Source organism: Adiantum capillus-veneris, chromosome 1 (assembly GCF_014529385.1).
Source record: "Adiantum capillus-veneris isolate H3 chromosome 1, ASM1452938v2, whole genome shotgun sequence".
Lineage (NCBI taxonomy): Eukaryota > Viridiplantae > Streptophyta > Polypodiopsida > Polypodiales > Pteridaceae > Adiantum > Adiantum capillus-veneris.
The window spans coordinates 61,586,473-61,658,561 of NC_140931.1; the positions used below are offsets into that span (position 1 = coordinate 61,586,473).

At 42.4% G+C, this 72,089-nt stretch overlaps 1 protein-coding gene across 1 annotated transcript; it reads left to right on the plus strand.

Annotated features, from left to right (window-relative positions):
* Positions 1 to 15,846: 15,846 nt before the first annotated feature.
* LOC147464880 (L-type lectin-domain containing receptor kinase SIT2-like) lies at positions 15,847 to 27,079 on the plus strand. The gene is made up of 2 exons (XM_086516957.1): positions 15,847 to 16,426; positions 24,474 to 27,079. Exons 1-2 carry the CDS (start codon positions 15,902 to 15,904, stop codon positions 26,064 to 26,066), a joined length of 2,118 nt encoding a protein of 705 aa, XP_086373083.1. The 5' UTR covers positions 15,847 to 15,901; the 3' UTR covers positions 26,067 to 27,079.
* The last annotated feature ends 45,010 nt before the right edge of the window (positions 27,080 to 72,089 follow it).

Sequence of the window (72,089 nt, forward strand, 5' to 3'; positions counted from 1 at the left end):
GGCATAATGATGATGATGATGATGATGCTTCTCCTCCATCTCCACCTTCAGGACTTGGTACTGGTGGTACAGGGCCAACTGGAGGAAATCAGTCCAGGAAAACCAGCCAAACCAGCATGAAGGGCAGCGGTTGAGTAATCAGCAGCTAGAAGAGCAACAACCCAGCAACATTGGGAATCCACCGGCACACCAGTCACAACACAGTAGGGATGTTAAAGGGAAAGACAAAGCTGTTGACTGAGGGACCAGCAGGTGATGAGCAACATTCATTACAGCTCATCATGCTAAACAAGAGATTGAGACATCAGCAGGCTCCTATAACCAGGCGGTATCTAGAGGATGATGATCTTTTTTTTTATCTGGAACGCTTTCAACAACTGTATGTCGGAGCCAGGGAAATGGTTGAGCATTGGAAATCAGCTGCTTTCCATGATCAAGAGGCCTGCCGATTACCTGCGCATCCTAGTACAATACAACTGTTAGAAAGGGTGCCTGAATGGATACTAACTACTGAAGAGAGAGTAACGAATCCACATTGGCAACGATAGTCTACTGCAGATTGTCGCTATCTGGCTATGGAATTAGAGCTTCTGCTGGGAAACAAGCCAACATATAGATGCATGAAGGATGTCAGGAATCAATTGAAAGAGGTCTTAGCGCAAAAGCAAATGCTAGGGGAGTTCTGGATCAAAGGGTGCGGACCATTCTTGAAGACTAGACTGCCACTAGCAAGGGACCTCAAACTCGAATGTCAGTGGGAGAACTGGCAACTTCTCTCCGACGACTGTTTCAACTGGTCAAAGTAACAAGAAAAATGATGCAACTAGAGAACTAGGTTTTCCTTAACTTCTTAGAATTTGTGCTTGATTCCCCAGTTCTCTTGTATGCTTTACCAGCAAGAGAGGCAGAGTTGCCAAGATCTTTTCCAGCACTTTACCCTCAACATCTAGAACCAGTCGATCGGCTCACATATTTCAAGATTACCGATGATCTTCCGGATTGGTATGAGCGATCGACTGTGGAATGTAAAACTTGGCAAACACTGTTCATCGACGCTCTCCAACTGAATGATCTCCAGGAGCTGAAAGAGGAGGTGCAGAGGATCAAACTGTGTATGTGCCAGTGGAAAATTCATATCAGAGGCCTCACTAAGATCACCAGCCAACTGCTGCAACTCACTGTTGAGTCCTCTAAACTGCCTAAAAAGGACATTACGGCTAAACCAGGCCTAGGACAACAATATAGAGAGATGATTGAGATTCTTTTTGAAGCTCGGATCAAAACCAATCAGCCTCTTCCAGAAGGATGGATCCATACAGCCTCGCATTGTCACAAACTGGCCAGAACTCAGATCACCAAAGGCAGACGCACGCTCTATGATCCCGACACCAAAACCTATCACCCTCTCATGCCTTATGAAATGGAGATGACCATAGAAAGGCGGGATCAGCTTGAGCAGGAGGCCATTTACAGACTCATTCAGAAGGAGAATGCTGGCACTGGGACTTCTCAGATGCCATCCAGGCCAAAGGGTAAACGGAAGCGGGTTCAGTGGAAGGATAATGGGTAGTTCCATCTCAGAATCCGGTCAAGGATTTTTCCTTCTTCTTAGTTGGCACAGACTTTGAGTCTGCGAATCAGACGGTGGATTTTTCCACCAGTTTTCGCAGTAGCAGACGCTTGATTTTTTCACTAAGGGATTGGTGTCATTTGGCTGACAGCCCTTGGAATTACAATTATGAGGGCGTTCAGCACTCAATGAGAAAAATTCCAGAAGAATCAGACGGTGGATTTTTTTCTCAAAAATTTTGGAATCTTGCCAAAATTCAAGAAAGAAGGGAAGGATGTAGATGGCTGAGACAGTCTCACTGGGTGGGAACCGGCTCCTGTGAGACGAACAGTGGATCAGTCAGTAATTACCACGACAGTTATCACAGTAATTCCCAAAGCATATAAATAGGACCCATTACATTGTAATCGGGTTGGCATGAGTCGTGGGCATGAATCGAGTCATTTTTCGGCTGTACTTCTGCTTAAGCTTTTGATTCATAGTCTTTAGCCCTGAGTTGTTCTTGAGCTACATCATCTTTATTGTAATCTTTCATCTGTAATCCTAAATACAGCAGTACAGTATACTCCAGTCATACATACTTTGTTCTCATTCTCTTTGAGTCTGAATCTGAATCTGAATCTGAACATTATTCTCAGTACTTCAGTCTGGTTCTCATTTTAGTAAATGTATTCAAGTTCAGTTTCTATTTCCTTGTCCAGTCTACTGTTTGAACTAACACATCACCAGTAGCTGTAAAACTTCTAACACTGGAATCACCTATCTAAAGAGATCAGCTCCAATTCCAGACTTTCTTCAAGCACATCCATCCCATAGGCAATATTAGGGTCTATATCTTCCTCACAGCCTTCCAAACAAGCAATAGATGACTCACAACCCACTTGATTCACAGAAGTGATTCTCGGATGTAGTGGTTGCGGTCCTAGCACTGGAGGTGGTAAGAGTGTTGTTTGAACAACATTTTGGGCCCTAGGGACCATGTGTTGTGCTGTTTATTCAAGAGGTGGGGCCGGCATCAATGCACACATTCGAGGTGTGTCTGTCCATGCTAGGGTTGTTCTATTGGCCATCACGCGCTTAAATACTATGCAATCATTAGCTTGATGACCATACCTTCCAAAGGCATTGCAATTCCCATTGACTTTTACTCTAAAAGTAGCGCATTCACTGCTACTATGCGGTCCATAGCATACTGAGCACCATTGTTGCTCCCTTCTTGGATACATATGATTGTTTTGTGGAGCATGATTATCTCTAAGACTCTCTTGGATAGCCTTGGTGAGATCTGCTAAAGTGATCTCAGATATCTTTGGCTCCTTAGCAATAGGCTTTAGGGTCATTGGTTGATGCCCTGATGCTTGCAAGCTAGACTCAACAGACACTCTTTCTCCTTGAATCATTAAATTATCCTCCAATTGGATCGCATTGGTGGTGACTGCTTTCCAAGTGGTGATACCTCTAATGACTAGGCCATTGTAGATATCCTCATGTCGTAACCCCCTAATGAATCTATCAAGCAATTGATTATTATTGAAGCGCTCATTTGGATTACAACGAGAATTCAAATGCTTCAAGCAGGTGCAACATTTACCATGGATGACAACAACAACACAGATGTGTTCAAGATGTTTGCTGCTGAGGACAGGTTGGATGGGGACAACTACCCTATGTGGGCTTATATGATGCAACATGTTCTTGTGTCAAAAGGTGTCTGGAACATTGTGCAGGGCATTGATGTACGTCCTGGTTCTGAAGATGTAGGCGATATTGAGGATGTTGCAGGTCTTGCTGCAAGGATTGCAACTGTTAGAGTTGTTTTGCCTACGGCAGAACAAGCTCGTTGGGATGTTAAGGATGCGCAGGCTCATGCATTGATTGCGTTGTCTGTGAAGCGCACCATTATTCCTCACATCCGTTCAGCAAAATCTGCAAAACAAGCTTGGGATATTTATGCATGAGGAAGATGATATGGACACTTTCCTTGCTAGTGTCAAGGATATCAATGAGCAACTCATTTCTGCAGGTGAAGTCATTTCGGACAGTTCCCTTGTGCAGACTGTTCTTGATGCCTTACCAGATTCCTACCAGACTTTTGCTAGTACTTGGAGACTGATGACCCAAGGAAATCCTGAAGTTGTCAAGTTTGATGCATTATGCACATTGCTGTTGCAAGAGTCACTTTCTAGAAAAAACAAGACTAGGCAGCGTGCAGTTGAACAGGCTTTTATTGCTTCTCAAAGAAAGGGTGGTAACAGTAATGCAGCCACTTCTTATGGTTCTGCTGCGAGTGGAAAAAATTCTGTTCCTAATGCTTCTGCTGGCAGCACTTCGTCTGGCAATTCTGGTGATAAGGGCAAAAAGAAGATGCGTTGCCATTATTGTAAAGCCAATGATCACTTGATCAAGTCGTGTCCTAAGTTGAAGGCCAAAGAGGCTAAGAAGAAAGAGGGTGGTTCCACTGCAAATGCTGGTTCCACTACAAATGCAGCCATTGTTGAGTCTTCTGTGAAAGGAGATTGTGATGCTGATGTTGATGCAGAATGGGCTTTTAGCGCAGAGTGCACTTACAATCCTGCTGTCCATGATGCATGCTTGTCAGTTGCTGCAGATTCACATGTGTGGTATTTCGACAGTGGTGCTACAAAGCACATTACCTCACATCGTGAATTGTTTACCTCTCTCGAGTCTGTCCCTCATGGGAATTCAGTCACTTGTGCCAACAACGCCTCTTATCCAGTTCAGGGAGTTGGAAAGATTGTGCTCACTCCTACTAATGGCAGTTCCTTCACACTTGTTGATGCACTTTATGTACCTGGGATCAAGAAGAATCTCTTGTCTGTATCCGCACTTGCTAGACTTGGACTTGTAGTCAAATTTGTGGATGACAGATGTACAGTTCATGATCTCAGTTTTGGTGATGAAATTGTTGCATCTGGGCTTTTGTGCCGTGGGCTGTATAAGCTCACTTTGTATGACAAGTGTGGACAAAATTTTGCAAATGCTGTTGCAGATTCAAGGGCTATTTCAGATGCAAAACTTTGGCATGCACGTTTTGGTCATCTGAATTTTGCCAGTTTGCTGCGTTTGCAGAAATCTGATATGGTTGCTTCTTTGCCGCCTCTTGAAGCACCTGTCAAACATGTTTGTGCAGGCTGTATTCTGGGTAAAATGCAGCGTTCTAAGTTTCCAAAGGATGGTTCAGTTAGGGCCACATGCAGGTTGCAGCTTGTGCATAGTGATGTTTGTGGGCCCATGCAAACTCCGTCCTTGGGCAATTACCTGTACTTCGTGACTTTCATTGATGATTACTCCAGGCATGCATGGGTATTTTCGCTTAAAGCGAAGTCCGAAGTTTTTATGTGCTTCAAACAATTTTTGGCTATGGCTGAAAATGTCTCAAAATGTACTATGGGCACCCTCCGTTCCGATCGAGGGGGGGAGTATATGTCTCATGAATTTAATGCATTTCTGGCTAGTCGTGGGATAAAACACCAATGTACAGTGCCTTATACACCTCAGCAAAATGGTGTTGCTGAGAGGAAAAACAAGTCACTAACGGAAATGGCACGATGTATGGTCAAAAGTCAAGCTTTGCCGCATTCTTTTTGGCTTGAGGCCATCATGTGTGCCACTTATGTACTTAACAGGTGTCCTACGAAAGCTTTGCAGTCTATTACTCCATATGAAGCATGGCATGATAGAAAACCTTCTATTGAGCACATGCGTGTTTTTGGATGTTTGGCATATGCTTTGGTGCCACAAGTGCAGCGCAGAAAATTGGATGATAAGGCTGTCAAATGTATTTTTGTTGGTCATAGTGCTGAAAGCAAAGGTTACAGGTTGTATCATCCGCAAACAAAACGTATTCTGGTTTCACGGGATGTAGTGTTTGTGGAAGACTCTGTTCAGCCCTTGCTGTCATGTACTAGAGACAGTAATGTAAGCTCACAGGACATTTATGACACTTTGTTGCCTCTTTTCAGTGGTGGAAATACGAATGTAAGTTCCAATGAGGCAAATGTACAGCCTATGGGGGTTTCTGAAAATGTTTTAGAACCGCCTATTACTGACGCAGATGTACATGATGTACTTGATGAGGAAAGGGCTGAAAATGAGCAGGCTAGAGGTATGCCAAAATGTCTAGTGCACACTTTGCGTGACAGTAAATTGGATGCACCTTTATCTAGTCGTACTCGTTCAGGCTCTCGCCATGCATCTTATGCATCAGATTGTTATGCTTTGGCTGTGTCTAGTTTACATGATGTTGAGGAGCCTCTGTCTTTTGATGAAGCACAGAATTCAGAAAATTGGATTGCTGCCATGAAATCAGAATATGATGCACTTATAGAGAATGACACATGGACTTTATGTGATTTGCCTCCTGGCAAAAAGGCCATTGGTACGAAGTGGGTTTACAAGTTGAAATGCAAGCCGGATGGTGAGATCGATCGCCATAAGGCTCGACTTGTTGCAAAGGGTTATGCACAACAAAAAGGCATAGATTATAAAGAGACTTTTGCTCCCACTTGTCGTATGACTACTGTGCGTCTTCTATGTGCATTGGCAGCTCATTTTGGTTGGGATGTACATCAATCAGACATTGTTACTGCTTTCTTGAATGGTGACATATTTGAGGAAGTTTATGTAACGCAGCCTCGCGGTTTTGTCATAAAAGGACAAGAGGACAAAGTGTGCAAATGTAAGAAGGCTTTGTATGGGTTGAAGCAATCTCCTCGTGCTTGGTATGAGAAAGCTGACACTCATTTGGTTAAACGAGGCTTTCGTAACAGTCCAACAGAAAGCACATTGTATGTAAAGCGTGAGGATGATGTACTTCTCATTGTGGTTCTTTATGTTGATGATTTGCTGATCACTGGACCAAATGAGAGACATATTGCTGAATTTAAGGCTGATTTGAATGCTACTTTCAAGATGAAAGATTTGGGGCTGTTGCATCATTACTTGGGTATACAGTTTAAGCAGTGTGATGGTGGTATTGCCTTGTGTCAGAAAAGTTACATAGAGACATTGCTATGTAAGTTTGGACTTGAGGATTGCAAACCTATTGCCACTCCCATGGAAACAGGTTTGAAGTTGAGTCTACATGATGCTGGCGATCTTGCTGATGTCACTCTTTACCAAACTGCTGTTGGCTGCCTCATTTATGTATGCAACACGAGGCCAGATATTCAGTTTGCAGTCTCGCAGGTCAGCAGATTTATGCATAGCCCAGGGTCTAAGCATTGGCAGGCTGTCAAGAGGATTTTCCGCTACCTTAGTGGCACTTTACATCTTGGCTTGTTTTATCCCAAGGGAGGATCATTGCCGCCAGACTTACATGCTTTTTCGGACTCAGATTGGGCTGGTTGTTTTGACACGCGAGTGTCCACAAGTGGTTTTTGTTTCATGCTTGGCAGTTCATGTATATCATGGTTGAGCAAGAAGCAACCTACTGTGGCCACTTCGAGTTGTGAGGCTGAGTACATGGTAGTCTTCACAGCTACGGTTGAGTGTGTATGGCTCAGACGCCTTATGGCTGACTTGGGTGTTGGACAGGAAACTACTAACACTATCTACACTGACAGTCAGAGCGCATTGGCAGTTGCGAGGAACCCAGTTTTTCATGCTCGCACAAAGCACATTGAGGTGCATTACCACTATGTCAGGGAGAGGCTCTCAGCAGGAGAGATCAGCTTGGCTTATGTGCCAACACAGGACAACCTTGCAGATCTTTTCACAAAGGCATTGTCTCGTGAGAAGCTTGAAGCTTTCCGCAAAGCTTTGGGCTTACTCCCCTTTGTGGACTGATCCTGTCCTCAGGGCATGGCACTTCCCTTTACTCATGTGCCAGCTCTCGTTCACCGCATCACTCCAGCAGGGATTTGTTACCATATACATGTGGTAGTGATGTGTGTGAACACACTAGGACCGCCGGGGCATTTTTTCCCTCTTTAGGAGGTTTTTTCCCCCGTGCATTGTATATACGCCCATCACTCTAGGGCTAACTATCTTTCCATTGCACACTAAGTAACATACTCTCTATTGTGTGCCTTGAGCTTCCTTCGTCTTCTCCAAGCTGTGTGTGTTTCTCTGCAACCCTAATTCCAACATGATATATCGCTCAACCTCTTGCACTTCGGCAAGGCTTCTACCATCGGGTAATATGACCTCAGAGGGGAATAGCTCTAAAGAGTCAGGAGGTGCAGTGAATGAAGTATTCACGCGCACATTCTCTAAGGGCATAGGGTCTACGTTGGTCATGAATGGAGAATTTACTTCCCCACCCCCCTCATTTACATCATTAACTCCATGTTCGGAGCGAGTGGCGCTACTTAAGGTTTTCTTCAAGCGGCTAAGCACGGTCGGCCCGGATCGTGGGTCCATGTCATGCATGTCTTGGCTTGAGCTATCGGGATTAGGCATTAGGAAACCCTCCATGACGTCGTAGTCAGAGAAAGAGTCACTAGCCGCTATGTTTGGGTCTTGGTTTGTACTACCTTGGGTCCCCGTCGAGGGCTCAGAACCTAAGGTAGGTGAATATTGAGAACTCGCGTAAGTCAAAATTCTCTCTAGTTGCTCCATCTCTAGCACATAACCAGAGCGCAGATGCATGTGCCTTTGGCACCCTACAAGTGTCAGCGAATAACCTCAAAGGTTAACCGCTTACTTTTTTAGGCGTCCTTTTTCACTCGTTTTTTTATGTTTTTTTAATGATCGGTTTTTTATTAAAGTGTAAGATAGCTCAAAAAAAGCGTATCACTCCAAGGGTCGCGGTGTGCTTTACAGCACAACGTTCGGTCACCTGAAGCTCCGTTGGTCCTCAAAAAAGTCGATTTTTAGCTACGTGTGAAGCTAAAATATGTAATTTTAAAGGGCGACTGAGGCCTGAGCCTGAGCGTGAGCTTGGGCTTGGGTCTGGGCTTGGTTCTGGGAGATATTCCCGATCCCGGTCCTACCTTTAAATTTTTTTTTTGTTTTTTTTTTGGGATAAGGTCGCCGCGGCCTGCGCGCAAGTGCACACACACTCTACCTACCTACTTACAATTAATACACATAATGTTACATGCTAACACACTTCATTATCTCTAACAGATCTACTTCCTACTCACTGTACTTTACATTACACAGAACTAACAACCTTAATACTAACACCTTATCAAAGAGAAAACACAGTACCTTTCAAAACTTCATTAACAAAGAAATACATAGTAGCAAAACAAAATCCTTCTTCTCAACCCACACATCTTCCCTCCCTACCTTTTCTACAATTGAAATTGCACCACAAAGAAGCACAGAGTGCCACTCAGCTTAGTGTATGGCATTCCCCGACAGCGGCGCCAAAAATGTGCGCATCTATTGCACGTGTCAATGCAAGGAACTTGCCGATACATTGTGTGCAAGCCACAAATGGCTCCAAGCATGCAACTAGCCTAAACTAGTGAGCTCAAAGATGGCGATGGTGTGTCATTCACCTCTCTACGCTTGCTGTCATGGAGGATTCCTCACCGTGAAGAAGAAGGAGCCGCTGCTGCGCCATGCTCAACCGCTTCGCCGCCGTCGTGCCGTTGTCGCAATGCTTGATCGCACACACACTCTCTCTCTCTCTCTCTCACGCATACACACACACACACACACACACACACAAGGAGATGAAGAAGAAGAAGAAGAAGATGGAGATGGAGCAAGAGCACTCTTCAATTGCACAAATGAGAGAATGAGTGAATTTTAGGTTTAGTTGACTTTTATATGAGCTCACCCCATTCACACTTGGGCGCCCATACTTAGCCAACTAATCCCTTGAATGTTCCAGTTAGAGTGCGCCTCTCATCGGCGATCACTCTTACCCTTTTTCTATTGGACCGACAAGCCTGATACATGACTCTACCAAATAAATAATACGACGTCCGTCTTAGGTGATAGGAATGTGCATGAGGGTTAACAGCATGATAAGAGACAATGTCTAATGCCATTTTGAGTCACACTAGTCAATTAAAAGACTCCCAACATATTGATGATTTAATGTGTAATTGCATGTGTGTATGAAAGAGATCTAAAGAGAGATATGTGTGTGTGTGTGTGTGTGTGTGTAGGATAAAGGGTTGCTTGTTAGCACAATTACACCTATACTGGAGATGACGATCACTTTGAAATATGCTCCCATTTTTCCCTTGTACAAAATCTTGCAAAAAAATTACAAATTAGTTTTTGGTTCTTCACTCTCCAAATGTTCTTGTAGCAGTTTTGAGAGAGAGAGAGAGAGAGAGAGAAAATCTATCATCATCTCATTACACACAGACAATATTTAGATAACAAATGTACAAAACAGTGATTTTATGCTACCTTGAACACAATTGGACATGTCTTGCCTTCTGCTTGAATTTTCCACTATCTCTCACTCCTTAGTGGACATCAGCAACTAAGCCTCGAGCATGATAGAGTGGGAGACATGGAGCATGCTACTGCCATAGCTCATCAATACATTTCCTTCACTTCTTTTAATAGCATGCCTTGGCCACGTTTTGACAATTTGAACTATATGTTGCCTCTCAATCCTATCATCACATAGCCTTCGAGTGTCTACAAGAATTTCATCTTCCTCTCTAAATGTCAAGTTCTCAAGTAGTGCCTCGTTCAAGCCTTGGTGACATTGGTGCTTCTTTATGGGGTTGAAGTATGGCGTGGTAGCAACTCTAAGTCTGTTTGGAAAGACTTTGAGAATGTATAAAAATGCTTCCTTACAAAAAATTTCCAAGTCAAGATACAAACACCATAAATATCTTTCTTCTTCAGTTTCGACCACTGCTCATCGAGGCATTGGGCATGGAGAGTCTCATGGCGTACATGGGAAGATGTGGCAAAATCCTTCACAACAACTTCCAAGGATTGCATGGGAAGCAAATATAAAAGTCCAAAAGATGGGCAAAAGCAAAATATTAAGTTTAAGATGCAAGACATCAAGAAGTGGTACGGATGATGGAATCCATTTTATTTGCTTCGTGATGCTTTGATAGACTTCAACGTAAAAGAGATTTTCTTACAACACCATTGTATTACAGCTTGGGAGAAATTTAGGGGTTCATGCTTCATACACTTCACCACATACATTGCCCCAACTACAAAACAAAGTGAAAGAGGCTTTCTTACAACACCAATGTATTACAACTTGGGAGAAATTCAAGGCCTCACGCTTCATACATTCCACCACATATGTTGCCCCCATCTTCTTCTCATAATGAGGGAATCACATGAACCCATACCCTTAAGTGCCTTTCACGCTATTGCCTCCATCTGGCTCGGCTCTCATTCTTTATGACTTGTGGATATAAGATTCTTGAAACAACTCAAGAAATCCCTTTTTTTTGTCTCTCTTGATACACATGCCAAGAAAATTATTTGCTTTGCCCAAATCCTTCATAACAAAGTTTTTGCTCACATTTGCTTTAAATTCTTAGTGGAGTTTCTTGCAATGAGCATGTCATCTACATATAAAATGAGAATGAACAAAGAACCATCACTAAGTTTCTTTGTGTACAAGCAATGAATTTGTTGACTCCTTCTAAATCCCTAGGACCGCATAAAAGCATCAAAATTTTGATACCAGTGCCTTGACTTCTACTTAAAGACATATAGCGCTTTCTTGAATTTGCATACAAACTCCTCCATGATGGACTGTTCAAAACCTTTAGGTTGCTTCATGTAAAATCCCTCTTTTAGATCTTCGTGAAGAAAAGATATCTTCATATCCATTTGGACAAGCTTCTTGTCTTCAATGGCTACTAGGCCAAGCACTATACGTAGTGTAGTCATCTTGACCACGGGCAATAATATTTTGTCCAAAATCAACTCCCTTTTGTTGCAGTCTCATTGTTGACAATCGAGTTATGCTCAGATTGCATGACTTGCTCCCACATGACCTTGTCATCCATTTGAATGGCTTCTTTGTAACATTAAGGCTCATTGCAGTCTATCAGCATAACATAGTTCAATTCTGGGTGAAATCACTCAGGTGGATGTGAGGATCTAGTAGATCTATTGCTCTCTATCCTATCAATTGGAGTGTTGTTAATGGAAGGCATATCACTAATCTTCTAAGTTTTCATAGATTTTGAGGCAATGCCCTCGAATGTGACTTTTCTATACTCAACTACTTTAATAGGCTTTTTTTGCATCTTTGACTTGTTGAAGATAACGTGTAAATTGCGAATAACTTTACAACATTTTGGGTGTCAAAAATGATATCCCATCTCTCCATCTAAACCATAACCAAGGAAAATATACTTGTGTATATATAATCAATTTTTCTATTGATAAATAAATCCATATGTAGTAAAATGATTGCAATACTTTCAAGGCTTTTGATCTAAGCACTTTGAAGTTTGGGATAAATTTCAAGTTAAAGGTTCTTCAAAAGAGTTTTTGAAGATGAAGAAATCACAGAGAACTTTATTCATAACTTAGCATTAAGGTGTTTCATTTTGGCACTAAACTGTTAGGTCTCCCCAATCTCGAAAAAATAAAAAAATTTCGAAAAACCTTAAGTGCATAAGTGAAAGGTAATTTTAAAAAATGAAAAGACCCATGAAAGTGGAAAGTCAAAAAAAATTTTGTGTCAAAGAAGAGATGGTCGAGTATACATTCATACATTTGTGTTTTTCTTTTGTTTATTTTTCCTTTAGCGTTTTCTTCTCTTTAGAGTGTCCTTGCATTATATAGTTGGTGATTTTTTTAATAAAAGGTATTAAGTATAACTTGGCATTAAGGTGTCCCGTTAACTAGTATTCTAAAGCATTTATTAACTCCAAAGCAATACACTATAAACTCAAGTCCATCCATAAACTTACAAAATGATATAATATAAATTCATTTTTATAATGAGATCATATTGAGGTCCTTCAAAAGAGTTTCAAAAGATGAACAAATCACATATAACTTAATTCATAACGTGGCATTAAGGTGTCCCGTTAACTAGTATTCAAAAGCATTACTTAACTCTAAAGCAATATAATATAAATTCAAAGCCATCCCTAAACTTACAAAATAATAAAATATAAATTATTTTTGTAATGAGATCATATTGAGGTTATTCTCCTAACAAATGAACTTCACGATGTGTGTGTGCTTTTTCTTCCTTTTCTCTATAGCGGGTCATTAATTATTAGTCATCACCTTATGTAAGTCACTGTGTGATTGGATAGTTGACTCTATTCTTTTTCTTTTCATTCTTGTCAAGTTTGTCATGGCCATGGCGAGTCTCGATAATTGTTTTGACTTCATAATAACATTTATAATCTTTACTATAATTCTTACATCAGGCTCGCATTCAATGCTTCACATGCAAAAATCAAACGTATGGCTAACTCTCTTTTTCACTAAGCCTTGTTTTAAAAGCCGTAAAGTATATGTTTAAGGGCGATCTGAGACATTTAAAGGGCTGACGAGTGTTCCAAAGGATATCTTCATTCATATGTCTTTGATTTGACTTTGGGGGTATTTGTGTTCACTAACTAGTGTGTAAGGGGACCTCCACATGCAAGGGAGGTAATTGTTTTGAGCTACCCCCTCCACTAACTGCACCTCAAAGAGGTGAAGATGCAAAAAAAATGCTTTACCCCACCTGATGCACACATGTGCACGATATTCAAAAATTCACATCATGAGTTCAATGTCCCTTTTACGATTTTCCCCCTTTGTGTGGGGGGTACCTAAGATGTATCTTTGATTGACATAGGCTTCTCTATGGTGTATACGTTTCTCTAGGTGTTAGTGGCATTTTCCAAATTTGTATTCACGACAAGGTGAAGAATCGTGGTGGCGTACTAAGAAAATGTTATACAAAAGTAGATAGGGGTTGTGTTTGTAGAATTTATTTTTTCACAACAAATATTTTGAAAGCTTGTAGAGAGGATATATTATAAAGTGAGTAATAGATATATAGCAAAGGTGACTAACAGGTCAAGTTGCTTCAGTGGTAAACATGGAGAAGTTACTTGCCGACCAAATTTGGCCGAGCTTGGAAGTTTAATTTGTTGCTTTTTGAGATAAATGTTGCAGTGAACTATGTAAAGGAACCAATGTGATTACTTCAATATAGGTTCGGATTTTAGAGTTCATATCACATTTAAATGACATCGGAGTACGATCAAATGACATTGATCATTGGATCATAGAACATTTTCTAAAGGAATGATGGACCTAAGTAATTTTGTGTGAAAATTTAAGTTAATACTAATAATATTTCATGAAGATGACACTAATTAATGACATTTTTCTTCTTGCAACATTCTCTTGATTAAGTGACATGTATATATGAGTTTTTTTTTAACAATATTGGGAATGTCTAAACCTAATCCTTAATGATGATACATGTTACACTAAAGTAACAAGGTGACATTTTCATATCAAACCAAAATTTGGAAAAGAAATCCCTAGTTGTGAAGAAATTTTTTCATTTAAGGACATTTTACATACAATTTTTTTGTGAAAAATTTACAACTTTTTCACAATTTACAATTCTTTCATTTAAACAAAATTTTAATTGTATATTGTCTTCAAATGAAAAGAAAATTTACAAAAAAAAATGTTTTAAATAAAAAAGTTGAAAAAGGAAGTCATTAGGTCCTTAAATGAAGGGACCCATTTACAAACTAAACAAATAAAAAAACAAGGTGAAGACTTCACGATGGCCTAAAAAAGGCAATATGTTTTTGTTATGATAAATTGAGCGATTATTAGAATACATTTAACGTGTTAATGGAGAGAGAGAGAGAGAGAGAGAGAGAGAGAGAGAGAGAGAGATGCACGTGCACACACACACACACACACACACACTCACTTTCATAATGAAAATGTTCAAATGAGTATAGTAAGACTTCATTACAAAGAAAACTTAGAGGGTCATGATTGCAGCACATTTGTAAGGTTCTTTCTCATATATATATATATATATATATATATATATAGCATTTAACATTGCATGCCAACAATGCAAATAAATATTCTTCATAATTTATTAAGCAAGCCATGAGATAAACAATCAACTATTAAAATTATATGGTGTGAGTTTGTTTGAAATGACTTGAAATGTCAACAAGCAAAGTTAATGTGATGGTGACCATTGGATGGTGAGATGTGCAAAGAGGAATTGCACGTTTTCTCTACCACTCCCCTATGGCCTTCTTGGCCAAAAAAGGAAGTCAAATGAACATTAAACTAAAGGACTAAGTTATAATGATGTAAAACCCCATTTACATTATAAAGAGAAGATATAATCTTTATAAAACCTTTCTTTTCAATCAAAGAAGAAAATTGTCCACCATCGAAACCTCTATATCAATGGCTCAAAAGGTGCACATTTTCTCAGTCTTCCCCTATGGCCTTCTGCATGCCAATAATTGACTTATTTAGTTGTTCAACATAAAGAAATAAGCACTGTGGGTTGAATTCAAACAATGCCATACATAAAGAGTGACTTTAGTCTTGAGCAAACGTGTTCAATGGATTGTCACCATCGTTATACTTGATTTCTTATTCTAGGGTCCCATCTGAATTCATTTTTCTTTCAAAATGTCTTTTTAATCACGTCTTTCTTTCCACGGATCCACATGAGCTCAAATGATCTTTATAGGAACCAAATAGTGCGAACACATGTAGACAATCCATGAGCTTACTCCTCAACCTCCATCAACAAACTCATCATCCACGTTTGGTAGTCTAGTGAAAGCTGGATTGAAGCTTTGAAAAGTAGAAATTTTAAGGTGTTGGATGAGAGGCAAGGCAAAGGGAAATGTAAAAGTTTTAGAGTGTATTAAAAATTGGTTGAGAATTGTGTTAATTAGCATATTTAAAGAGTCAGGTGAGAGGTAAGGCAAAGGGAAAAACTCCATTGGTCTGCTTAGTAAATCCTCTTGCCATGAAACGCAAACAAGGACAAATGGATAGTGGTGTGCAATATTTATGAAAACCCGACCTTTAGTGTATTTTTTGTTGAATGCAATTACAAAATCCTCGCTAGATTTCAACCTTGTGTTGAAATAGTCGGCAATTTTTCATACACTCAAATGTAAACATAGGCAAATTGCACGTATTTTCATTTCATGGTGTCTTTTTTATTGTTGGGTGCAAAAAATACGTTGTGGTGAACAACTGGCGATGTTTGTGTCATGGGGTGTGACCAAAGAAAAATGCATGAGATTGTTTGTTTGTGTGTGTGTGTGTGTGTGTGGTGTTGGGGTTTTTTGGGAAATTGGGGCGGGGGGGGGGATGGGGGTGTGTTTCAAACTCCATTGGGTTTTTAGATAATCACTCTTGCAAACATTGCCAAGGAAAGAGAAAATGAGAAAAATGGGAGTGAGCTGGATAGTATTGTTGGCCTACTCCTGCTTGCTACTACAGCCATGCTGCAAGGCATTCGAGCTTGTATACGAAAGCTTCGAGGAGACGCGCGACCTGCTGCTTCAAGGGGTCTACATCGCTAATGAGAGTGGCCTTTGGCTCACGCAGCCGGGCCACAACCTGACCACGGGCAGGACTCTCTACCAGTGGCCCCTTCCTTTCAAGCCCTCCAACGCCTCCTCCCTCCTCGCCTCCTTCAACACTTCTTTCTCTTTTCAGATTGTTGTGCCCCCGGACGTCCAGCTTGGTGGTACCGATGATCGAACTGGTGATGGCCTTGCTTTCTTTATCGCTCCCTCCCCTGAACTCCTCCCCGAGAGCACTGGCATGTTCTTAGGCGTTGCTCAAGGCCTCTGGGCTCCGCAGTCCGATCGCCACCTCTTTGCCGTTGAGTTTGACACCTACAAGAATGCCCAGATCAATGACACCAGCGACAACCACATTGGCATTGACATCAATGGCATGGTATTGTCTGTACCTTTCCGAGAGAGAGAGAGAGAGAGAGAGAGAGAGAGAGAGAGAGAGAGAGAGATTGTATTAACATTTGAGAAAGGCTGTGTGGCCTATGAGACTAACAATTTAGAATGATGTCCATGTTCCTGTCGTATCATGCATGAACTAAAAATCAAAACTGGTAGATGACAACACTTAACAAAACTGGGTGATGGGGCATATAAAACTCTGACGCACTCAGTTGAGCTGTGGATATATAGAGGCTCTTAAAATTCATCCTAACCCTAGCATGGTAGATCTACAATATGCTCTCTATCAAAGAAACTACTTCCCTCCTAAGGATATGCTAGTGACGGCAGATGCCTCTCCTCTCGTTATGCTGTCACCTGTGTATCTAGTGTAAGTCTCTGTTGCCCATCGGAGTGTCCAATGTCAACATTGTGGGCCAGGCAAGGGTAATCTATGTCGGGCCAAAGTCTCTGGTGCTTCTCTCAAGGTGAAACCCCAAGTAGGCCTTCTCTCAATGGTTGTGGCTCCTGCAGATCAATTGTCCTCATTGTCTGCTATCCATGTCTAGCTCAGCGTTGCAGGGGGTCCTCCTCTATGGAAGCTATAAGATTGTCCCAATGTCCGTGCATCTCTAGCAAGTTGTCCTATGACAATCTTGCAGCTCGTGTTTGGGCGCTATGCAATGTGAACTGAGTGCTTCAAGCACCAATGTTGGTTGGTCCACCTCAGCCAAGGATACGCAGTCTGAACCCAGCCTTAGCCTATATCCTCTTGTAGTTGTCACGGAAATAGAAGCGTGCGCTTAGACGCTTCTGTGATTATTCGATTAAATTCACATGGGGTCCTCCTCTATGGTAGCTATAAGACTGTCCCAATGTCCGTGCATCTCTAGCAAGTTCTCCGATGACAATCTTGCAGCTTGTGTTTGGGCGCTATGCAATGTGGAATGAGTGCTTCAAGCACCAACGTTGGTTGGTCCACCTCAGCCAAGGATACGCAATATGAACCCAGCCTTAGCCTATATCCTCTTGTAGTTGTCACGGAAACAGAAGCGTGCGCTTAGATGCTTCTGTGATTATTTGATTAAATTCATGTATCCACACGAAATAGAACTTAGAAAACAACGCATAAAGTGTACATAGCACTAGGGACTAGAAGATGGGCTGGTTCTCCCCCTTGAGAAGATTTTCTGTTAGTTCTGAACTGTTACAAGCACATAAACTGGAAAAATTAATATTGTTCCCTATCGCGAGGGACTATTCTAATGCATAGAGATGCATGTATTCATGAGCCGAAATGATAACAGCGCAACGGAAGCGTGCTTAAATACTTTTGTGATTATTAAATTAAATTTACATATCCACACGGAATAGAACTTAGAAAACAATGCAAAAAGTGAACACAACATAGGGATCAGAAGATGGGCTGGTCCCCCCCGCCCAAAGATTTTCTATTAGTTTTGAACTGTCACAAGCACATAAACCGGAAAAGTTTATATTGTTCCCTATCTCGAGGGACTATTCTAATGCATAGAGATGGATGTATTCATGAGCCAATTTGGCCGAATTTTATCATACCTGCAAGCGAAAACGGCTATGTTTGCTTTGCTATGAAATTTTCTTGGTGGGAGCAATCTCTATCGCTCTCTGCTTGCTTATGGGGTACTTAAATTGACGTCTCGAATTTGATAGTGCTGAAAAATTGAGCAAACAACCAATTCTATGTTTGTCTGAGTGCGGCTATTCCCCACAGGGACGCACACAAGCTAATGGCTGCTCGATGTTGGGTGTGTAAATGCACTCTCCTCTCTTTTATGTACACTAACTCACACCACTAACTTACAAGGTCTCTCTCTCTCTCTCTCTCTCTCTCTCTCTCTCTCTCTCTCTCTCTCTCTCTCGTACGGCAGTGCAAAACCCATCGCTACCTACCCATCGCTACCTGTTGCTGCTTCTTGCGCTAGTCAACAAACTAGTATTTGAGCCAGCTACTCGCGCTTCCACACACACGGGAGCCAAGTTGCCAACGAAAAAGCAGAACGCTGTCCAAATAGGCGTTTTTGGGTCACAATAGCTTAACATCTTTTACGCAGGCCAAGACAGGACTCAATTCACACGGGAAATTTTTTGCCTCAGCGTTGTTCTTCCACAACAACAGATTTTGCGTCAGAAATTGTAGCTTTTGTGCATAAAAGTTGGGGCTTTTCATGTACAAATGAAATTGCACTCGGCTAAGTCAATTTCATGACATTCGTGCAAAATTGAACCGGGAAAATTTGGGGATTTTGCAAAATTTGTTGAGATTTTGCAGAAATTGCTCATGATCTGCTTATGAGCAATTTCTTGGAAGTCGGCCCAATTGAAAAAAAGGGGCACGCCTTCCTCGGCTTCCTCTAGGTGCGCGGCCAACTGTGCCTCTTGCCACGCTTGATACCAATTAATGGCATCACCGGCAAGATACATAGCTACCGTCAAAACTTTGCTATTCCCTGTTTCCTTAGTTTTCGCAAAATAAGCATTAAATTGATGCAACCAAGAATGAATAACATTAGCATCCATCTTACCGTCATACTTACTGAATGTCAACTTCTTAGTGACGGGGTTATTGGAATCCGCTTCTCGACTTGTGCTACCTGATGATTCTTTGAGTGGCTCGGACTTCGAGGTGAGTACTTGTAGAACCAACTCTTGCATGCGTTGGTCTCTCTGCGCCTCACGTTCTAATTCCAAGGCCGCTCATCTTTCTTCGACTGCCATCCGCGCGTGCTCACGCTCACGCTCCAAGGCTACTCTTCTTTCTTCGGCCGCCAAGCGCGCTTGCTCGCGGTCGCGATCAAAGGTGGCGCGTTGCGCTAGTTGTTGTAGCACCATGTCCATCATCGACTTTCCAAAGCCTCCATAGGATTTGGTACAACCCGTGGCATAGATGGGGAAGGGGGAGGGTTGGAAAAACCTCCTGGTGGGGAAAATTCTTCGTCACCACCTCCATGCTCATCACCTTCACGCAAAGTATCCATTCCACTCTGGTGATGACCATACACTGAGATCTTGGGTACTTAAGGTCGCGAGGAACTTGGGTTCTTGAGGTTCTTGAGGTTCTTGAGGATCTTGAGGTTCTTAAGTTCTTTAGCTTGCAATCGTTGTTCGAGAAGGCTTTTCTCTTACTCGAGCTTGACTCTTCCCTGCGGGGGCACACCCCTTAGCAGCCTTTCGCTCACACCAAAGTTGCGTTTTTTCACCTCACATCGATTGGCCGGCCGCTAAGTGCACGGTCCGTTCTCAATGAGTGAAAAGATAAACAAGGGGAGGTTGGACAAGCCCTTCTTTCTTGGGTTACCTGTCACTCTTCAAAAACACGATTAGGAATCGACACGCCCAAGTGGACTTGGGTTACGTGCGACCGCAACAGAACATTGCCAAAGCTCTCATACCAATGTAAGTGTCACTTGACACATCCCAACCTTATGTGTCCGTGGACAAGCTACACCACAGCAGGGTTCAGTCAGTTCAGTCAAGTCTAGATTAGCAGTGATCTGGCACTTTTGTGAGTCTATTCGTAGACCGTGCATGCCCAGTCACTTAGCATAGATGCATATCCTCCGGTTGCACACAGCATGATCATCGGAATTCCCATCAGAATCCATTCGCATCAGTTAGGGGAATTTTCCAGTGCATTTAGCCTATTTTCCTATTTATTGGGATTTTCACTTATTATTTTTAAGTGACTTTCCAACAAAAGTAGGTAGGGCAATTTTGCTAAGTTAATATATAAGCAAACCAAAGTTCACACTTTCTGGCAGAAGAGGCAGCAGGAGCACCTTGCTCAACAAGCAACTTCTCAGCAAGACCAACCCCCGCGACTACTCTGGCGTTTTCTCCACAGAAGACCTAGCGTTTTTGCATCAGATCAGCCTTGGCGATTTGTGCACAGCAAATCATCCCCGGCGTCATCACGACACAGCAGATCAGCCTAGCGTTTTTGCTTTTGCAGAACCCCGGCGACAGAAGGACCAATTTCACCCGCTGGCGTTTTTGGATTTCAGCAGCAAATTAAGACCGGTATTATTCACCTAAAGTGTAGCAGATGCAGCCCGTAAAGACCATCAGTTTTCAGCCCTAAGAAACCTCATTTTTCAGCCAAGAAAACGCAGCCAAAACAGTACCGAAACAGTCCCGAAATTCAGCGATTAGAAGATCTCAGATTTCAGCCATCGTCGCCATCGTCGTCATCATCACCGTCGTCGTCATCGGCATAGACCAAGTTGCATAGTCCATTGCATACGCATTGTACACCTTTGTGCAATCAAAGAATAGACCACTCTCGCCGACGAGAGTGGGGCCTTCAGAGGAGGGTTTTACAACCTCTCGGGTGTCGTATCTCTTCTCTCTCCTTCTCTCAGTCTCATTCACTTGCACGCACAATATCCACTCACTTTGTTCGTGACCACAGCGCTCCATAAGACGGAAAGCTCTCTCTTTCCCTAAGAACTAAAAGGAACCTTGAGCAATAAAGATCACTAATCTTGAGAAGATACAACATTCATTCCGCTGCACCTAATACGACAACCTCTCGGGTGTCGTATCTCTTCTCTCTCCTTCTCTCAGTCTCATTCACTTGCACGCACAATATCCACTCACTTTGTTCGTGACCACAGCGCTCCATAAGACGGAAAGCTCTCTCTTTCCCTAAGAACTAAAAGGAACCTTGAGCAATAAAGATCACTAATCTTGAGAAAATACAACATTCATTCCGCTGCACCTAACAGTAAGGTGCAGCGGAGTGAATGTTGAACTTTGCTCAAGATGAGTGCTCCGAATTGTGCTCAAGGGTTCCTTTTACTTACAGAAGGGAGAGCCTTCCGTTCCATTAGTGAGAGTGCAATGATCACAAACAAAGTGAATGACACTGTGAATGAAGGTACGGAAACTAAGAGAGAGAGAGAGAAGAATACGACACCAGACGGATCTCAAACCCTCCTCCAAGGGCCCCCCCCCTCTCTATGGCGAGAGAGGTCTATGCTATTGATTGCACAAATTTGGTACAATGGTCTAGATGCAATGGACTTGCCGATGATGTCGACGACAATGATGACGATGACGAGGATGGGCTGAAATCTGAAAACGCTATGGCTGAAATCTGTGAAACGTTGACTTTCTACTGAATACTGACACTGTGTCGGTGAGGATGGCGATGGCGACAAACGCGACGACAATGCGTTGAAAACGCGGATGCTGAAATTTGCGAACAGCAGGCTGAATCTAAAAACATTGGCTGATCTGACGGTACGGCGAGGATCTGTTGCAGGTAGGTGAGATCTGCGAGGATAGGGGCTCGATCTGTTGTGTCTAAGTGCTGAAAACTGAAAACGCTGATGCACTGGGGCTGATCTGTCGCCAGAAACTGCAAAACACTACGCAATCTGCAATCTGCTGGCGCCAAACTGGGGCTGATCTGTCGCCAGAAACTGCAAAACACTACGCAATCTGCAATCTGCTGGCGCCAAGTGTTGGCATTTAGAAACGCTGGCTTATCTAGGAAGTCCAAAAACTCTAGGTTTGTCTTGTGGCTGAAAACGCTAAGTCTCCTGCCGGTCTTGCTAAGAAGGTGCACTGTAAGTTGCTGGAACTTCTTCTGCCTCTTCTGCCAGAAAGTGCTAGGGCTAGGTTTCTTCTATAATAACTTAGCAAAATTGCCTTACCCAATTTTACAATAAAAGTCACTTAGTAAATAATAAGTGAAAAATGGATAAATAAGGAAAATGGGTTCTGTGCATTGTAAAATGCTCATGATGGTTATTGATTGTCATGCTGATTATCATGCTGTGTGCAACCAGAGGATATGCAACTACTCTTGGACATGCATGGCCTGCGTATAGGCTCACAAAGGTGCCAGAACACTTCCTAAGCTAACCTGAACCCTAGACCTGAGATAGCTTGTCCACATGCACATAGGGTTAGATGTGCACGTGAACCATTTATGCTTAGGTGGCATGCTAATGGTTGAGGAGGCATTTTACAAGGGCGTCCCTATTTTTCCACATCGTGAGGTGTAGGGGTATGAGTTAGGCAGCAGATATGGGTCCCTATATAGGGATTGTTGCCCTGCCTTTTACATTATGTCGCCAGCATTTTGGGCTCCACAATCACCCTTGTATGTTACGTCGATCAGTAGGCATTGCCAACTTTTTGGGCTGCACAATCGTCCTTTCTGTCGCCCAAGTGTGGTAGTTTGGTTATCCCAAATCCCCCTTGAACAACAAGTCTTGAGCTGGATAGATCTTTGAGGCTGCTTGGGATTGTTCCGACGACATTATAAGATCATGACCTTGGTCTTTTTAAGGTTCACTGTAGGTCCCTCTCGTGTACAAAAGCATCCTGTGCCTGTGTACCTGAGAGGTCGACCATCTTTCCCCGTCTGTCTTCGTGCATAATGAAGTTCGCCACCTCGGTGATGTAGAGCCTGAATAGTGTGGGCGAGAGCGGGCATCCTCGCTTCACATCAAATGGTGCCAGCAGTGGTCTCTTACATCCCTCTTGGGCATCGCACTGTGCCAAATACTTTCTTGTACTTCGATAGCATGCTGAGTGACTGTAGGTGTATTTTGTTAAAGCTTTGCAAAAGTTCAGAAAGGAGCTTCCTTACCGTGGCCTGATCAATCCAACATCCCAAAATAAAGACATGGCCTATGATAGAGAAGGCTCTCCTCAAGCCAACTGCTCCATAAAGAATGGCCAACCCTGATAGTCATGTAATTGCTCGGATCAAGCATATCTCCCGCTTTGTGGTTCAGCACAATGGTGTGCATCGTTTACTTCAGAGGGTAGACCTGCCGCTAGTGCTGTGTTGAATAGGTGAGCAATCAACAACATAAACGAGGTGCTCACCTGCGCTATAGGCAGTGGATAGCTGCCTTCACCATCAATGGGGTTAGGAAGCTAGCCGTAGAAGGTCGGTGGTCCTTAGGCTGTGGTATTGGTGGCTACTATGACACATGTTACATGCTCTTGGCTATGTGTGCCAAACGGGTGTCAGATGCTCTTTGAAGCTCCTCCATGAGATTGGGCTGTCTTTGCTTAAGAAGAAATGGAATATCTCCATCTCCTGTGCATGTATGGAACCCTGCCTCTGACGCTAAGCGAGCCTCCTCCTCTCGCTCTGCCTCCTGCTATGTGATAGCCCCCAGAGCTTGCTGTGTGCGGAGTTGCGTGTAGAGCACCCTGTACTCATCATCATACCACTTGTTCTCGGGAATGGTCCCAGATCTAGCAGGATCACACCCATGTGCGCGTGCGCTTGTGTGTGTGTTTTTTTGTGTGTGTGTGGTGTGCGGGAAGCTGTCCATGGCGGCTGTGTTTTAGTGTGCTAGTGATGCTAGCTATGTAGTGATAGTGTCCATGGATGCATAGATGATGGGATCCATGAGCAATAAGCCATCATGCACTCTACTATCTTCATATTTCTGCTAAATCACGTGTAAAGTAGATGGTGCTATGTGGTAGTAAAGATCTTCTCAAATTACGGACTGGAAACTTGAAAGCAAGCTCCCAAGCCAGCTGTGAGGCTGCACCTGTGTGCACACACATACATGCATGGCCACACACGTGCACAGAGGACATGCTTGCTACATCATAATATGCCTATCACTGTGGCATCAATCAGAAGTGAGTGACGGATAAGCTGGGTGATCCAAGATGCGTATGAACAAAATATGCAATCACAGGTTCAACTACGGAGTATTGCTCGAAATGCGAGCATCCCTTTGCTCAAAAAATGTTGGTAAAATCAACGGCTCACCCATCCAGCCCAGAGTTGTCCCCAACCTACCTGCTAAAAACGCTGTCAAGCTCTATCTAGTGCCTTGTCTTCTAGGCGCCCCCCCCCCCCCCCCCCCCCGGTTCCTTTCCCCTTTGCCCACTGCCTGGGTGTTCTTCAACATAGTTCCGAAGAGAGTTGCTTGTTTTGAGGACGCCTGTTATCACAGCATTGAAGCAAGTACTTTTCCGCTTGCAATTATGTGTATTTGCTGAGTTGATACTGCTTTCTTTCGTAGGCATCTTTGGCGGCCATAGACACCTCTAATTCTAGCAATGCCCTGAATCTTCAAATGAACTACAACTTCACAGCATGGGTGTCATATGACTCTTCGACCGAGGAGATTGAAGTTTGGGCTGTCAATAACAGTGGGACCGAGGTCGTACGCCCATCCTCACCATGTGTAACACTTGCATATGACCTTTCAACCGTTTTCTTACAAGACATGTATGTCGGGCTGTCTGCTTCCAGTGGTCAGTCTGCTGAAGGGCATAAAGTGTTTTCCTGGCAATTCTCCATGGAAGATGTGCAAGTTGTGCAGTCTAGTGCCTCACCCGCTCCCAAGCAATCAACATCCAAAGGTGGGAAGCCTTCATCTGCTTCCCGATCACGAAGGAAGCAGATTATTATTGTATTAGTTGCAGTGGTATCTGTGATATGCGGGCTGCTTCTAGTGCCATGCTTTGTTCTGATGCTTAAGAAGTGGATGTCCAGAGCAGCTAAATCAGCAGCAAACAAAGTCTTACAATTGGCTTCAGATTGTTCTGTGCCTCGCTACAGCTATAATAAACTCAGAAGAGCCACTAATGGATTTGCAGCAAAGAACAAAATAGGTCAAGGTGCCTCCGGCAATGTATTTAAAGGTGTTCTGCCGAATGGGTCCGTGGTGGCAGTCAAAAGACTGAAGGATGGGCTAAAAAGGGAGATGAAGTTCTCATCAGAGATCAGGATCATTACCGGAATTCGACACTGTAACTTACTACAGCTCAGGGGCTGGTGTTATGACAAAGGTGAGGCGATGCTAGTGTATGACTACATGCCTAATGGGAGTTTAGACAGGTACAGAAGCAAGACCAAGATTATCCTCGATAGCGAGAAGAGACTGAACATCCTAAAGGGGGTTGCAGCAGCGCTGGAATACTTGCACAACGGATTGGGGGCATGTGTGCTGCACAGGGATGTGAAGGCAGGCAATGTGCTATTGACAGATAGCTTTGATGCCATGCTGGGGGATTTTGGGCTAGCTCGACTGATATCGCGAGACGAAGTGGTGACAATGACTGCTGCAGGAACCCCTAGCTATATGGCGCCGGAGGTAATCTACACAGGTAAGGCAACTGACAAGGCAGATGTCTACAGCTTCGGTGTGCTGGCATTGGAAGTGGCATGTGGGCGTCAAGTCTTGGATGGTTCTTTGCCTCCACAGGAGATGCGTCTTGTTGATTGGATTTGGTTACTTAACCAGAGCAACAAGCTCATGGAAGCCCTGGACCCGGCTTTGTTTGATAATGATAATGATGCAGATGATAGTCAGGGTGATGCAGAAATCGTAATAATGAGAGAAACAAAATGGAGGTGTGTGCTTCATATGGGGCTCCTATGTTGCCATCCCTTTCCAGAGAATCGCCTCAACATGCGCCAAGTGAACCAGGCTCTTCAAGACTTCATTCTTCTTCCCTTGCCAGCCTTGCAGCCACTCTATCCATCCCTCTGTCCCTTTGAAAATAGTGATCCCATTGTTCGCCAAGTTAGCCTCTCAGATGGTTCCTCAAGTATATCTGCTGAAGTAGAGCTAAGTAGGGGTAGGTGGACTGCTTACTGTCAGTGCTAAACATTTCATGGGAATAAGCGAGCTATCTTGGATAAATGCGAACCCCTTCTAATGTTCTAGGTTTTGTTTGAATCATCAGAGGGGAAATTAACACTATACTCAGGGTTACCGTGGGCACTGGCTATGGAGTTACGCCTTGCAGTTCCTAGAAATCTTAGCTTATATTTGCTATGGGACAAAGGGAACTCTGAAACGACGATGACGTAATAATTTGCAAGAGTTAAGCTGGCTGTGTATCTTGCTTCCCATTCGACCGTTGAATGCTGAATTGAGGTGGGAATGCTATCCGCTTCTGTTGGGTAAAGATGATGCTCTGGATGCATGATCTTGTGCTATTCAAACCTCAGTCTACATTGAGCTTTCTGTGCATTTTTACCGGTTGAGATTTTGGAGATAGGAATGATAATACAGTAGGCTATGGCACTGGCTGTTAGATCTTTATGTTCACCTTGCAAATGCTTTCACTCCTGCTTACAGCTTTTCTCATGTGCACTTAGGCCCTTGGTTGTGGGTTATAGCTACTGTTTCACCCTCCTGGCAGGGATTCTGGGCGTCCACATATTGAAGGAAGGCCAGTTTCTGCGATCTCCATTCTATTGGGACTTCGTAAAAATCATATTCTGCATGGAGAAAGCACTTCTGAAATCTCTCTTTGTGACATACCAAGAGCCGTGTTCAACTTTAAAAACTCGCATTCACTGAGCTCTATGTTAAACCCTCCAAAGCAATGACAGGCCTTGCAGATTAAATGGCGAGGCAACGAGATCTCACTTGCCAAATATTAGTGGGAATAGCCCACTATCAGGGGTTGTGGAATGGCATTGCAACCTAATTGAGAGCCATACTGGCCCCAAGCAAAGGCCCCTTCAATGCTTGACATGAGGGAAGTATCCTGAGCTAACTTGCTGCCAGAAATCCCTGTGGAATGACTTGAAGACTTACACTCAACAAATCCACATGTAAATGGGTGTTCATAGAAAGCAAGCAAGGCTATTTATCGAGCCAGTTTCATATCCTTACTGAGTAGGAAAATGTGGTGTTTGAGGTAAATATATATCAAACTTAGAACTATATTTTGTGAAATTTGAGCTGGATTTTGTTCCTTTACATCCAAATTTGAGAGGCTAATTTCTCGGGCTGAACAGGCTTTGAATGAGCACTTGGCTATTAATTGTAAGTAATAAGACTATGTATGACCGTCCTATTGGCCAATCAAGCCTCGCATGCACTTTTATGCCATCTTGTAATGCTTCTCACCCACAATTTTGGATCAGCTCTCGGGATTCTTTTCCCAAGCAAGTAGTAGTACCTTGTGTGTCGGGGAAATTTTATTTTTCTTGGAGTCTTCTTGAAAAAGAAGAAATTCACAAAATGCACCTATATGATAAAAAATTCCACTGGTTGAAAAATATTCATGCAGCTATTGGCCTTTTTCTCTTGCTCTCAACTAAGTAGGGCTGAGTGGCATGCTGTTGAGCAGGGATTTGTGGTTGGAATAATGCCATTGTTGCCACTTGCAATGTTTCTATGGGTAGCACGTGTGCCGCTATTGCTTAGACAAACAGTAATAGGTTTGAAAAGTATGGTGATAAAGGCGAGAAGAAGGTGAAGTGTCATCATTGTAGTACTCACTAAAACAAATGCAAACAAGAGCAGTAAATATTAAAAACCAAACATAAAAGCATTGCACAGAGATGCAATGAATCACGAACATTAGAGAATTACCACACGAACATTGTTATCACTATTGCCATGATCTTGTTTGAATGAATTCACAGTTTTACTCCAATGTTGTGAAGCATGCTAGCCAACTAAGGTGCTTAAACATGCCAATATGTGTTAGAATTGAAAACAATATATGGAGCTTGAATAGCTCCATCGATTTAGACATTTTTTTAATCTCTTATCAAACTATATAGGCTCAATCCACACTACAGGTAGAATTTTTCCAACTAGAGCCGCCAAGCCAACAAGGGGAAAAGAGCCTCTAGCTGTCAGCAAGCCTGTGGGGGTCAGAAGCAAGTTTTCCCCTCAAGAGAGTAAAAAGTAATTTCATGCCTTGTCTTTTCTGTCTCCCCTTGTTAGTCACACCACTCGGAGGTGACGCCGGGAATCAGTAATTATGTCCATTGATCTCAATGAGAAGTGGTCTTAGCAGGCACACTTTCACATTCAAAAGGCACGAGCCTATATCCACCCATCTAGATGTTAATTTGTTTATTCATGTCAATAAGAACGAGTTTACAATAAAGTTTGGCAAAATTAAAAAAATCATATTATAAAAGCATGAGCCTACATTCAAAATATTTAAATACACTTGTTTTGAAATAATACTTACATAGCAAGGCCCAATTTTTCTTTAAGCCATACATACCAAGTAAGTTATTTGTCTTAATAATGATAGCATAATAGCCTTGGGTTAGGAACTTGTTAAGGGCCATAAGGGGTGTCACATGTCTAATAATAACGCTTTCGACTGAAGCATTTATTTGTGAGGATAGACAATTTGATTTTAGATTTTTTCATCAAGAATCAATAGTGTCTCATATTTCTTTCCGAGAATTTTGTAACTCAATGTGTAGAGGCCTTGGCCGAAATTTTTTATTTTTGATTGAGAAATTTAGGAAATAATTGAATTTCCAATTTTTATATATTTTCTCGAGACATTTCACATAAAAGCTTCTTTCTTTGAGAAACGATCAAGTACTAAAACTATGTCTTTACTAAAAATAATTTGAATCCCTTTACAAAGTGCTCTTTTGACAAACCAAAAACCATGAATTGATTGTATTTTCTAACTCTTGAGAAGTACCTTGACAAGCTTTTAGTTTATTTTGTGATGTTTTAATGTATCTTTGTCTTGCAAAGAACCTCCATTCTCATCTGCTTATTGCCATTGCCATTCACCATGTGATGACTAGGATCCGTCAATTCTTGTAATGCTTTTGATGCTTTCCTAAAGACACAAACTTCAAATCTAGCATAGTTCAACACGATGAGCACTTAATGACCTGAAAATGGTCACCAAAAATCACCTCAATCAGAGATGGTGAGTTTGAGAGTGTTCATTACCTCGCAACTATTGAGTGCTCAATTAAGGATTGTAGAAAAGCTTGTAGGAGGAGTTCAATAGCATTCAATTTCGAAGCAGTAGCTCTAAATGTGTGAGGGGAAAGATAAAGAGGTTCAAAACAATGGGGTCATACCCAATGCATGGGTGGAAGAAACCTCTTAGATGGCGAAACAAAGTTCCTCGAAAATCTTAAATTTTCACACCTATGGTTGCTAGAATCTGGTAACAATTGGATCCAATTGGGTCTTATTACATCGGAGTGCTACTTATATCAGTTACTCCCAACTACATAGAAGTAAGTCAATAATAATGACATCAATTGAGTCAAATCTATGTCAATTTTTTTCCAATTATGCGTAATCAGTGTAATTAGTTTTTGACTAACCCAAATTGTTTGCTAGCAATCTTAGTCAATAACAATTTTTGTCGAGTCCAATTGTGCCTAACAGACATGAGTTTGATCTGCTCGAGTCCAGTTATTGGTGAAATTGAGGTTAATAAGATCTATTAAAATGGGATCCATGGCAATCAACCCAATGATATGAATCTTTATAAGAAAAGTTAATTTAAGATGATTGAATTCTATAGATTTTTTTACCTTCAATTATCTTTTTACAAACTCTTATAAAGTTGATTATTATTAATGTAGGTCCTGTTAGATTCTCCATGTGATGAGTCCAGTTATTGGTGAAATTGAGGTTAATAAGATCTATTAAAATGGGATCCATGGCAATCAACCCAATGATATGAATCTTTATGAGAAAAGTTAATTTAAGATGATTGAATTCTATAGATTTTTTTACCTTCAATTATCTTTTACAAACTCTTATAAAGCTGATTATTATTAATGTAGGTCATGTTAGATTCTCCACTTAAGAAAAAACTATGCACCCCTACTCTAGCCCTTAGTCTTCTCCCTCTGTGTGAGTTCCTTTTGCTTTGTGATTTTTCTACATTTGTGGCATGCTTACACACACACACACATACACACAAGGGAGCACATCAACCTACATCATATCAGAGCTGTTATGCTCCAAATGGGGGGAGCCTTGAGGCAAACACCCAAACACGTTTCGAGCTTGGCTCCGGAGCTACCTACAGAGGGGCACATCTCTCTCTCTCTCTCTCTCTCTCTCTCTCTCTCTCTCTCTCTCTCTCTCTCTCTCTCTCTCTCTGTGTGTGTGTGTGTGTGTGTGTGTGTGTGTGTGTGTGTGTGTGTGTGTGTGTGTGAGTGTGTGTGTGTGTGTGTAGGCAACCGCCATATCGGAGCTTACCAATTTACACCTTTTCTTAATCAAAAGGGTACCCAAAGGTGGCCCACTCTCTCACTAAGGAGAGACTACAAAGGCATCACCAAGGTGTATCCAATTTGGCAAAGCTGTAATTAGCATAGGGTAAAGGGGTCTATATACGGCCACTTAAAACATGGGGGCCAATAGTGAGACATTCAATTTGAATGATTTGAATTATTTGATAGGATTGATAGTTTTCAATGAAATTGATACGAAAAGATAGGTCATATCAAGCTCTTGCCATTCCAATGCCATCCTATCATAATTCCCATATATTTTAGTAATTTTTTAATTTACTTTTAAGGTGGCCTTGTTTTGGACCCTGTTGTGTTATTGGCCCCTTTACCCTAGTTCTTGAGGTCATATTTGGCTCAAGTTTTTTGAAGATAAAGTTTTGCAAAAATTTGGCATATATGAATTTTGTTGATCAAAGTGATTGCTTGCAAAAATTGAAGGTTACAATTTTGATTTCTTCAATATTTATACTTGCATGAGAAGATGGGCGCCCAAACTAGCTTTCACAAGTATCAAAGTGCATTGCAACATGAACGTATATTGGGTTTTAGCAACTTACAATAAATCAAGAAATTTGAAGTAAAGTTCCTCCATTTCAAGCAAGTAAGGGACTTCTATGTTTTCTTTCGCAACATGGATACAAAGTGATTCTTATTAATTTCACAAACACATTACACCGTGGCTTGAGATATTGTAAACACTTCCCAATTTGACTTTTAGCATGGTGCACCCGCCCTAGATAGTGCAAGTTCATGTCTCATGTTTGCATATGAATACAAGCAAGGATCGCTCTATGATATGGACCATGATTTAGTCATATGTAAGGACTTCAAAGCATTGAAGGTATGCTTTGATGCATTAGAACACTAAATGTTTGCCTTAAATGAGAATGTTACACTATTAATAGATCTCATAGTTAATTTTATGGTTCAATAAGCCCCAATAGGAGCACAACTTGCAGCCAAAGGTAATACACGTGCTCCAATAACAACTTCGGTAAGGGAACCTGCACGAGGAGCTAAACCTTCTATCACTGTTGATTTGTTGTCGTCTTTGGCTCTCAAGAAGTGGCCAAATTGCTTAAGAGCATGAAACCACCAAGATTTCTTGGTGAGGAAAAGGACCATAACAAAGATACCGCGGACACTTTTTGAAATAGATGGAGAGATATCCACATCAATTACATGGTACTCTAGATGCATTCAAAGTGATGCATGAGTCTTGCACTTGAAGGCAAGGCTTACAAGTAGTGGATGATGCACAAGCCACATAACCATTCTAAAACATGAGCTAGTTTTTAAATATCACTCCAAAAGGAGTTCCTTCCAACCAACGAGAAGGATTGAATTAGTTTAGATAGGGATTTGTGTTTGATGTGATCACATCGCACATTGAACCAATATATCTCTCATTATTGAGATGTCATTTAAAAATTGGATGGCTTGGATGAGTTCTAACAAGTTCATGGGTTTATTCAAGGTCTTGATTTAGATCTCAAGAAGTAGGTCAAGGCACAAGATTCCAAAATTTTAGAAGATGTCATAGTTAAGCCCACATTGTGTGTGTGTGTGTGTGTGTGTGTGTGTGTGTGTGTGTGTGTGTGTGTGAGAGAGAGAGAGAGAGAGAGAGAGAGAGAGAGGAAATTATGCAAAAATTGATATTCTTCCTGACTTTCAATGTTACAATTTGGCACGACATGCAAGAACTCAAGTGGCCTTACGCACTGGCATTATACAAGCAACTTGCATGTGTGCTTTCTTTGCCCACACACTCTTTTTCATGCCATGTTCTGTCCATATGTACAAATTTATAAAATGTGGGGTGTTTAAAATATTCTTAACAATGTTGTGCTCGAGAATGCTTTGTTGGCATGCATACCAAGTGTTTTGTACTATTGAAAGCATAACAAGTTCTTGAAGAGAGTCTTATATTGGATGTTGTCTCTTAGAATGTATGCATGCTCCATATGCTTAACAAGAGCAAGGACAAGAAGCTTTGGCTTATTTTTAGCAAATGTGCATGGAGGGTTTCCCTCTAGGTGTGGTTTCTAAGAGTTCACTTTTAAGAGGATATAAACAACAAGGTCTAAACAAACAAGCTCTTGATTGTTTTCAATGGATGCCATAGGAGGCCAGTTCTCTTGATACAATCACTTTTCTTGATGTACTTGATGCATGTCACTAAAGTTTTGGTAGATGAGGGCCAAATGTATTTCGGGGCGTGAGGAAAAAGTATGGCATTTCATAAAATGAAGAACATTGGTTGATATTTTCAATGTGCAAGGATTTTGCACAAATTAGGAGAGTAATGTACAATATGATTCTATTTTTGAAAGCTCATAATCGTTGTGAGTCTTGAGAGACTTGCATGTTAGCACGCCATATCCGTAGACTTGTGTAATGCACTTGCAGATATCTAAGTGAATGATATTCATGTAATTCTTGATTGTAGAAGCCTCAAACTGGTGAGTGCATGTGGAAAAAATGTTGCTTCTTACAGGCACTAGTAGGATGTATTTGTTGCTAGACTGATGTGAGTGGAAATGTTTATAAATTGATTCTTGGGGGTACAGAGTAGACATCCATTCAAAGATCTTAAAATTCCCCAATAAGGATATTCCTCAAATTTTCTTTGTGCCTCACAAATCCTTCTTGCTAATTAGAGAAATTTTTTGCTTTGTTAATTGAGAATCTTACAAAGAAGGGCATGCAACTTTAATGAAGATGGGGCAATGCAATCAATGGTGAGGATATCTACTCAAGGGTATTTAAAGGCTCAAAATTTTTCAAACATTGAGCACCCCCAATCCAACAACCCCCCCCCCCCCCCCCCCCCCCCCCCCCCAAAAGAAAAAACCCACTACATACCTTCCATAGTTGTGTAATTTAATCATGTGTATGTGAGGGCCTTTTGTGCTCTAAGACAAGTTTACTACTATGTAAACAAAGATGCCCCTCCTCAAGGCTCATGAAAAGGTAGGCTTGGTTTATCCAAAACTTGCTTAAATAATAAAATGGCCGCCTCGAATTTTCGCGAGGATTTGAGGCTAGCTCAAATTTTCAAGATTTTTAGCTGAAAGTTCAGTTTTATATATAATGTTCCTTTTAGATTATGGCTTTCACCTTCTTAGAAAGGGGTGAAAGGGATTCAAAGAGGGCTCCATAAAATCATTTTCTCGAGCCATGTGGGCCCTCTATTTGTTGTTTTCATCTTGCTCCTTTGACGAATTGTATAGCATTGTGTTCCCTTGATCCTTCTCAAGTTAGTTATCTCAGATTCAAAGGCAATTTGATTGAGTGTGATGTTTAACTCATAGATGCTCTTCGAGGTATATTGCATGTCATCCTTGATACTAAGTTTCATCACGTGTATACAAAGCCTGTATCCTTTATCCCTTGTTCAATCCATGGATGTCAACTCTCGACAATTTTGAAAAAAGAGATGACATCATCTTGACTCTTATGATTGGTACCATTAAGCTCTTTAAACTCAAGCTCCTCTAGTTTTAGTTTGTGTAGGTTTTGCTACATGGATAGTTGAGCTCGAAAGGAGATAACATAATAAAATCAGAGAAATTTCTATTTCAAGGCTTTGTAATGAGCCCATTGCCCTAATACCATGAAATCATGAGAGTAAAGGAATGAGCAATGTGTTACCATATACATGTGGTAGTGATGTGTGTGAACTGTGAGGTCCCCACCCCGTCATCTCAAACGACAGTTCTGATGGTAAACTTGGTGGCCACTAGATCTATAGTGGAAGCAAACAAAGTGGTTTAATGGATCAACTAGCGGACGAGCTCTCATCACCAACTTGCTCGACCATGGGAGCCTTCCCCTTTCCGTTGGTGTTGCTCGTCCCGGTCTCATGGTCGTGAGATCCACCAAAACGGGTCCTCTTTGGGGCCATTTTTACTCACTACTTCAGAAGATGATTTCAGAAAAGAGACTAGAGTACGGTATACCATGACAATCCGCAGTTGGTCAGATAACAACATGATTAACCTTAACAAGCATTTCTTCTTATACGAAAGAAACAAAATCATTTCAGGGGTGTGATAGTTACTCCTCTATAATAATCTATCTTGGGAAAAATTTAGATTAACACTAGTTGATCTAGGTTTTAATTACATTGACAACATCTTCACATGATCTTATGAGAATTGGTCTTAAAATTAGATGTTTAGCTCGGCAATTGGAAAATTTAGTTTTCTGTGATTACTTGCTTAATTAGAGTAATTGAATGATGAATTTGCTATACTAATTGCTTCTCTAAGATGAACAAAAAGTACAGAATTATCTTGTGCACATGTGGAAGAATTTCCTTTTCTATAATGACAATAATTTAAGAGGGTGATTAATTTCTCTCATTTACACATTAATCTCTTGTCATTAGAGTTTAATCCTTGTTAATTAAATTCATTCCTAATGCAATGACTACTTGAAGTCATTCAATTCTCTACCTTGCTAGAGATTTACTTATTTCCATCATTCATGCATTGAGCTAATTAGCTGGCAATTCACTATTATTAATCATGGATTAATTGATGATTAAGGGAGTTGATTTGATGCATAATTAACTAATTGGATTAAGATAGTGAAATAGATTAATCACATATGTGATTTAGAGAGTTTACTACTAGATAGAGTAGCTAGATTTTGCATAGAATTAGCGGGAGATAAGGAATTCATAGAGAAATCGAGATGAAAACATAAAATTGAATTTGGATTATCGTAAATCGAGCTAATTAGGCCAAAAATGCTGATCCGATGAAGCCTAATTGACGAGAGATTGGCAGCACCTCCTCCTCTTAATTCGCTTCTAGAGATTGTGTATGCCGGCAGCACCTCGCCCAAGGTGTGTATGTGAGGGGGTGTGTGTGTGTGTGTGTGTGTGAGTAGGTCCTTATATAGTGCTTAGTCTCATGAAAATCGAAATCTGCTGCTAAATGCATCTGAGTGAGCACTTGGTCTTGCATAGGCAGCTTGGGTGCATGGCTTGCAAAGTGTCCAGTTAGCTTTTCCAACTGCCTCTCACACTCTCTCTCATGCTTGGTAAGTCTCCCACAAGCTCCTAGATGAGTGGGGGCACCCTCTAGTTGCTAAAGCAAGCCTCCAGTGGCCTAGAGCCTGTGCACACACCAGCCCCCGAGTGCCGGTGCCCCCGCTAGCCTTAGATAAATTTTATTTTTAACCTTAGACGATCGTTACAGCTTGGATTTTAATTCCAAAACTTGTTGTGCTAAGACGGAACTAAGGTGCATCATCCCGATTACCTGCCATATTTAGCAGCTCTCGATGTCCAAAAATGCTTTTTTTTCTGGGTACGGGTGTAGTTTGTCGAGCCGGTCAAAACTAGATGGGTCAGGTGACCAAAAACTTACTATTTTAGGAAAATTTTCACAAAAATTATTTTTATTCATTTTTGAAATCTCTATAAAATTCTAAACATCTTGGCACCGACAGATTTAGAAAAACTGCCAAAAATATAGTAACTTTTTGTAGTATGATTATTTTTTAGTACAAGGGTGGTTTTAGCTCGGGGTCAGAGATCTTACATCCTTCCCAACGTGAGAAATTTGAGATGTCCTCATCTCAAGAATTTATTAGGATAATCCTTTATGAGCGTTGGTTCGTCCTCCCAAGTAGCGTCTTCTTCAGGATAATCTTTCTACTTCACAAGGTGCTCGATAATTGTCCTGTTTCGTAGCTTTCTTTCCCTTGATTCAAGGAATTAATCAGGTTGAAGTTCGAGAACTCCTTGTGCTGGCATAACTATCTGATCTAAGTCCAAGAGTTGATCGGGGTTAGGAATGTAGGGTTTGAGTAGGCTGACGTGAAAACATCGTGAACCTTTACATTTGCGGGTAACGAGCTTGTAGGCCTGGTCACTCACAACCTTAGTGATTTCGAAGGGTCCACAATATCTCGTGCTTAGTTTCTTGTACCTTCCTAATGATAAGTTGTTTTCCTTCAGTCGGACTCGTAGAAAAACTTTTTCTCCTTCCTTGAAGGTCCGTTCTGATCGATTCTTATCTGCGTAATGCTTTTGTCTATCCTGAGCAGCTTGGATATCTTGGCGAATGGCTTTAGTCTGAGCTTCCATGTCTTCTAGCATCTTCTTAGAGGCTTCTACCCTGATGGTTGGGTCTGAAAAGTTAAGCTGTGCTAAACAGTCTTGTCCATAAAGAGCTTTGAAGGGTGACCTTCAAATGCTTCTGTGTTCGGAAGAATTGTAAGCATATTCTACCAAAGGAAGATATTGTAACCACTTCTTTGGCTCTTGCGAACAATAGGCCCTGAGAATGTCCTCAATGACTTGATTTACTCTTTCAGTCTGCCCATCTGTCTGCGGATGATACGCTTTGCTGAAGGCTAACTGTGACCCAATAGATTGGAAAAGAGAAGTCCAAAACTTTGATGTAAACTTGGTATCTCTATCACTGACGATACGCTTGGGTGAACCATGTAACCTAAAAATTTCCTTGATGAATACTCCGCTAATATCCGAAGCAGTAAAGGTCGTCTTTACAGGTATTAGATGAGCCACTTTTGTGAGCATATCAACAACCACAAATACAGAGTCATAACCTCCTGTAGAAGGTATTCTTGTAACAAAGTCCATACTGATGCATTCCCATTTCATCTAGGGTATGTCAAGAGGTTGAAGTTGCCCTGGTAACTTGATTCTTTTGGCTTTTATCCATTGACAAGAAAGACATTGCCTCACATAGCGAAGTATGTCTCCTTTCATTCCGTACCAAAAATAACTCCTCCTAATAGCATGAAGAGTCTTAGCAAAACCTGGATGTCCTGATGTAGGGCTATCGTGTGCTTCATACAGAATAGTCTTCTTTAAAGTTGGGTCTCTGGGTACAAAGAGTCTATGTCTAAAGTAAAGGCATCCTCCCATAAGAGAGTAATCTTTAGCTTTAGGCATCTTATTCTGCTAGCTAATGATACTATACGTTGGTATTCTGGATCTACCAAGGATGCTTCTTTAATTCTATCCCAGATAGGGTTATTTGAAATAGAGATAGTTCCGAGAAAATATTTTGGCTAAGTCCATCTGCAACGGCATTTTCTTTCCCTGGTCTATACTTTATGTCAAGGTCATATTCTTGTAAGAGTTCTATCCATCACCATTGTCGCATATTGAGAATAGGTTGAGTAAAAATCCATTCTAAGCTCTTGTGGTCTGTAACTAGCTGAAACTTACGTCCAAGAAGATAATGTCTCCACAACTTCAGCGCATGTATAACCACTAAAATTTAGATCCGAATATTCAGCAATTTCCCAAAGATTCATTTCTCTATCATGAGATTCATTCATGAACTTTTTGGTCCAAAAAGAGACCAGAGCTCTACCCAAATACGCCATAGCATATGAGATGGAAACAATACTAAAAGTTGCATATATAAAACGTTTCGCCACTAGATATAATATCGGGGAATCCCCTTTCACCCGACTTAAAAGTAGTCTAAATTTTTTTTTGAATGTTGCCTGACCAGTCAACTAACCCATAAAAGTAGATACCATAAAAACTGTATTGGTGCTATACCTGAAGAAGTATAGATAAATCAGTCTTGTTAACACACTATTTGGTAACATTATTGGGTTCAATATTTGAAAAAAAAAACTTATCAAAAATAATCTAGCTACTCGTGAGTCACGTAATGATGTCACGGGACGCAAAATCTGATAATTTGGAAAATCCTTGATTACCAGACAAAAGAGAAGTGTATACGGTATTGCCACAATAGTTAGTAAATGTGGCCTTAGCAGTAATAGATAAATTGGTGAACAGTAGATTGACGATGTAGTTATTAGTTGTGCCGATACCGACCCACTGATAGAAATTAGCCCACTTAGATTCCCACCCAAAAGAAAAGATCTCACACATAGAATTTGCGAAGGTCCCACGGGTAATGTTGTAAGTAACCCATAGTAGAAATCAACTATCATATAGGGATCCATCAGTTTTCACCAGGGCAGTGACAACAATATCTTTGTATTCATTGCAGCTTTTTGAATGTGTAGAAAATCTTTCTAATTGTTTATAGTCTCACGTACTTATTGCTTGTTTACTAAAATCTTTCTTAAAACTCTACCTTCCAACATTTCCTTTAAATCTACTTCTATTTCTACCATTACCAATAGTATTAACGTTATTATACGTGGAAATGCAAGATTATTCAAGTGATTTTGGGAAATTTTGAAAAAAAGAAAGTATAATTTCCCTCCTTAATCGTTTTCAAAATTGTGGAATTGACAAAATTATTGATTAAGGAATTGAGTAAACGGAGTTAAATATCTCTTCATAGTGATTGGCTACCAATTGTTATGTAATTTTTAAAAAGAAGATTAAATAGAAATTTAATCAATTTCCTGTCGTTTGTTTTGATAAGCTGCGAAAACCTGGGGTTATAACACCCCAACGTCGCAGCGGACGTACTAGTTCGAGGATGTCTTGAACGCTACCGAATCCATGAATTTGTGCAAATGTGAATTCGACTAACCATTTGGTATCTATCTTTCTAGCCTCCAAAGGATTAACATGAACCATTCCCGTAATAGCCAAATGTGGTTTAAGCTTATGCATACGTTGTATCTGTCCATAATTGTCGGGGTTTTCAACAATCCGGGGTAGGGGGGTTTTCATCTTCCGGCAAGTATGTTGTAAAAACAAAAGCTCAGCAGCTTGGTATCGTCTATCCATATAGGGAATTCCTACTTCGTAAACAATCATTTCGCATCGAATTAAATATCTTGCCAAAGAAATTTCCAATAAATTATCTCCCGTAAAGAATACAGATTTACCATTTATTACCTGGATATAATCTTTGACATTTTCCCATATTTCACTTTCAAGAATTGAAAAAATAGACAATGCTGAGAAAAAGCAAACCCTTTACCATCTCCCAAGACCGATCAGGATTCAAAAGATTAAACGTTTTTTATGGCCCAGTCACCGATTAGAAGAAGCGGCCTGTACAGGCAGATCCTGTGTTGGCGTTATGACTGGAAGTCGATTTGTAACGCTTAGAATCCGGATGTATCCTATTCCTCTAAATCGAAAAAACTGGGTGTGACATACACTTAGTTGCTAAGTTGAATTCTTGAGATTCAAATAGTTGGAAGTCAATTATCCACGAATTTTAATTTCATGGATAGGTTAAAGCATTTGCCGGTCAGATCAGATGCGGTGACTCAAGCCGTGATTATGGGGTGTGTGTGGGAGTGTTTGTACCCCCCCCCCCCCCCCCCCCCCCCCCCCCCCCCCCCCCCCCCCCCCCCCCCCCCCCCCCCCCCCCCCCCCCCCCCCCCAAAAAAAAAAACTGGATTGTCATCTTAAGAAAATTAGTGTTGCACCTAGCAGTCAAACCCCTTATAATCGATGCAAGGCGGGGACGAAGTTGTGCTTACTACTAATGTTACCATGAAAAAACAAGAATCTATTCACACGCAGCTTCCGGGTGAAAATGTAAATATGGGATTCACTGCTTCTCAGATTTACTACTCAACCTACCAAGTTTTGAAGCTTACTTCCCATTTGGAATTACACCCTAGGGACTATTCATCTCAAATAGGGTTATGGAAATTACTTCGTAGACGCAAGCGTCTCCTAGCTTATTTGTTCAAGAAAAATACGGGTTTATATGAAAGAGTTTTAACAAAATTAGGTATTCGGGGATTAAAAGTGAAAGGACGTTAGCGTGAAAAAACTATCTTTTTGCCTCCTCCAGGGGTTTGATTTATCGCCTATTGTAATTGGAGCAGTTGTCTCATTCTCGGGTCAACAGAGGTTTATGATATTTAGTGGAGAGGAAGCAATTTACGAGTATTCTTCTTGAAGATATTGATCCAGTTGTAGTAAGCATGGGTCCTCATCATCCCTCAATTGTTAACCCTCGTGGCTCACGGACACCCTATCGCCTACGACGGACACTGTAACCGTATTATTTATTTAAGTAGAGTCAGGCACCGGGCTTGTCGGTCCAATAGGGAAAGGTAGAGTGATCGCCGATGAGAGGCGCACTCTAACACGAACATGCTAGGGTTAGTGGGCTAAGCATGGGCGCCCAAGTGTGAATGGGGTGAGCTCACATAAAAGCCAATTAAACCTAAAATTGATTCATTCTCTCATTGTGCAATAGAAGCTGCTCTTGCTCCATCTCCACCTTCTCCTTCACCATCTCCTTGTGTGTGTGTGTGTGTGTGTGTGTGTGAGAGAGAGAGAGAGAGAGAGAGTGTGAGAGTGTGTGTGCGATCGAGCGTTGCGGCGGCACGACGGCGGCGAGGCGGTTGAGCGCGGCGTAGCGGCGCCTCCCTCTTCTTCGCGGCGAGGAATCCTCTACGGCAGGAGCATAAGGCGGTGAGTGACACACCATTGCCCTCTTTGAGCTTACTAGTTAAACTAGTTGTGTGCTTGGAGCCGTCTGCGGCTCGTACACGGTGTATCAGCAAGTTTCTTGCTTCGACAGTGCGGCAAGGAGCGCACATTTTTGGCGCCGTTGTCGGGGAATAGCCCTGCACTAAGCCCAAGAGGCACTTTGTGCTTCTTGTATGAGTGGTTTGCAGTAGGAAAGAAGAGGGAGAGGAAGGCGTATTTTTTCTGCAAGTTGTTAATTCTGTTTTTCTGTTGCGCACAGTTTGCATTTTCTGTGTTTCTGCTGCGTACATTTAGTATTAGTTAGACAGTTAGCAAAATTCTGTTTTTCTGTTTACACACAGTTAGCATTTCTTGCTTTTTTTGCATTTTCTGTGTTTTCACTGCACAGTTCTGTCAAGTTTCAATTTCTGCATTCTCTGTGTTTTCTGGTTTGGGCACAGTTAGGCGCACAGTTAGTTAATTAAGTAGGTTAGTAATTAGGTGAACCACTGATTAGCAAGTCAGTAGGTAGGTGGGACAGTAAATAGTTAGGTGAGGTCAACGCGCACCAAAACGCGTACCAAATAATATCTCAAAAAAAAAATGTTAAAAAATAATATTAAAAAAAATTTCGAAAAAATAAAAACGCGAGTGAGTGGGAGGTTAAATTTTTGAAACTAAAAAACGTGAGCTATAAAAACGGACGGGTTGGTTTGTATAAAAGTTAGATCGGGATCGGGATCATTTTCCCAAGCCCAAGCCCAAGCCCAGGCCTAGGCCTCAGTCCTCAGTCCTATGATATATACTAGACTCACTCTTATATATATACCCTACTCCCTCAAGAGAGAATGAGAGCATGTGGGACAAGTCCTCTACTCTCCTCCCTTCTCTTCCCACTTGCACCCTTAGACTTTCTAGTTTGGGCCTAGTTCCCTACTGGAAATTGACAGTTTTAGGGATTCCGAGGGCATAGAGTGACCAAACGGAGGGCTGTAAAGCACGGCACGACCCTCTGACCGATACGCTCGTTTCGAGCTATGACACGGCCCATTCCACGACACGCTCTAAAAAATCTAGCAAAAAAACAAACAAAAAACACGCTAAAAACTAGTCACAAGGCCTCCTAGAGCAGCTTTTTGACACCTTAGGGTATCAAAAGCACATGCACTTACGCTCTGGGCGGGTGCTAGAACACGAGCATATTGAGGGTGCCTCTGTTCATACGGACACCCATTACCCATCCACGATAGGCTCTAGACCCTCAGCGGGGACACAAGGTAGCACCACCCAAGACCCTAAAATAGCCGCTAGTGATTCCTCCTCCGACTCAGAAATCATGGAAGCATACCCTACCCAAAACACTGAGAGAGAAGGCCATGCACCTCCCGAAGCTCCACAGCCTAGTACTAGTATGTTTAGCCGTTTCATGGAAACATTAGGTAGAGCTACTCGCTCGGAACCTGATGCAAATGAAGCACACGAAGGGGGTGGGGAAGTGCACTCTCCTTTCACATCGCACGTGGACCCCACACCCCCAAAGAGTGTCCAATGTGGATATCCTGCCAACTTCTTACCAAGAAGGCCCTGTTGAGCTGCCTCCTTCAGAAGTTCCCTCTAGAGTACCGTTGGTGACAAGTAAAACCACGGGGAGCAACATTGCTTCTACCTCACAAGAAACCGTTAACACGTCGACTCTAGAAGGATTGTTCATTAATGATCATTGGACATACGACCTCCACACTGAGGTGTTGACGGATCTACACTCTGGCCACGCCTACCATGTAGGATGGATAGAGATTGTACAATCCACCTCTAGTGCCACGAGCATCGAAGATCAACAGAAAATGATCTGTAATGTTATCCATGGCATTATTCAATCAGAAAGGCAAAACCGAGGGGTAAATATACTCTCAACTGGCCCCATGAGATTTTTGGATACGAGCAAGGCTCAACAGCCTACTCTATCACAAATGGAGACTCATCTAATGAGCCCCATGGACCCATCTTACGTGTTTTAACCTGGGGTCTCTATGCAATCTGAGCCTCCGAGCGAAAACTTTAGCTTCCCTAACTTGGCTCAACCCTCTATTAAGGAAAACCCAGTGCTCACTCCAGGGATAGGCCTGACAGAGAATGTACCGATGACATCTACGGTTAGCGAAGTGCCACTACCTAGTGTCCTGGTACCTAATATGGGGCCTCGACCATATGTGCCTCTAGCCCCTTATGCACACATGGCCCCCACACCTCCAATTGTACCACTTGCTTATGCTCCTCGAGTGCCGCTCCCTAGCCCTTATCCGAGTGGACCTATGCCCGGTTATGTTCCATATCCTGCATCATCCACACATATGCCAAGACCGGTACCCGTCCCTCTCCCACATATGATTCCAAGAGTACCTCCACCGGCCCTGCCTCCTCACATAGGTGACTTGGCAGTGTTTGCCCAAACCATAGGTCGATCTATCGCGGAAAATATGCGTCATGCATCTGATAGAGAGCCTAGAAGTAAGGCAGTACAAATTGCCAAACTCACGCAAAAATTCAATGGGGACGAAGATGCTAGGAAACACATTGAAGTGTTTGAACAAGTATGTGATTCCTTAGGGGAACGCAACGAACTACATAAGTGCAATGCCTTAAGCTTGACATTAAGTGGGAAGGCTGGAGATTGGTATAGAACCCTAAGGGTGGACGAGAAAACAATCTACCCTACCCTTCGAAGGTTGTTTCTAAAGGAGTACATACGAGAAGGTGTGCTTTGGGGTGTAGCATCTCAGCTACAGAAGGCCGAACGTAAGGAAGGAGAGTCAGTAAGGGACTTCATTAGTCGTCTAAAGCACTTAAACTCTCGCTGCCCTGTAAATGAGCGCTTCAACAATAACCAACTGCTTGATCGATTCATTCGAGGGTTGAGGAATGAAGGAATCTATAATGGACTAGTGATTAGAGGTATCACAACCTGGGAAGATGTCACTGCCAATGCAATCCAATTAGAGGACAACTTGATGATAGCAGGCATGAGGGTGTCTACTGACACGAGATCCACTAGCTCACAAGCCATTGAGTATGAACCCATGACTGCAAAGCCCATTGCCAATGAGCCAAAGGTATTTGAGACATTCTTGACAGACCTCACCAAGGCAATCCAAGAGTCTCTTAAGGATAATCGACCCCCTCAAAATAGTCACATGTATCCAAGAAGGGAGCAACAATGGTGTTCCATTTGCTTAGGTCCACATAGCACTAGTGAGTGCCCTACGTTTAGAGTAAAATTTAATGGAACTTGCAACGCATGTGGTAGGTATGGTCACCAAGCTAAGGATTGTTTAATGATCAAACGTATGATGGCAAATAGACCACCTGTAGCCTGGACGGATGCGCCTCGAGCTCCTGTATTGATGCCTGCTCCACCTGTTGAGCAACTACCGCAACACATGGTCCCTAGATCTCAAAATGTTGTACAAGCTACACCGCTACCACCTCCTGTGCTAGGACCGCAGCCCCCGCATCCAAGAGTCGCCCCTATGAACCAAGTGGGTTGCGAGCCATCTAATGCTTATGCAGATGGCTGTGAGGAGGAAATAGACACTAGTATTGCCTACGGACTTGATACATTGGAAGAGTGTCCTATATACTACATGGAAGATTGTTGGGGGCAAGTCAAGCCGGTTTATCAAGCTGTTGCTCTCGCATCCAGAGGTCAAAATATCAACACCCAGGCGAGGAGGCCACCTCTTCAATGCTACGAGTGTGGTGGACCACATCGGGCAGCGGAGTGCCCTATTAGGCTGCAAAAGAATGCTGCACAGATGCAAATGAATCAAGGGAGAACGTCTGCAATGCCAATACTCACATGTAATCGTTGTGGCATAGATCACTTGATTGCCCAATGCCCTTATAACCCAAATGCGCCTAAAATCACACCCCTAAATTTGGTTGAAATTGCTAGTGTGACATCGCCAATGCCACCCGTCGCACCCGCTTATGCGATTACACGGTCCATGCTTCAAGGGCCAGGCCATATCCTTGAAGAGAGAGATACCGTGTCAGTTATCCAAGCAAAGAAAAAGAAGACACGAAGGAAGAGGTCGCAGAATACGGGAAATTCAAAGCCAAGTTCCAAAACAAACATAGGAACAGGAGATGACCCCGTGTATATGAATGACCTCGAGGATGATTCAGATTCAATCGAGACAATGGAGACTAGAACCAATACCACAAAGGGAAAGACCGACAAAGAAAACCGTAACATGGAACCAAATGAAAACCGAATAAGAGAAAACCATAAAGAGCCTCTGAAAACATCACAAGTGTTTCCAAATCCAATCCAAGACCCCCAAGATAAACCGCAGGGGCAAAAAGGGAAGAATCGTAAAAAGAAGATTGGGACGTACCCAAACCCAGTAGATGAGATTGAGAAAGTGAGACATCTAAGAGGTTTAGTGGAGGAGACTCAAAGGAAACTAGAACCAGAACCCATGCATGTCAAAATTCATGACACAGTGTTTCCCACGCAAGTTCATCCACCCCACATGAACCATAGACTGTTAGCCATATCTAGTATCATCCAAGAAGGGAGTGAGGACGGGACATCAGAAAGTGAGCATACACCTTTCTTGTTGGAAAGGATGTTTCACGAAGGAATACCTGATCCCATTGAGGAATATGAGATTCCATCCTCACCAGTTCCTAGTCAAGGACCTACACCCTACAAAACGCCAATGAATGTTGCCAAACTAGTGGACTTCATGTCTTCTGAGGTCCGAACCACGATCATAGCAAAGCTGAATGGAGATCCTGAGTTATTCCTTGCACTTCGAGCATTCCTTAACGGAGAGCTACGAACGGGATTACCGCAGTTTGCGCAACCAAATAGGCCCGACTCGATTATGATTGATGAGGAAAATCATGTGCAATCACTTGACTTAGATGGACACGAGTCTGTGATCGAGGTACCCATTAACGAATTAGGGCAGTATTTTGAAGGCGACGAGTCTAATGCGACCCTACCCATCACTACCAAGGGATTAACTATAAAGGGAATTCTTGATGGTGGTGCGGGAGTTAGCATCGTTACAAAAGATTGTTGGGAATCCATGGGAAAACCCCGCCTCAGTGTTACTAACATTGTGGTAAAGATGGCAAATGGTACCATAGCCAAACCTATGGGGATGCTCAAGGATCTTAAGATCAAAGTTCTAGGACACAAGGTACGACATACGTTCATTGTAATGGATTTCTCTAAACACCTTATGTCATATGAAATGATTTTAGGACGACCATTCATGAGGGAAGCACAAATGGTTCATGATTGGTCTAAAAATCATGTCTATTTGCAATTCCAAGACTCTGTCCTTAGAGTGGATTTGGTGACTGGTAAGGTACACCCCTTAGGGAGTAAAACCATTATTGATCATCGCTCTGACACCACAGTTCACTCGGCCCCACTACAATATTGTTACACTTGTAAGAAGGATACAGACATTGGCCAAGATTCTCCTTACATGGATGTGTTACCGGGTATGACGGAATCAGACAACGTAGACTGGGTACACCTAGCTGCAACCATAGATACCTGGGGAAATAGAGGAACCACTTGGGTCACACCAGAGGGGGAAGAGGTACCACAAATTGCACCTCTAAACATGATAAGTGCCATACATGCATCTTCTAAGGGCAAGGCAATTGTGGACCAATCTGACAGTGACACCGATAGCTCAATAGAAGACTTTGACCAACACGACTTGGACACTGACTCCCAGAGTGAAACGGATTCTGAATCTCATGAATTAGAGAGTGGAGCAAGTTCAGAGTCAAAACATTCGGAAGGACCGAGCACATCAACCGATGATAGCTCCCCCGAGAGTGAAGAGGACACCAACGAGGACTCCTTTAGTGAGCCAAATCTAAATGCAAATCAAAAGCAGGTCTCAAATAAGAAAAAGAAAAACCTTAAGAGACGTCGATATTGAGCCAATGTACGTGCTAGGATAAAAAAGAAGAGATCCTCAGCAGAATGGCTCAGTTATATAGGGGCATGTGATGCTCATCGAAAATTGGTAGACAATTGGGGTGAATATCTCCAAAATGTTATGTGGTGTAGACCACGACCCCATGACATAGCCCAATTAGAGATTATAGACAAGCCAAGTTTGAGCCGCACTGCAAGGAGGCGTCAAAACCAAGAGTTAGCTCGACAACACAAGAAAGCAGAAATGGAAGCACAAACCAAAGCACAACCAGAATCCACAGACTTGCATCCTGCACCAGAACATTTCAAATCTTACACCACAGGGGAAGCAAAGGTTGTGTACACAAAAGCCCAAAGAATACCTATCGATGGGAATAATGGAATCTATGATGGTCCGGCAATAGTTAAAGAAATAGAATTAGCTGACCCCGGTGAAGAATCAAAACCTGTTTCTATTGCCCAAGACCTCACAGAAGTTGAAGAGGCGGTCCTCAAAGAGCTTCTCAAGGAATTCAAGGACATATTCGCTTGGACATACCATGATATGAAAGGTGTTCCACCTTCTGTGGTCCAACATACAATCCCTATGATTAGCACTGCGAAGCCCGTACAACAAAGACCCTACCCGATGAATCCTAAGTACGCAAAGATCATTCAAGAAGAACTAGAAAAGCTTATCAAATGTGGGTTCATATATCCTATTGAACACTCTGAATGGGTGTCTCCAATAGTTATCGTGCCAAAAAAGAATGGGAAACTCAGGGTGTGCGTGGACCTCAAAAAAGTTAATGCAGCTACTAGAAGAGACCATTACCCCCTACCATATTCCGAACATGTACTCGAAAGAGTTGCAGGCAAGGAAGCTTATAGCTTTCTAGATGGGTACTCAGGCTACAACCAAATCACGATAGCGCTAGAGGACCAAGCTAAAACTGCCTTCATCACAGAATTTGGCGTGTTTGCATTTCGTGTGATGGCTTTTGGCTTAACAAATGCCCCTGCTACATTCCAACGATTAATAAACACTGCTTTTAAAGAATATTTGAGAGAGTTTTGTGAAGCTTTCTTAGACGACCTTTGTGTTTACTCTTCTTGGAAAGAACATCTATCATGTTTGCGGAAGGTGTTTGAAAAGTGTAGGTTATATCGTATCTCATTGAACCCGTTCAAATGCCAATTTTGGGTCAAGCATGGAGTTATTTTAGGGCATATAGTATCCAAGAATGGTATCTCAACCGATGAGAGCAAAATTAAAGTGATTCTAGAGTTACCACCACCAACCAATTACAAGGGAGTTCAAAGGTTCATGGGACACGTGGGTTATTATCGACGGTTTATTTTATTTTTTGCTGAGATAGCACGTTCTTTGTACAAGCTTCTCATTGAATTTAAATGGACTGAAGAGTGTGACCAGGCCTATGAACAATTGAAGAAAACACGAGCAAGTGCTCCGATTTTAAGGACACCTAACTGGGATGTCATTTTCCATGTGCATATTGATGCATCAAACTTTGCTATTGGGTGTGTTCTCACTCAACCAGGAGAACATAAATTGGACTATCCCATTAGCTTTGCAAGCCGTCAATTGAACGATGCTGAAAGGAACTACACCACTACAAAGCGAGAAGGTTTGGCAATGGTTTATGCAGTAAAGAAATTTCGCTACTACCTTCTGGCAAACAAGTTTGTATTTTATGTGGACCATCAAGCGTTGCTGTATCTGGTAAACAAGCCATGCTCCACAGGAAGAATCACACGATGGTTGTTAATTCTTCTGGAGTTTGATTTCACGATTGTAGTGAGACCCGGTAAAAGGCACATCATGGCTGATCATTTGTCTCGCATACCCAATGGTGAAGCCCCTACATGAGTTGATGATGAATTACCCGATACTTCCCTATTCATAGTTGAGACTATGCCTGAATGGAGTGAGAACATTGTTAACTTTTTAGTTAATGGTTTTCCACCTAAGGAACTTTGTAAGGATATCGCTCGAAGGCTAGTAAAAGAATGTGAACCCTATTGTTTGATTGCCGGAACTCTGTATAGATTAGGCACGGATGATATTCTTAGGCGTTGTGCCCGCGAGGATGAATATTTGTATATCTTGCAAGAAGCACATATGGGCATAGCAGGAGGTCATTTTTCAGGAGACCTGACTGCTAGAAAGGTGCTGCAATCAGGCTATTGGTGGCCAACTTTATTTAAGGATGCATCAAAGGGTGTGATGAGTGCCAACGTTACAAGACCACACAGCGCAAAGACAGAATGCCCTTACATCCTATTAAAGTAACCCAACCATTTGAAAAATGGGGCTTAGACTTTGTAGGTCCAATTAGTCCTGCAGCTCGCAACACTCAATCTCGATATATTCTAGTTGCTACGGACTATGTAACAAAGTGGGCTGAAGCTAAGGCTTCACAAAAAGCTGACGCGAGGACAACAGCTAACTTTCTTTTTGAGAACATTATCACAAGATTTGGTTGCCCTTTTGAAATTGTTAGTGATAATGGTACCCATTTTATAAATGAGGTAATAAGAGAGCTTACCACGACCTTTATGATATCCCACCATAAGTCTACACCTTATTACCCGCAAGCTAATGGACAAGCCGAGAGCACCAACAAGACTCTAATCTCTATTTTAACCAAGACGGTAGAAGCTCATCGCACTGATTGGGATTTGAAGTTGACATCTGCTCTATGGGCTTATCGTACTGCTTATAAAGTGGCTATTAATTGTACGCCATTCAAAATGGTATACGGCCAAGAAGCGGTTATGCCTTGGGAGTTTGTCATTCCTAGTCTTAGGGTAGCTTCGCAAGAAGGATGGAATGGTAACCCCTTAACCGAGCGTTTGTATATCTTAGAAAAACTAGACGAAGAGAGACAGTTGGCTGTGCAAAATGCTCTTGTGGAAAAGGATAGGAGAAAGAAGTGGTTTGATCGCCATGTGAAGGACAAGGACATCAAAGTTGGTGATAAAGTCCTTATGTATGGAGTACGTAAAGAGAAGAAAAAGTTGAAATATGCTGGTAAAGGACCATATAGAGTATGTGAAATTACCCATAAGGTACCCTTCGTGTGGAAACTCTTGATGGAGTTGAAACTATTGGATTCCTCAATGGGAGTAAATTCAAAAGATATTATGATCCTTTAAGCCAAGAAGAACTACGGGCCATTCATCAAAAGAAGGCCGCCAAAGCACAAACCGAGTTAAACAAGATACAAGCTCAAGCTGAGGCTAAGGAGCGACAACAACGTATAAGACAAAAACAAGAGGCTAACCTTGGAGTCACAAATGCATTCCACGTGGAAATCGAAGAGGATGGGTTGGACTCTGACACACCTCTACGATACCCTATTGAGTTAAATAGTGCCTATGTAAAAGTGCTATATAACGCCTTATTGGACACGGGTGCTAAATATAATCTGCTATCCTATGGGGTGTGGTGTCAGTTAGGGAAGCCACCTCTATCTGAGAGTATTATCCAAGTCAAGGGTGTCAACAAGAAAAAAACTACGGTTTTTGGAATCTGGCACACTTCTATCAGTTATGACAATGGAATTGTAGCTCAAGACTTTTTGGTCATGCCTACTGGAACTATGGAGGGTAATATAAACCTAGGCCGCACGTGGATGATAGCCACCAAATGCACTATTGATTGGGGGACTGGGGGTGTTACAACGCAAAAACCAACTCTTAGCCCTACCACTCAAGCCATAGTCCTTGAGATATTGCCTAAGGAGATAAAACCCAAGACATTGCATGTCCAGGAGGTTGAACCATACGTCCCCATAGCCCAACTCTCTAGAGCTTCAACTGATGTAGTTGAAAGAAATCTTGAGACACACAAGAACCATCCTAATATAACAGAGAAAACATACAAGTGGGTCCCTAAAGCCTCTGTAGTGAGCATGGTTGATGCAAAAAAACGGAAACCTAGTAAGAACCGTCTCACTCACTCCAAGAAATGTAAAGAAACGTTGCATTGGATTCCTAAACGACTATTGGAAGCCCAAGGATACTGTGCGCTCCTTGCCGCACTGTCGAAGCAAGGGACTTGCCAATACACCGTGTGCGAGCCACAAACGGCTCCAAGCACACAACAAGCCTAAACTAGCAAGCTCAAGAAAACAAAGGGTGTGTCACTCACCGCTCTACGCTCGCCTTCGTGGTGGATTCCTCGCCGCGATGAAGAAGAAGCTGCAGTCGTGCCACGCTCAACCGCTTCGCCGCCGTCGTGCCTTCGTAATGCTCGATCGCACACACACTCTCCCTCTCTCTCTCTCTCTCACACACACACACACAAGGAGGTGAAGAAGAAGAAGATGGAGATGGAGCAAGAGCACTCTTCAATTGCACAAATAAGAGAATGAGTAAAAATTAGGTTTAGTTGGCTTTTATAGGAGCTCACCCCATTCACACTTGGGCGCCCATGCTTAGCCAACTAACCCCTTGAATGTCCAAGTTAAAGTGCGCCTCTCATCGGCGATCACTCTACCTTTCCCTATTGGTCCGACAAGCCCGGTACCTGACTCTACCAAATACATAATACGCGTCAATCATAGGTGATGGGTGTCCGTGTGCCGTGAGGGTTAACATGCCCCCCTTCCTGATGTAGATTCCGTCCTCGGAAGCTATTGAGTTGAAGCTGGTTCGTCGAGGTGGAAGAGCATTTGAGATGAATGTCCTTAGCCTTCTTCAGTCACTGCAAAATCAAACAACATTGGCACAGTAATTGCATTCTCTTAAAAAGCATATGCAGTTTTAGGTAGACACATTGATTGGTAAAAGAATTTCAAACAATTTGGTAGCAATGAACATTAAATTGCAATGTAATCAAATGCATAAATAGATGTAAAGGTAAAAAATTAAACAAGTCTGGGGTTGCTAATTTGACGGTCGAAAGGCACTAGAGATCGAATATTAATACCATGGGTAAGCTTCTTAATTTTCTCTGGTCAATTAAGTTGTTTAATCGCGAGAGCCAAGTATTCATGTTCGAGGGCTGACTAGAGGCTATATCTAGAAAACCTTGTAGTTAAGCTACCATAAAAGGAATTTCTCATGAAATCATCGCCTGACTGATTACTTTTTCTTTGACCCCCCAAAGTCTTTTCACATTGATTCAATTATGATGTGTGTGCTTATTTTGTATGCCTTGGGTTTTTTGCTTTTCAAGGAAAAGCGCCCACACTGGGAACCTCTAGGGCTCTAGTACCATAGGCAATACATGTGAGTGAAGTACCAATTTAAGCAGGGATTTCTCTTCCAGCTTAAAATTTTACATTGTGGCACTTTGATTTTTTGCTTGTTCATTTTCAGCATTTAAATTTTTGTAACTTTGGGAGGTCATATAACACTGTTACATTCCCCAGGCTCATCACATTAGTAAACTCCCTTTATAATACTTAAGCTAAAGGTCACTAGTGTTAAGCCCACTAGAAAGCCCTAGTACATTTCATACAATGCTGCCTAAATCGGATTAAGAACCTAAGTAACCATTGCTTATTAGGAAGGCATTCCCCATGGTATTAAGAGAAGATTTCTAATACCTAGCTTGGTCAAACTAGCTTAGTCGGACTGCTTGATTTTTAAACCTAGACAAGTGATTATGACAAAACATTACATTGAATTAAATGTTTGATACTAAGCAAATGCACTGAATATTATGTTACCAATCACAATCAAAGCAGACAATCATAGATGCAAAAAGATAACGGCAATGCTAATGGACAAGAAACACCTGTTTGTGTTGATGGTCGTGCTTGATTTGAAGGTTCCATGAAGGTCCAAATCCTATCAATAGCAACACGCTCCTGTACACACTATGAAACACAAACAATACCTCTAGGAGGCACATCAGTAGGAAAAGAGATCTTTGCTAATCTCTCAACTCTACAACAGAAACACTCCTATCGTACTAATCTTACCTTACCCTCCATCACTCAAGTGATGAGGATCAAAGGTGTTTTATGGCATAGGTTTCTGTTTCACAGTACCAGATGTGACATGTGTAGGTCTGAGTCAATGTTTTGACTTTTAATGTGCATACTCGTTTGCTAATTGCTCTTGCTCTTTATTTTTTTGTTTTTTGTGTATAAAGCTTTATATGTACATTCCCTAAGATCGGAGATTAAGAGGTCAGGGAGAAAGGTTGAGAGGGAAACAAATGAATGATGACTGTCAGCAAACACTCCCCCCTTCCTTGGGTAGATCATACCGTTTGAAATGAGCTTGTCACCATTTGAAACCAATTGTTCCAAGTGGTAATAGGTGAGGATTTTTGCCAGTAGTTTTTTATTGCCCTAGGTGCCTCGTCAAGTTGCAAGGGTGGTAAGGTACTCTCCCAGGATCGAACTTGAAGTGGTTCATTAGGTGATTCTTGAACACTGGGAGGTGTGGATTCTCTTGTAGCTTCATGGAGGTCCACTACTATAGATGGAGGCTGTGTAGAAGCTTTTACCTCTATGGATGTATTACATGAGGAGCTAGAAGCTTCATGGGACTCCCCCCTTCCTGAGCTAGGTGGAACAAATCGTTCTTTCTTTGGTACCCAAACTAGCTCGGGAGCGGGTGTGTAGCATTCCATGATTTTTTCCTTTCCGCGATTTTCAATTTGTTTTGGAGCCACAGGATTGGGTTTACATGGGCCAGGTGACAGGTAAAAGCACAATCTACGTTTTGGCACCCAGATTTGATCATTTCCTTGATAGTAGCCTTGGGCTTCCAATAGTCGTTTAGGGATCCATCGCAACATTTTCTTACTTTTCTTAGAGCAAGTGGTACGTTTCTTACAAGGCTTCTGTTTTTTAGCACTAGCTATGGTCACTAAAGAAGCTTTAGGGACCCACTTGTATGTTTTCTTTGTTACCTTAGGATGAGTCTTGTCGGAAGCGATACGCATTGCTTGTAGCATATTTAAGGGTATAGGCATTTCATCCCCCTCAGGTGTTACCCAGGTCGTCCCCCTATTTCCCCAAGTGTCTATGGTTGATGCTAGGTGGACCCAATCCACATTGTCTGATTCCGTCATACCCGGTAACACATCCATGTAAGGAGAATCTTGGCCAATGTCTGTATCCTTCTTACAAGTGTAACAATATTGTAGTGGGGCCGAGGGAACTGTGGTGTCAGAGCGATGATCAATAATGGTTTTACTCCCTAAGGGGTGTACCTTACCAGTCACCAAATCCACTCTAAGGACAGAGTCTTGGAATTGCAAATAGACATGATTTTTAGACCAATCATGAACCATTTGTGCTTCCCTCATGAATGGTCGTCCTAAAATCATTTCATATGACATAAGGTGTTTAGAGAAATCCATTACAATGAACGTATGTCGTACCTTGTGTCCTAGAACTTTGATCTTAAGATCCTTGAGCATCCCCATAGGTTTGGCTATGGTACCATTTGCCATCTTTACCACAATGTTAGTAACATTGAGGCGGGGTTTTCCCATGGATTCCCAACAATCTTTTGTAACGATGCTAACTCCCGCACCACCATCAAGAATTCCCTTTATAGTTAATCCCTTGGTAGTGATGGATAGGGTCGCATTAGACTCGTCGCCTTCAAAATACTGCCCTAATTCGTTAATGGGTACCTCGATCACAGACTCGTGTCCATCTAAGTCAAGTGATTGCACATGATTTTCCTCATCAATCATAATCGAGTCAGGCCTATTTGGTTGCGCAAACTGCGGTAATCCCGTTCGTAGCTCTCCGTTAAGGAATGCTCGAAGTGCAAGGAATAACTCAGGATCTCCATACAGCTTTGCTATGATCGTGGTTCGGACCTCAGAAGACATGAAGTCCACTAGTTTGGAAACATTCATTGGCGTTTTGCAGGGTGTAGGTCCTTGACTAGGAACTGGTAGGTCCTTGACTAGGTCCCGTCCTCACTCCCTTCTTGGATGATACTAGATATGGCTAACGGTCTATGGTTCATGTGGGGTGGATGAACTTGCGTGGGAAACACTGTGTCATGAATTTTGATATGCATGGGTTCTGGTTCTAGTTTCCTTTGAGTCTCCTCCACTAAACCTCTTAGATGTTTCACCTGCTTAATCTCGTCTACAGGGTTTGGGTACGTCCCAATCTTCTTTTTATGATTCTTCCCTTTTTTCCCCTGCGGTTTATCTTGGGGGTCTTGGATTGGATTTGGAAACACTTGTGGTGTTTTCAGAGGCTCTTTATGGTTTTCTCTTATTCGGTTTTCATTTGGTTCCATGTTACGGTTTTCTTTGTTGGTCTTTCTCTTTGTGGTATTGGTTCTAGTCTCCATTGTCTCGACTGAATCTGAATCATCCTCGAGGTCATTCATATACACGGGGTCATCTCCTGTTCCTATGTTTGTTTTGGAACTTGGCTTTGAATTTTCCGTATTCTGCGACTTCTTCCTTCGTGTCTTCTTTTTCTTTGCTTGGATAACTGACGCGGTATCTCTCTCTTCGAGGATATGTCCTCGCCCTTGAAGCATGGACCGTGTAATCGCATAAGCGGGTGCGACGGGTGGTATTGGCGATGTCACACTAGCAATTTCGACCAAATTCAGGGATGTGATTTTAGGCGCATTTGGGTTATAGGGGCATTGGGAAATCAAGTGATCTATGCCACAACGATTACATGTGAGTATTGGCATTGCAAACGTGCTCCCTTGATTCATTTGCATCTGTGAAGCATTCTTTTGCAGCCTAATAGGGCACTCCGCTGCTCGATGTGGTCCACCACACTCGTAGCATTGAAGAGGTGGCCTCCTAGCCTGGATGTTGATATTTTGACCTCTGGATGCGACAGCAGCAGCTTGATAAACCGGCTTGACTTGTCCCCAACAATCTTCCATGTAGTATATAGGACATTCTTCCAATGTATCAAGTCCGTAGGCAATACTAGTGTCTATTTCCTCCTCACAGCCATCTGCATAAGCATTAGATGGCTCGCAACCCACTTGGTTCATAGGGGCGACCCTTGGATGCGGGGGCTGCGGTCCTGCCACAGGAGGTGGTAGCGGTGTAGCTTGTACAACAGTTCGAGATCTAGGGACCATGTGTTGCGGTAGTTTCTCAACAGGTGGAGCAGGCATCAATACAGGAGCTCGAGGCGCATCCGTCCAGGCTACAGGTGGTCTATTTGCCATCATACGTTTGATCATTAAACAATCCTTAGATTGGTGACCATACCTACCACATGCGTTGCAAGTTCCATTAAATTTTACTCTAAACGTACGGCACTCACTAGTGCTATGTGGACCTAAGCAAATGGAACACCATTGTTGCTCCCTTCTTGGATACATGTGACTATTTGGAGGGGGTCGATTATCCTTAAGAGACTCTTGGATTGCCTTGGTGAGGTCTGTCAAGAATGTCTCAAATACCTTTGGCTCATTGGCAATGGGCTTTGCAGTCATGGGTTCATAGTCAATGGCTTGTGAGCTAGTGGATCTCGTGTCAGTAGACACCCTCATGCCTGCTATCATCAAGTTGTCCTCTAGTTGAATTGCATTGACAGTGACATCTTCCCAGGTTGTGATACCTCTAATCACTAGTCCATTATAGATTCCTTCATTCCTCAACCCTCGAATGAATCGATCAAGCAGTTGGTTATTGTTGAAGCACTCATTTACAGGACAGCGAGAGTTTAAGTGCTTTAGACGACTAATGAAGTCCCTTACTGACTCTCCTTCCTTACGTTCGGCCTTCTGTAGCTGAGATGCTACACCCCAAAGCACACCTTCTCGTATGTACTCCTTTAGAAACAACCTTCGAAGGGTAGGGTAGATTGTTTTCTCGTCCACCCTTAGGGTTCTATACCAATCTCCAGCCTTCCCACTTAATGTCAAGCTTAAGGCATTGCACTTATGTAGTTCGTTGCGTTCCCCTAAGGAATCACATACTTGTTCAAACACTTCAATGTGTTTCCTAGCATCTTCGTCCCCATTGAATTTTTGCGTGAGTTTGGCAATTTGTACTGCCTTACTTCTAGGCTCTCTATCAGATGCATGACGCATATTTTCCGCGATAGATCGACCTATGGTTTGAGCAAACGCTGCCAAGTCACCTATGTGAGGAGGCAGGGCCGGTGGAGGTACTCTTGGAATCATATGTGGGAGAGGGACGGGTGCCGGTCTTGGCATATGTGTGGATGATGCAGGATATGGAACATAGCCGGGCATAGGTCCACTCGGATAAGAGCTAGGGAGCGGCACTCGAGGAGCATAAGCAAGTGGTACAATTGGAGGTGTGGGGGCCATGTGTGCATAAGGGGCTAGAGGCACATATGGTCGAGGCCCCATATTAGGTACCAGGACACTAGGTAGTGGCACTGCACTAACCGTAGATGTCATCGGTACATTCTCTGTCAGGCCTATCCCTGGAGTGAGCACTGGGTTTTCCTTAATAGAGGGTTGAGCCAAGTTAGGGAAGCTAAAGTTTTCGCTCGGAGGCTCAGATTGCATAGAGACCCCAGGTGAAATGACGTAAGATGGGTCCATGGGGCTCATTAGAGGAGTCTCCATTTGTGATAGAGTAGGCTGTTGAGCCTTGCTCGTATCCAAAAATCTCATGGGGCCAGTTGAGAATATATTTACCCCTCGGTTTTGCCTTTCTGATTGAATAATGCCATGGATAACATTACAGATCATTTTCTGTTGATCTTCGATGCTCGTGGCACTAGAGGTAGATTGTACAATCTCTATCCATCCTACATGGTAGGCGTGGCCAGAGTGTAGATCCGTCAACACCTCAGTGTGGAGGTCGTATGTCCAATGATCATTAATGAACAATCCTTCTAGAGTCGACGTGTTAACGGTTTCTTGTGAGGTAGAAGCAATGTTGCTCCCCGTGGTTTTACTTGTCACCAACGGTACTCTAGAGGGAACTTCTGAAGGAGGCAGCTCAACAGGGCCTTCTTGGTAAGAAGTTGGTAGGATATCCACATGGACACTCTTAAGGGGTGTGGGGTCCACGTGCGATGTGAAAGGAGAGTCCACTTTCCCACCCCCTTCGTGTGCTTCATTTGCATCAGGTTCCGAGCGAGTAGCTCTACCTAATGTTTCCATGAAACGGCTAAACATACTAGTACTAGGCTGTGGAGCTTCGGGAGGTGCATGGCCTTCTCTCTCAGTGTTTTGGGTAGGGTATGCTTCCATGATTTCTGAGTCGGAGGAGGAATCACTAGCGGCTATTTTAGGGTCTTGGGTGGTGCTACCTTGTGTCCCCGCTGAGGGTCTAGAGCTTATCGTGGATGGATAATGGGTATCCGTATGAACAGAGGCACCCTCAATATGCTCGTGTTCTAGCACCCGCCCAGAGCGTAAGTGCATGTGCTTTTGATACCCTAAGGTGTCGAAAAGCTGCTCTAGGAGGCCTTGTGACTAGTTTTTAGCGTGTTTTTTGTTTGTTTTTTTGCTAGATTTTTTAGAGCGTGTCGTGGAATGGGCCGTGTGATAGCTCGAAACGAGCGTATCGGTCAGAGGGTCGTGCCGTGCTTTATAGCCCTCCGTTTGGTCACTCTATGCCCTCGGAATCCCTAAAACTGTCAATTTCCAGTAGGGAACTAAGCCCAAACTAGAAAGTCTAAGGGTGCAAGTGGGAAGAGAAAGGAGGAGAGTGGAGGACTTGTCCCACATGCTCTCATTCTCTCTTGAGGGAGTAGGGTATATATATAAGAGTGAGTCTAGTATATATCATAAGACTGAGGACTGAGGCCTGGGCCTAGGCGTGGGCTTGGGCTTGTGATCCTGATCCCGATCTATCTTTTATACAAACTAACCCGTCCGTTTTAAGAGTCACGTTTTTTATTTTCGAGAAATGCAGAAAATTGAAAACGCCGAACTTGAAAATGCAGAAATTGCAGAAATTGAAAAAACGCAGACAATAACAGAAATTGAAATTTGACAACAAATGCAGAAAACGCAAAAAACAGAAATCTCCACACACTCCTTCCCTGCCTTTCCTATGAAATTGCCTTTCCTATGATAGAAATTGCACCACAAGGAAGCGTAAAGTGCCAACCGAGCTTAGTGTAGGGCATATCCCCGGCAACGGCGCCAAAAATGTGCGCTCCTTGCCGCACTGTCGAAGCAAAGGACTTGCCAATACACCGTGTGCGAGCCACAAACGGCTCCAAGCACACAACAAGCCTACACTAGCAAGCTCAAGAAAACAAAGGGTGTGTCACTCACCGCTCTACGCTCACCTTCGTGGTGGATTCCTCGCCGCGATGAAGAAGAAGCTGCAGTCGTGCCACGCTCAACCGCTTCGCCGCCGTCGTGCCTTCGTAATGCTCGATCGCACACACACTCTCCCTCTCTCTCTCTCTCTCTCTCTCACACACACACACAAGGAGGTGAAGAAGAAGAAGATGGAGATGGAGCAAGAGCACTCTTCAATTGCACAAATGAGAGAATGAGTAAAAATTAGGTTTAGTTGGCTTTTATAGGAGCTCACCCCATTCACACTTGGGCGCCCATGCTTAGCCAACTAACCCTTTGAATGTCCAAGTTAAAGTGCGCCTCTCATCGGCGATCACTCTACCTTTCCCTACAGGTCCGACAAGCCCGGTACCTGACTCTACCAAATACATAATACGCGTCAATCGTAGGTGATGGGTGTCAGTGTGCCGTGAGGGTTAACAGATACTATGAAGGAAATGATCAAATCTGGGTGCCCAAACGTAAAGTGTACTCAAACCTGTCACCTGGCCCATGTAAACCCAATCCTGTGGCTCCAAAACAAATTGAAAATCGCGGAAAGGAAAAAATCATGGAATGTTACACACCCGATCTAGAGCTAGTTTGGGTACCAAAGAAAGAACGATTTGTTCCACCTAGCTCAGGAACAGGGAAATCAAATGAAGCTTCTTGCTCTTCATGTAGTTCCTATACGCAAATAGAAGCTTCGACACAAGCTCCACCTACCATTGTACATATCCATACAAGCACGAAAGAGTTTGCACCTCCCGGGGTAAGTTCACCATCTACAACAACGTTGCCAATAAAATCATGGGAGAGTACCTTACCACCCTTGCAACTAGATGAAACGCATAGGGCGGTCGAAAACTATTGGTTAAAACCTTCACCCATAACAACTTGGAACAATTGGTTTCAAAAGGTGATGACCTCCTTCCAAAAGGTATGATCTACCCAAGGAAGGGGGGAGTGTTTGCTAACCTCAATCATTCACTCGCTCCCCTCTCAACCTTCCTCCCTGACCTCTCAATTCCAATCTTAGGGAATGTATATATATAGCCTTATACTCATAAAAAACAACAATAGTAAAGAGCAAGAGCGACTAGCAACGAGAGAGCACCCTATTAGATCTTACATATAAGTCCAAATTCACCGTGTCAATTCAAGCAACACACAAAAACAACTCTTATGTTTTAAAGGCCTAACCAAATCTATCTGTCTTGTCAGAAATGGCTACTTCACCAGAGGCATGCACTTCTATTTTTGATGAAAGGTACCCTTTGTCTTTTCCTCAAGTGTTCTACGTATGCTACCCTATACTTTCTTGCGAATGGGATTTGATAGAGAGCCTTGCATGTGAGAGAAATTTTGAGGAGTTAGAATGGCTGATACGTCTATGGCTAACTAGTTATCCCTACCCAGTAGCGAATGTGTCTCCAATGGAACATGCTTATTCTTTTGCACAAGATGAGTATCCACGCATCGCGAGGTTCTTGATTAGCATGCTTGCACAAGAGGATGATGAAGAGGAACTAATAGAGACCGAGGAAGACTATGGCCTCACGGACAACGATTTTATTTATCTAGATGATGAGGATAGAGGTCTAGCCTTAGGGTGGCCACCCGGTTTATATAATATCCTCTTTCCTTGATTCTAAAAGGGGTGTTGATAGGTAGGTTAGGGGTCTAGATTGTGTTTTGAGTTTGTTTTTTAGGAGTTTTAATTTTTCACACTGACATGCCTCCTAGAGGTATAGTGCCTGTTTTTGGATGTGTTAGGTAGGACTTATATGGATCTCCATCCACATGGCTGAGGACATCTGCTTCAACGAAATGAGCCACTCCATACCTCTAGGTGTACTACTTTCCATGATTCATGTTGGTGGATATGTATAATTGCTAATAATGATTTTTCATTCTTTGTTTGAGTGCAATAGTTATGATTGTTATCTGCCATTATAGATGTATAAATTTGTCTTTGCTTAAGTTGATTGAACTCCAGTTTAATCTTATGGATGAGCCTGGAGATTAGGAGACCGTGACTTTAGGTTAACTCATTTACTTGACCACTAGGCCTAGCTAATAAAATTATCCGAGTATTTGAGACCTTAGGAATGTTTTAAGCAGAGAAAGGCTTGCTCACTCAAACAACAAAAAACACTAGTGCGAATACCAAGGAAATGGAAGCAAAAAAACAAAAAACATAAGTGCCACAAATGAAAAATCTTACGCTGGAAGAGAAATCCTGGCTTGAATTGGTACTTCACTCACAAAGCTGAAAAGCATAATTAGGGAATCTTGCATTTAGATAATCTTCTTAGCTTAGCTAGTACTAGAGTAGTTGTTTTAACCTTAGTCATAGCTAACTAATTGATAGACTCACCCATAAGCTCAAAACTCTTGATTAATTAATTTACTCAAAGTGCAATTTATTTGTCCTTAATGGCAGTCCAACATTTCATAAATCTTGCATTTACTCATTTCCACATGTACTTTACATTCCCCTCATGATTTATGGCAATATAATTCCGCTTGCTAAAACAGTGACTTTGCCTTGCAGATTCAAATCTAGATGCTCTACAACATGGACATACCAAGCTTCAACTCAATAGCTTCCGAGGACGGAATCTACATCAGGAAGGGGGGCAATGTTAACCCTCGTGGCTCACGGACACCCTATCGCCTACGACGGACACTGTAACCGTATTATTTATTTAAGTAGAGTCAGGCACCGGGCTTGTCAGTCCAATAGGGAAAGGTAGAGTGATCGCCGATGAGAGGCGCACTCTAACACGAACATGCTAGGGTTAGTGGGCTAAGCATGGGCGCCCAAGTGTGAATGGGGTGAGCTCACATAAAAGCCAATTAAACCTAAAATTTAGTCATTCTCTCATTGTGCAATAGAAGCTGCTCTTGCTCCATCTCCACCTTCTCCTTCACCATCTCCTTGTGTGTGTGTGTGTGAGAGAGAGAGAGAGTGTGAGAGTGTGTGTGCGATCGAGCGTTGCGGCGGCACGACGGCGGCGAGGCGGTTGAGCGCGGCGTAGCGGCGTCTCCCTCTTCTTCGCGGCGAGGAATCCTCTACGGCAGGAGCATAAGGCGGTGAGTGACACACCATTGCCCTCTTTGAGCTTACTAGTTAAACTAGTTGTGTGCTTGGAGCCGTCTGCGGCTCGTACACGGTGTATCGGCAAGTCCCTTGCTTCGACAGTGCGGTAAGGAGCGCACATTTTCAATGTTAACCCTCGTGGCTCATGGACACCCTATCGCCTACGACGGACACTGTAACCGTATTATTTATTTAAGTAGAGTCAGGCACCGGGCTTGTCGGTCCAATAGGGAAAGGTAGAGTGATCGCCGATGAGAGGCGCACTCTAACACGAACATGCTAGGGTTAGTGGGCTAAGCATGGGCGCCCAAGTGTGAATGGGGTGAGCTCACATAAAAGCCAATTAAACCTAAAATTGAGTCATTCTCTCATTGTGCAATAGAAGCTGCTCTTGCTCCATCTCCACCTTCTCCTTCACCATCTCCTTGTGTGTGTGTGTGTGTGTGTGTGTGAGAGAGAGAGAGAGTGTGTGTGCGATCGAGCGTTGCGGCGGCACGACGGCGGCGAGGCGGTTGAGCGCGGCGTAGCGGCGTCTCCCTCTTCTTCGCGGTGAGGAATCCTCTACAGCAGGAGCATAAGGCCGTGAGTGACACACCATTGCCCTCTTTGAGCTTACTAGTTAAACTAGTTGTGTGCTTGGAGCCGTCTGCGGCTCGTACACGGTGTATCGGCAAGTCCCTTGCTTCGACAGTGCGGCAAGGAGCGCACATCAATGCACGGTGTTCTCCGGCTTGTTGTTGCTTCGCAGGGTGAAAATGTTGTTGATTGTGAAATAATATTGGGATATCTGCATCGAGGAATGGAAAAAATTACCGAAAATCAAACAACTTCGCAATATCTTCCCTATGTGACGAGATGGGATTATTTAGCTACTATGTTTACTGAAGCAGTTACAGTCACTCATGATCCCTCAACTTTCGTGAAGTATACGTCACCGGTCTTCCTTCTTGAGTAAGAACTCCGCCCAAAGAAAATTTGCTAGCATCGGTCGCTACTTCAAATTCCTTACTGAAATCTGGAAGCTTTAAGATAGGAGCTGAGATGAAGAATTCTTTTGGCTTAGCAAAACTAGACTCGTGCTCGGTCTTCCACTCGATCCTCATTCCTTTCTTCAGGAGTTCCGTCAAAGGTGCAGCAATACGTGCATAGTCCTTGATAAAAATCCTGTACCATCCCGTTATTCCAAGAAATCCTCTTACTTCGCTGACGGTGGATGATTGAGGCCAATCAACGATATCCTTGACTTTATCTGGGTCCACTAAAATCCCTTCGGCCGATATGATAAATCCAAGATAATTGACCTTTGGTGAGCAGAAGGTACACTTGCTCGCTTTAGTGTAAAGTTGGTGCTCTCGAAGAAGATCAAGTACTTTGCGAACATGTTTTTCATGATCTGCCTCGTTCTTAGAATAGATCAGAATGTCGTCAAAGGAAACCAGGACAAAATTGTCCAGATAAGGCCTGAAAATATCCTGCATAAGTCGATTGAAGCTTCTTGGAGCATTTGTTAGACCAAAGGACATTACTGTGAATTCGTAGTGTCCATACCTAGTGTTGAAAGCTGTCTTTGGAATGTCTGATTCCTTGATCCTGATTTGGTAATATCTAGAACTTAGATCAATCTTTATAAACATTTTGGCGCCATGGAGTCTATCCAGGAGTTCGTCAATCCTTGGAATTGGATACTTGTTTTTTATAGTTACCTGGTTCAGTCCACGGTAATCTATGCATAGCCTTAAGGTCCCATCCTTCTTCTTCTGAAAAAGAACTGGTGCGCCCCAAGGAGAGGTACTGGGTCGAATGAATCCTTGTTCAATGAGTTACCTAAGTTGTTCCTTGAGTTCTCTGGCCTCTGGAAGTGACATTTTATAAGGTCGCTTTGAGACAGGTTCACATCGAGGGATAGTCTCAATCTCATGATCTACCTCTCTATGTGGTGGAAGATTCGTAAGGTCTTCAGAGAATACATCATCATACTCCCTCAACCAGTTTGGTCAAATTCTGGTGTCTGATTGGTCCACCATGTTGAGCTTTACTGCATAAATTTGTTGCCCCTTTCTCAGTCCCTTCAAACGTCTGCTGGCCTTAACTAGATTAGCCCTAGGTCTCCCATTTTTCCCTTGGATTAAGACCATTACCCAAGATATCTGTAAATGTAAAGTTCCCTTGTGCACAATGGATGTGGGCCTAATTTTGCTTTAGCTAGTCCATCCCTAGTATCCCATCAAAGAATCCTAAAGGTAAGGTTCGAAATTGAGCAGAAGTTGGGTGTCCCCCTAGATCAAAGTCGATTATACCTGCAGAGTGTTGAGATACTACTTCCTTGCCGTTTGCTAACTCTACAACTAATTTGCTTGTTGGATACTTATCTAGCTTTAGCTTCCTCATGCATCTGGGTGAAAGAAATGAAAAGAGTACTACCACAATCTATAAGGAAGTTAACTTGTTCACCTCTGAGAGATCCTGGCGTATGAATGATTGTGTATTGCTCGCAACCATTGGGGTTGTCAATTGCAGCATGCAAGGTTGCTCTCTCCTCTGCTTCATCCCCAACAATTGGTTGTACCACTGCGGCATTCACTCTGGCGATAGCTCCACGCCCTCGTCCTCTGTTTACCGTTCCACGTCCTCCTCTTCCATTAGGTTATCCTCGCCCATAGACATTTAGAGGTATGGCATTGGTGCTGGTTGCTTGAGTCTTCTTGGGGCATTTAGATCGGTAATGCCCGAATTCATTACACTCATAACAACGTACATTTGGAAATTCCATAACTGCGGTAGTGGCTACTATTGGGTGTTGTTTGTATGCTTGGTTGGTTGGTCTATTATTCCAAACATTTGTCCTTGCCCTTTTCGCCAAATGGTTCCTCTTATTCTGATTGACCTTCTGAATTTCCATAGCTAAGGGTTTAGCTCTTAGCAAGGCATCTTGAAGAGTTGTCGGTCTGAGAGCTTCTAGCCGATTGTTCAAGGGGTCGATGAGCCCTTGGCAGAACCGTGCTACTTGCTGATCCAAGGTCATTCTAGGAGCATATCTTCAAAGAGTAACAAACTTTGAGTAACACTCCTCGATTGAAGAAGTCGACTTACGAAGGGAAAATAACTCGTTCATCTTCAAGGTTTTATAAGCGAGTGGTAAGTAACGCCCCATCACTGCAGCCTTGATGTCTCCCCACGACTGAGAAGATCCCTTGATGTTCAAATCTCTGCAATGCTTTTTCCACCAAATCTTGGCATCGCCAGAGAGACGGAACATTGCGAGCATGGTCTGGTTCTCGGGTTGAGTCCCTGTAGCCTCAAAATAATCATCCATTGCTTCCATCCACACTTGCGCATCTCCCTCCACATTAGCTCCCTCGCCCTTAAAGGTCGGAGGTTAGGCTTGTTTAAGAAGGAGCTTCTTTTCTTGTGCTGTCGAATAGAGAGCGACAGGTGGTGCCTACATGGTTTACACTAAATTTGATATGATTGCTAGAGTTCAAGATTTAAATATACATGAGACTTTAATAAAATCCAAGTTCCATATCACCGAGAGACAAAAACTCTTCCTTTATTGATAGAAATTCTTATTACAATCGTAACCTTTTGAGGTTTAGGATAACTTTTGATCAATTTATTACATGGCATTCTAGGATATCTATATGATACGTCTCCTGGGATATAGTGATACAGACGATGTTTATGTGTTGTCACATTCTTACAATCCTCTATTTCTCCTGAGAAATAGTCCCTATACTTATCCGTAAGGGGGTAGTAAATTATGGTGTTCATACTCTTGGACAAGTGTCTTGGAACACCAAAATTTCTAACTCTATTTGCTGGAATTACATCAGTGACCATGTCCCAAAGCCACTCATTGAGGGTTTGCTTGGTGCCGTCAAAAGTAGCAACAGTGACGCACGAATGTGAAGGCAACAAGTAGTATAATTGCACTACTCTCAATTTTTCTCCCCAACGGATTTTCTTTAAGTCGGTAGCCAGGCATCCTAACTTCCTAGCTTTGATGTAGTAAATCCTGCCTTCGTGGGTCCAGTCGATCTCCCATCCTTTATCAATGTGAGTGGAGTGCGGTGTATTGACCTTTAGCAGCATCTCCATCACGTCTCGCCGAAAACAATAATTTGGGGAACGACGTGCTTGCTTGTAAATAAGCTTAAAGACTTGAAACTTTTGGTATTCAAGTGCGGGATTTTCCTGCAACACCAATGCAAGGAGTTCGGATTAGCTACCTAGATTTTCTTAGTTCTAAAATTTTCAAACAATACGAATTTTAGTTCCCAGTCTATCCTAACCTTGCTCTGATACCAAATGTGAGGTCCCCACCCCGTCATCTCAAACGATGGTTCTGATGGTAAACCTGGTGGCCACTAGATCTATAGCGGAAGCAAACAAAGTGGTTTAAGGGATCAACTAGCGGACGAGCTCTCATCAGCAAGTGAATTGAGTCGAGCCTACTCGCAACGAGATCTAGTTCCACACCGCAGGGGAAAGCGTGTCTAACCAATTATCAGTCCTAAGACTCACCTTTCAGAAGGAGAGAAGTCTCGAGTGTCTTTTTCCCCATTTCTTTCAGAGGCACGTATACTTGGGACTTCACTTCTTTTGGTGCAATGAGCAATTCTAGCGTCATTTATCGTCCTATGGGGATAGAGAGTTCCCGACCAATCGGGACCACCTTCTCATAGGCATTGGCAACCCGAGCCAAGCCCCTACTTTCCACTCCCACACTCACACTTTGTCTTGTGTGTCCTAATTACTAACACATTTGTTGTTCAACATATATATTCATTGATTAATTCCGATTCACAGGTTGTGTAAGACAACCCTTCAAACAATTTTTCAAAGCGGCACCAAAACAATCTTTCTATTAAAAATTCACTCAATCACTCATTTCATTTAAACTTTCAATGTTCTGGAGGCACGAAATCCCCCAGCGATTGTTAACTCCACCCATTGTCACCTAGTTGCCCATACAACTAGATTTGTCCACCGCATAAAAATCACGACATGGACAACCAACCGCAAGGAACGCAAGTTGTGGGTATCCACCGCAAAGAACGCAAGACGTGGATCAAAGCCCTAAGCTAGGTAATCCTAGCTACTGCGAGAACCTCGCGAGCTGCCCCCTGTGATCAAAAGGGGGATCAAGACTAAATCAACATTGGAATTAAAAATGAACTGGCCGAGTTAATTTTCCCTAGTGAACAGTCTTTCCTACTTCAAACAGTTTATTCCAAAAACATTCTTTCCTACTTGAATTTAAATACACTAATTAAAATGCCATGGTCTCCGTTGGATTACCAACATGTTTGGGGTAATGATGTTTTCCTATCTTATCGAAATGCAATGTTATTAAACTGTACTTAAATTAAAATTTAGGCCTACCTCGATAATTTCCTCCTCATTGCTTCGTGAGATGACCGGTACTTGCTCGACCATGGGAGCCTTCCCCTTTCCGTTGGTGTTGCTCGTCCCAGTCTCATGGTCGTGAGATCCACCAAAACGGGTCCTCTTTGGGGCCATTTTTACTCACTACTTCAGAAGATGATTTCAGAAAAGAGACTAGAGTACGGTATACCATGACAATCCGCAGTTGGTCAGATAACAACATGATTAAACTTAACAAGCATTTCTTCTTATACGAAAGAAACAGAATCATTTCAGGGGTGTGATAATTACTCCTCTATCATAATCTATCTTGGGAAAAAATTAGATTAACACTAGTTGATCTAAGTTTTTAATTACATTGACAACATCTTCACATGATCTTATGAGAATTGGTCTTAAAATTAGATGTTTAGCTCGGCAATTGGAAATTTTAGTTTCCTGTGATTACTTGCTTAATTAGAGTAATTGAATGATGAATTTGCTATACTAATTGCTTCTCTAAGATGAACAAAAAGTACAGAATTATCTTGTGCACATGCGGAAGAATTTCCTTTTCTATAATGACAATAATTTAAGAGGGTGATTAATTTCTCTCATTTACACATTAATCTCTTGTAATTAGAGTTTAATCCTTGTTAATTAAATTCATTGCTAATGCAATGACCGCTTGAAGTCGTTCAATTCGCTACCTTGCTAGAGATTTACTTATTTCCATCATTCATGCATTGAACTAATTAGCTGGCAATTCACTATTATTAATCATGGATTAATTGATGATTAAGGGAGTTGATTTGATGCATAATTAACTAATTGGATTAAGATAGTGAAATAGATTAATCACATATGTGATTTAGAGAGTTTACTACTAGATAGAGTAGCTAGATTTTGCATAGAATTAGCGGGAGATAAGGAATTCATAGAGAAATCGAGATGAAAACATAAAATTGACTTTGGATTATCGTAAATCGATCTAATTAGGCCAAAAACTCTGATCCGATGAAGCCTAATTGACGAGAGATTGGCAGCACCTCCTCCTCTTAATTCGCTTCTAGAGATTGTGTATGTCGGCAGCACCTCGCCCAAGGTGTGTATGTGAGGGAGTGTGTGTGTGTGTGTGTGTGTGTGTGTGTGTGTGTGTGTGTGTGTGTGTGTGTGTGTGTGTGTGTGTGTGTGTGTGTGTGTGTGTGTGTGTGTGTGTGTGTGGAGGTCTTTATATAGTGCTTAGTCTCATGCAAATCGAAATCTGCTGCTAATGCATCTGAGTGAGCAATTGGTCTTGCATAGGCAGCTTGGATGCATGGCTTGCAAAGTGTCCAGTTAGCTTTTCCAACTGCCTCTCACACTCTCTCTCACGCTTGGTAAGTCTTCCACAAGCTCCTAGATGAGTGGGGACGCCCTCTAGCTACTAAAGCAAGCCTCGAGTGGCCTAGAGCATGTGCACACACCAGCCCCCGAGTGCCGGTGCCCCAGCTAGCCTTAGAAAAAAATTTATTTTTAACCTTAGACGGTCGTTACAGCTTGGATTTTAATTCCGAAACTTGTTGTGCTAAGACGGAACTAAGGTGCATCATCCCGAGTACCTGCCATATTTAGCAGCTCCCGGTGTCCGGAAATGCTTTTTTTTTTTGGGTACGGGTGCAGTTTGTCGAGCCGGTCAAAACTATACAGGTCGGGTGACCAAAAACTTACTATTTTAAGAAAATTTTTACAAAAATTGTTTTTATTCATTTTTGAAAGCTCTATAACATTCTAAACATCTTGGCATCGACAAATTTAGAAAAACTGCCAAAAATAGTAACTTTTTGCATTATGATTATTTTGTAGTACAAGGGTGCTTTTTAGCTCGGGGTCAGAGATCTTACATGAACACGGTTAGGACCGCTGGGGCATTTTTTCCCTCTTTAGGAGGTTTTTTTCCCCCGTGCATTGTATATACGCCCATTCATTCTAGGGCTATCTATCTTTCTATTGCACAGTAAGTAAAACACTCTCTGTTGTGTGCCTTGAGCTTCCTGCGTCTTCTCCAAGCTATGTGTGTTTTCCTGCAACCCTAATTCCAAAAATTGGTATCAGAGCAGGTTGCGTCCTCCCGAGCTTAGTCGCCAGCAGCTCCAGCACACGCCTGCTCACTTTTCCAATTTCAGTGAGCTTTGGCAAGCATTTGCAGGTCGACAAAATTTTTGGGGGAACTCATCGAGCTTAGTCTGCTCAGGTTTTTGATTCGGGCTCATTTCAGCTTTCGTTTCCACTACAGACAGTACTGCACAGGCTATTTCGTCATTTTGTGTAAAATTTCTATCATTGCCATTTTCTGCATAATAGGTCCCTTACAGTCTTCTACGGTTTGTTCTATATAGACCGCATTGTTCCCGCTTTGTTTCTCCTCTTTTCGAGTAGTTTTCACATCAGGTGCAGCATTTACCATGGCTGACAACAACACAGATGTGTTCAAGATGTTTGCTGCTGAGGACAGATTGGATGGGGACAATTACCCTATGTGGGATTACATGTTCTTGTGTCAAAGGGCGTCTGGAATATTGTGCAGGGCATTGATGTACTTCCTAGTTCTGAGGATGTAGGCGATGTTGAGGATGTTGGCAAGGATTGCTGCTGTTAGAGTTTTTTTGCCTGCGGTAGAACAAGCTCATTGGGATGTAAAGGATGTGCAGGCTCATGCGTTGATTGTGTTGTCTATGAAGCGCACCATTACTCCTCACAGTCGTTTAGCGAAATCTACAAAACAGGCTTGGGATATTCTGGCTGGGTCTTTATGCACACCGCAATGAGGCAAAAATTGCATTGCTGCGTAAAGAGCTAGAATCGAAGATTATGCATGAGGAAGATGATATGGACACTCTCCTTGTTGGTGTCAAGGATATCAATGAGAAGCTCGTTTTTGCAGGTGAAGTCATTTCAGACAGTTTCCTTGTGCAGACTATTCTTGATGCCTTGCCAGATTCTTATCAGACTTTTGCTAGTACTTGGAGACTTATGACCCAAGGAAATCCTGAAGTTGTCAAGTTTGATGCATTATGTACATTCATGTTGCAAGAGTAACTTTCCAGATAAAACAGGACTAGACAACGTGCAGTTGAACAGGCTTTTATGGCTGCTCAAAGAAAGGGTGGTGACAGCAATGCAGCCACTTCTTTTGGTTCTTCTGCGAGTGGAAAATCACATGTTCCTAATGCTTCTCTTGGCAACATTTTTTCTAGAAATTCTGGTGATAAGGGAAAAAACAAGATGCGTTGCCATTATTGTAAAGCTAATGATCACTTGATCAAGCAGTGTCCTAAGTTGAAGGCCAAAGAGGCAAAGAAGAAAGAGGGTGGCTGCACTGGAGATGCTGGTTCCACTACAAATGCAGCTATTGTTGAGTTTTATGTGAAAGGAGACTATGATGCCAATGTTGATACAGAATGGACTTTTAGTGCAGAGTGTACCTATAATCATGTTGTCCACGATGCATGCATGTCAATTGCTGCATATTCACATGTGTGGTATTTTGACAATGGTGCTACAAAGCACATTACCTCACATCATGATTTGTTCACCTCTCTTGAGTCCGTCCCTCATGAAAATTTAGTTACTTGTGCCAGCAATGCCTCTTATCAGGTTCAGGGAGTTGGAAAGATTGTGCTTACTACTGCAAATGGTAATTCTTTCACACTTGTTGATGCACTTTATGTACCTGGGATCAAGAAGAATCTTTTGTCTATATCTGCACTTGCTAAACTTGGTCTTGTAGTCAAACTTGTGGATGACAATTGTATTGTACATGATCTCAGTTTCGGTGATGAAATTGTTGCATCTTGCATTTTATGCCGTGGGCGGTATAAGCTCACTTTGTATGACAAGTGTGGGTAGAATTTTGCAAATGCAGTTGTGGATTCAAATGCTATTTCAGATGCAAAACTTTGGCATGCACATTTGGTAATCTGATTTTTGTCAGTTTGTTGTGTTTGCAAAAATCTGATATGGTTGCTTCTTTGCCGCCTCTTGAAGCACCTGTCAAACATGTTTGTGAATGTTGTATTTTGGATAAGATGCAACATTCTAAATTTCCAAAGGATGGTTCAGTTAGGGCCACATGCAGGTTACAGATTGTGCATATAGTGATGTTTGTGGGCCCATGCAAACTCCATCCATGGGCAATTACCTTTACTTTGTGACTTTCATTGATGATTACTCCATGCATGCATGGGTATTTCCACTTAAAGCGAAGTCCAAAGATTTTGTGTGCTTCAAACAATTTTTGGTTAAGGCTCGAAATATCTTGAAATGTAATATGGGCACCCTTCGTTCTAATCGAGGGGCCTTTTTGGCTTTTAATGCCTTTTTAATGCCTTTTTGGCTAGTCGTGGGAAAAAAAACACAAATGTAAAGTGCTTTATACGCCTCAAAAAAATGATGTTGCTGAGAGGAAAAACAGGTCACTTACAAAAATGGCACGATGTATGGTCAAAAGTCAAGCTTTGCCACATTCTTTTTGGTTTGAGGCCATCATGTGTGCCACTTATGTACTAAACAGGTGTCCTACCAAAGCTTTGCAGTCTATTACTCCATATGAAGCATGGCATGATAGAAAGCCTTCTGTTGAGCACATGCA

What these genes read in the sequence shown, in the direction of transcription:
- LOC147464880 (XM_086516957.1), top strand. Translation starts at nt 15,902, where the DNA reads ATGAGAAAAATGGGAGTGAGCTGGATAGTATTGTTGGCCTACTCCTGC. An exon ending in GCATTGACATCAATGGCATG is followed by an intron (nt 16,427 to 24,473) that starts GTATTGTCTGTA and finishes TTTCTTTCGTAG; the next exon opens with GCATCTTTGGCGGCCATAGA.